The sequence below is a fragment of the Dasypus novemcinctus genome, chromosome 10 (assembly GCF_030445035.2).
Source record: "Dasypus novemcinctus isolate mDasNov1 chromosome 10, mDasNov1.1.hap2, whole genome shotgun sequence".
NCBI classification, from domain to species: domain Eukaryota; kingdom Metazoa; phylum Chordata; class Mammalia; order Cingulata; family Dasypodidae; genus Dasypus; species Dasypus novemcinctus.
Genome location: NC_080682.1, coordinates 5,784,786 through 5,852,383, shown reverse-complemented (window position 1 = coordinate 5,852,383; position 67,598 = coordinate 5,784,786). Strand labels below are relative to the sequence as shown.

The window sequence follows — 67,598 nt, the reverse complement described above, 5'->3', positions numbered from 1 at the left end:
CCCCAGACGGGCCACGTTAAAAGCTGTGCGTGTGTCGTGTGTGTGTCATGCGTGAGCGTGACGCGTGTGTGAGTGGCTGTGCGCGCGTGTGCTCCTGGGGCGGGGCTAGAATAGAACAAGGTTCCACCAACGTGGAGCAGGGGAGCTGCCAGCACAGCTCGCTTCCACCCCTGCCCGCAGGCCCAAGCCCCAGGGCAGGCTCCCGGCCACCTGCCTGCCCCCCCCACCCGGCACCCTGACCCCCACCCTGAGCAGGTTCCACACCTGGGCCCCCGCCCTTCTCGGCAGGTCAGGTAAGGCCGCCCCGCAGGACTAGCTGGAAACGGCCAGCCTCCTGTCCTTCAAGGAGTGGCTCCGGTCCCTTCCTAGCCTTGACCCCTGTCTTGGCCATCAGTGGCACTCGTGCCTGTCACCCCCAGACACAGGGGGGGGCCTGTGTCCCTCCCTCTAGGTCCCCTGAGTTCCGCGTGTGCACGCCTGGGTTTGAAGAGGCTCATCTGGATGGGTGAGACCCTTGCGACCGGCTCGCAAGTGGCCTCAGTGTCAACAGCTGCCTCAGAAAAGCTGAATCCTCAGCCACCCGCCCTCTTGGGGCGCCGAGGCCACCCTCTGTGTCCACCGCAGGGCGGCCCCACAGCTGCCCGGAGCTTCGGGACAGAGGGCGGTTGGCCAGCGAGGTCAGCGTGCGTGAGAGCTCGGGAGCTGCTCTCCCCGCTTGGGCCACTGCCCGCTGGGTGTTCCCTCCCAGCCCTTCCCGAGAAAGCGTGGGGGACTGCGGCGGGATGCAGGGGCCCCACACGCAGGGTAACAGGAGCTGGACGTGGGAGACGGCTTGGGGCTGGGGGAGAGGCCAGCAGGGGAGGTGGGCTGGTGGAGTGTCAGGCCAGACACTGGCGGGTGGTGGTGGGGGGCTCTCAAAGTTCCCCTAAGACCCCGGGAGACCTGGAGACTCAGGAGTCTTGGGGATGTCCTCCAGCCGGTGACAGCCCTGCCCCCGGCACGCGGGTCCCCGGCTCAGAGCCCCCTGCCCCAAAAGTGTCCACCGCACACACCTTCCCCGCCTGCCTTCACCCTGCAGTCCAGGTCCCCTGAGCCCCTCCTGTTCCGGGGGCCCCGTGGAGTTACCTGCTGCTGTGCCGATCCACGGAGGCCCCCCGTGTGGAGACCCCTCCCGCGAGCCACGGGGGCAGCAGGCCAGTGCCAGCACGGCCGGGGCCCTCGGAGAAGGAGCTCGGAGCCGGAGGACGAGCCTCGCCGCCCGCCTGAGGAGAAGGCTCTCCAAGCAGAGCCCACCCCAAGCCCAGTTCCAGGCCCGGCGGGGAGGGGGCGGAGAGGGAGGCAGGAGGAGGGGCTGAGCAGGGATGAGGCTTCGGGAAGGAATGCCCCGCTCAGGAGCCCCCCCGGAGCCCCACTGGGAACTCATCCCTCCGCCTGGTGACGTCACGCTGGCCCGAGCACTGGGGCCCGAGTCCAGCTGTTAAATCGCCCTCACATCCTGCTGTTCTGCGGGGCTGCCTGGGAGGGAGCGCCGGGCTGTCCCTTGCCCTGGGCCTGGGGACTGCCCCCAGTGGGCTTTGGGGGCAGGCAGACCACGGAGGGGCCGGTCCCCCCACTTTTGTTTAAGTTAACTGAGGGGCTGGCCGGCTGGGGGGGAGGAAGGATCTGCAGGGTGGGCTGTAGGCACCCCAGAGAAATGGGCAACTGCCCCCCAGGTGGCACCCTACTTCCCCTTCCCGCCCTGGAACCTGCCGGGGGACCCCTGGGTGGGCTTACGGGGGACCCTTCCGTGGGCTTATGGAACCAGGAGTTCCCCTTTCCCCAGCCCTAATGGCAATCAGATGGCGCAAGTGGAAAATCCCAGCCCTCCGGGGCCGCGCAGCGCTGGGCGGGCTGCGTGCCCTGTGCGTGCACGGGGGGCGGGGGGCGAGGCAGCCAGCCCCGCAGCGCGCCCCGGCAGGGTCCTGGAACACTTACTGTCCTGAGCACCAGCCGAAGCCTGAGCGGGGGGGGAAGGGGGGCCCAGGGAGCCCGGGAGGGGGGAGGCGTGGGGAGCTGCCCAGAGAAGCCCCCTCCCTCCTGGACCACCTTTCTCCCATGCCAGGGGAGCCCAAGGGAATTCTGGTCAGTGCTTTTCCTGCGGGCGCAAACGGTGCCCGGATTGGAGGGTGCCTCGGGGGGCCTCTTGAACAGAGCCCAGAAATGGGGCTTCCCGTGCACCTGCCTGGGAGCTTGGGCAGCTGTCCCCGTCCCTGCTGCAGAGCAGGGCGCCTCCTGGAGCCTTTGGGTGGGGGCGGGGTGCAGGGCTCCTGGATGCCTGGAGGGAGGCGGGGGCGGCCGCAGGGGAGGGGTGTCCTCCTCTCCCCCTCCCTGGGCAGGACAGCTGGGGCCCAGCTGGGCAGCTTGTTTACATCATGTGGAGGCCGAGGGGGAGGCCCGGGAGAGGCCGGGGGTGGGGGGAAGGCCAGGGGAGGCTGAGTCCAGGCGAGTTCTCAGCGTAATTGCACTTGGACACTTAAAAGGAATTGTGTGAAGCGGGCAGCAGCCCCGAAGCCTGCCACCTTATTTGGTCTGGAAACTTGTTTCTTTTCAAAATAAGCGAGTGGTGCTTGTAAATGAGGAAATCGCCGTTTGCCGGAGTTTGCTGAGGAGCCCTCACTGCCCCCCATGCCCCACGCGGGGAGGTGGGCGGGCCGGAGGGCGCCCCCGCCGGCACGCAGGCCGGTCCGAGGGGAAGTCCAGGCTGTTCGGGCCTCGGTGGCCTCACCCATCAGGCGGGGAGAAAATGACTTGGACATGCATGAGGAATGGACCTGGTACTGGGTCAAAAACTCCTTGTGCACCCCAAAAACGCTCAAAGGTGAGAGACTGGCATCATTCATTCAAGCGTTCGTTCACTCACTCCATAGGGCTTAGCACTCAGTCATGGGGAGACTGGACGTGATGGGGACGCGAAGGTCCCTGCCCTTCAGCCCTCTCATCTGTCCTCACCCGCTGACCAGCTGTCACTCTCCCATCGGATGCTCCCCCCATGGAAACAAACTTAATGTTGATTTGTGCTCGTCCCCTGCCTCGGGCCTTACTAACGGACTTTGTGGTCCTACACGCCCCCCAGGACTCCTCTGCTGGGAGACCCTGGGGACAGGAGGCTGGTCCTGGCCAGGAAGGTCTCCCCACCAAGGTTCCTCTGTGCCCATGAGCTGCACCCCTGCTCCCCGGATGATGAGGTGGGCGTGGACCAACCCTCCAACGGCCCCTACAGACAGCAGCGGGGCAGAGAGGTCCGACGTGGGCCTCGCCCACTGCAGATGTTACCAAGCACTTCCTGGGCGCCAGTGTCCTGCTCTGCACCGATGAATGAAACAGACAAGGTCCCTGCCCTCAAGCCGAGAGGCAGGCAGGAATTCAGCACTGAGCCACACACGTGCAAATCTGCACCTGTGCTGAAGGCGCTGCGCAAAGGCAGGTCACACCAGCACGTGTACCAGAGGTCAGGAATGGCTCCCCCAAGGAGGGGACAGTTGAGTTGACAGGCGAAAACGGGGCAGGAGAGAGGCAGGTGATGTGTAAAGGGAAGGAAGGGCATGCCCCAGAGGAAAATGAACAGCCCTAGGAGGGGCTGAGAGAGGCAAAGCGGGGGCAGAAGGGATGAGTGGGGGTAATGTGTCACAAGGCAGCCCCCGGAGGTGCACAAGCCTCCAAGCCCAGGTCCCGGCCCCTCTTGCGCGGTTCTCACCTCGCTGCTGCTGTTTGCCTCCATCTGCCAATGATGATGACAGAAACACCATCAAAAATAACTAGAGCTGCCACCTGCCCTTCCCATGAGGACGGCCAGTACGGACAGGATCATTTCATCCTGGCAGTGTCCCCACATCACAGACTCATTCAGCACCCATTGCCTGAGCACCTGCTGTGCACAGACACTGCTCTAGGCCCTGGAGTTTCATCAGATAAGATCCCTCCTGCAGGATGCCCAGAACCTGGAAATGAGGAAACTGAGTGCCAAGGACTTAGCTGGTGGTGGGGACTCCACAGCTCTCCCTCCCCAGTGTGTAGGCATTGAGATGGGAGGAGAAGAGCCCCGGAGCCCCTCCAGCCCACCATCTGGCTCTGACAAGTGGAGAGAAACTGAGCATTGGTTTCCCCAATTCTATCAAGGAAATGGGGTTGTGGAATTTGGTGATAGCTCTACACCATCCTCACCTCCTACTCCAGCTCTGATAGGCTGGTTCTTCTTCTTTTTTCAAAAGATTTATTAGTTAATTAATTTCTCTCCCCTCCCCCCATTGTCTGCTCTTTTTATCCCTTCTCTGTGCGTTCTTCTGTGTCTGCTTGTCTTCTCTTTTAGGTGGTACAAGGGACAGATCCTGGGACCTTCTGGAGTGGGAGAGAGGTGCTCAATCTCTGGCGCCACCTCAGCTCCCTGGTCTGCTGCGGCTCTTATTGTCTCTCCTCTGTGTCTCTCTTTGTTGTGCTATCTTGCCGTGCCAGCTGTCTGCTCGGGCCAGCACTCCTGCACGGGCCAGCTCGCCGCATGGGCCATCACTCCATGGACCAGCTCTCCACTCTCCACTTGGGCCAGCTTGCTGTGCAGGCCTGTTTGCCTTCTCCAGGAGGCCCCAGGAATCAAACCCTGGACCTCCCATATGATAGATGAGAGCCCAAATGCTTGAGCTGCATCTGCCTCCCTCTTCTTTTTGTTACAACTCTACTGAAATATAACTCCCATACCATACCGTTCACCCATTTGAAGTGTACAATTCACTGGTTTTCCATTTATTTGCAGAGTTGTGTAACTATCACTACAATCTAATTATAGAACATTTTCATCATCCCCCAAAGAAATCCCAAACTCATTAACAGTCACCCCTTCTCCCACCTCTGACATCCGCCTAGCCCCTGGAAACAACTAGTCTCCTTCCTGTATGGATTTGTCTCTTCTGGGTGGTTTTTATCAATGGAATCAGGAAATGTGTGGCCTGTGACTGGCTTCCTTCACTTCGGGTGATGTCTTCAGTGTTCACCCATGTTGTAGCGTGTGTCAGAGCTTCACTTCTTTCTGTGGCCGCAAGGTCCGGGTCCTTCTCTCTTCCATTGGACTCAAATCTTGAAGAGCTAAGAGTCTTCCGGAGACAAGGCAAACCTGCACATGGTCTGGTTCACCTAGGGTTACCCCGAGGTCCTTTGGTTTCAACCCTTGAGATAAAAAGTTCCCTCCTAGGTCTAGCTGGTTTTCCTGATAGCGAAGGGTGAGCCGGGGCGCGGGTGTCGTGGCTGATGGCCCTCCCCTGCCCTGCTCACCATCTCCAGCCAGGTGGGGCCATTCTACGGCGGAAGGTACCTCTTCAGAATCTCACCAAGCCTACGTTCTCTTCTGTCCTGAAGGTGAGCGTCTCTTCATTCATCTGCTCATCCACCCATTTGTTCTTACTGTCATTTGACAGGTGGCTGAGCACGCCCTTGCTGGTGTGTTGGATAAGCCAGATGTGGTTAGAGGCGGGGCCGGCTGAGAAACAGAAAACGAACGAGCAAGAATTACAACCTGGGGTCCCTGGTGCCAGTTTGAGCCTTCTGTGGACCGCAGAAAATTATGTTCTTCAGCCAACCCATTTCTGTGTGTGTGCACCAGTCGTATGTGGGGACTTTTGGTTAGAGTCAGTTAAGGGATGTTTTGACTACATCACTGTTGATTAGATTGCTTCAGGTAAGAGTCTTTGGTTAGACTGTGGGACCCAGGCTGCGTCCTAATCCTCTTCCTGGAGTTCTTTGTAAACAGAGGACTCAAAAGCCTCCCATGTGGAGAAAAAGTCACACAAATGAAGAGAAGGAACCCAGGAGGGAAAAGCCATGGCCAGAGCAGTGCTGGAGGAGAGCGGGGCCAAGTGGCCTTGAGCCCTGCCTGTGCTCGACTGCCCACAGCTGAGCGCAGGAGAAGGCGCGCTGCGGGAGGAGACCCAGTGGCAGACACGGCCACCAAGTCTGGCCACGTGGCAGGAGTCCAGCATCGCTGGCAGCCACCGTCGGGGAGACAACCTCTCTTGATTTGGATGCTTTTAGGGCCCCAGAACTGTAAGCTTTTAACCCAACACGTTCCCATTCTAAAAGCCAACCCATTTCTGATATATTGCTCCCAGCAGCTTTCAGCAAACTAGAACGTCATTGCGTGAGGAAAATGAAGAGGGTGTGGCATAGGAAATTACGTGACTGGAGGGCAAACAGTGGCCCCTAAAGATGTCCCCATCCTAACGCTCTTGTGTGGGACTTAGCAGATGTGAGCCAGTGAAGGCTCTTGAGACGGGGAGGTTAACCTGCCTTGTCGCGTAGAAGTGGGGGATGTGGGGGGTCAGAGGCAGAGAAGGAACGCGAGGACGGAAGCAGGGGTCAGAGGGGAGCAAGGAAGGGACCACGAGCCAAGGGATGCAGGAGGCTTCTAGAAGCCAGAAAAGGTGTGGAAACGGATGGTCCTCCGAGCCTCAGAAGGAATGCCGCCGTGCCAGCGCTTTGATTTAGCCTTCTGACCTCCGGGATGGTGAGCGAGTGAATTTGTGTTCTTTTAAGCTGCTAAATGTGTGGTCGTTTGTTTCAGCAGCAAGTGGGGCTAGAAGCCCTTCCCACAGAGATCTTCCATCGGAGAAGGAGGAGAAGATGCTGCTAGCATGTGGAGGCAGCAAGAAGGGTCCCAGGAGGAAGGTCCCAGGCCGGGAAAAGGGTGGCTGCGGGGTGTGGGTGATGGCCCGGGAAAGCCCTGGTGCACGGCCAAGCCCTCCAGCCCCAGGGCAGCTGTCCCAGGCCGGCGCCTGGCTCCTCTCCAGCCTTCCAGCCGGCGGCTCTCTGCCAGCTTCCAGTTCCCTGCTTCCCTGATGCCCAGATGCCTCTTACTGCTCCTTCTCCCCCTCCCCGTGGTCAGAGCCTCCTGCCCGGATGCCCTGCCGGTGCCCTGGCCTCCCCACCTGCCACTGGACTGCATTCTCCTCGCCGTGCCCCGTGGGGCCCTCTCACCCATCCAACTCCTTAATGTGGGGTACCCCTCCCTACAAGAAAGGCCCCGGGGGCCCCTCCGGCATTGCCCTGCCGCTGCCCTGCCGCCGCAGAGGTCACGGCCGACCTTCATTCCAAGACTGGACCCCTCCACTTGCCTGGCCCCCTGCCCCCTTCTCCTCCCCTCGCCCCCACCTGGTTATCTTGAGGCAGATCCCAGATGCCATGTCATTGATCTGTGAATGATTCAGCAGGGAGCAGAAAAATAAGGAATCTTCAATAAGTGTACAATACTGTTATTATTCCTGAAAATAAGGAATGACACTTCAACACCATCAAGTAGCCAGTCTTCAAACTAATTTAAATGAAGAATGCTTTCTTGTGAGGGTGCTGATAGGTTTACCGAGACATCATGCAGAAAGTACAGAGTAGCCACATGTCCCCTGTGACAGTGTGAGCTCAGGTTTGTGAATCCCCAAAAGAGAAAGATCATGGCTGTAAAATCATTTGTTCCTCTGGGTGCGGTACCCTTTGGTTGTATTGGAGTCCGCTGAGGGGTCCTTGATTGATTCCCTGTAAGATTGCCGTGAGGGCTCCCTTTGATTCGACGGCGTCACTAGGATGTGACTCGGGTTGCGTCCTCACTCCCTTGGTGGGTCTGATATAAAGGGGACCCTCACTCGAGATAGACCCACGGGAAGAGAGAGCTCTGTCGCTTTTGATCCCGGGCCCTGGGGAAGACGAGCCATTGGCCTGCTGGTTTGCTGCTGACCTTGGGAAGAGACTAGAAGAGCTGAGATTGATAGAGAAGGCCTGGAGAGAAGCGAGCCCCGTGCCGGGAGAGAGAGGAAGCCCTGAGAGACTGTGCCAGCTGCTGCTGAGCCTGCGAAGACGCTGGGCCCACAGGGCCCCTAAGTAAGATGGCAGAGCTCGCCCGCCATCTTGCTTAGCACTTCGGTGAGAAATTTCCTCTTGTGGTACCTTGAGTTGACCTTGGGACTATTGTAAGCTTTTACCCCAAATAAATATCCTTTATAAAAGCCAGCACATTTCTGGTACTTTGCATCAGGACCCCTTTGGCAGACGGATACATCCTCCAGTACTATTATTTCCCTATTACTAATATTTTGCTTTCATGGGCTGTCTTTGTCACAATTGATGAACCATTATTGTTATTATATTATTACAATTATATCGTTAACTAGAGTCCATCATTTACATTAGGGTTCACGCTTTGTGTTGTAGAGTTGTGCAGGTTTAAAAAAATTTTTATTTTGATAACTTATATACAACCTAGAATTTCCCATTTTAGCCACTCTCAAGTGCACAGTTCAGTGGTAGTTATGTTCATAATGTCATGCCACCGTCACCACCCCAAATTTGCTTCTTTACAATTCCATTTCTTTGAATCAGGATCCAAACAAGGTCTAGTGGTTGGTGTCGCTCTGCATTCCCGGGCAGCATCTCTCTCCCTCTCTCTCTCTCTGTCAGTCTTAATCTGTCTGAGTTGGGTCAGGAATCAGAGCTGCCACGAGTAGGAGGGAAAAATAAATAATACAGGAATGTGGGCAGAGCTGGAGGAGTAAACGTCTGGAAGGCTGAAGCCAGAGGATCTGAGAAACAAGCGGGTACAGAAGCGGGGGCTGAGGAGCTGCCCCAGCGGCCGCCGCCACCCGAGGCAGGAGCTCTGCAGAGCCGTGTGAGGCTGCCGGGCCGACTGCAAACCCAGGATCACCCAGGGCAGGAGCTTCAGGGAACACAGCTCAGGGCCTTCGAAGGCAGTGGTGGAGGTGCTGCCAGCAGACCCGTTTCAGTCTCCCAGCCGCTGACACAGATACCAGCCTGGTATTCGACAGTTGGCTTCGGCAACGGGAATTTACTGTTTTTGCAATTCCAACCAGATATATAAAACTTCCCTTTCCCCTACCCGTTCCATGGCCAGTGGACTAGGGAAAGCCCGCGAGTGAGGTGCCAGCGAGGCAATGCTTGCTCCTTGGAGACTGTGGCGCTCTGGGGCTGGCTGCCGGCGAGCCCTGGTCCTTGGCTTTTCCATCGTACAGCAGTGCACGTGGCGGCACTTGTCCCTCCTCTTCTGCTCCCCGTGGCGTCTCTGCCTCTGACTTCCACTACTTAAAAGGACTCCACGAATCCCGGTAAAAGCCCAACCCGACTCAGCTGGCCACACCTCAACCGAACGCTCTTCTTCAGGAGATCCCATTTGCAGTGACTGGTGCACACCCAGCCGAGCGCGGGCCCAGACCAAGCGCCTGTCCAAACTGGGGACGCGGTTCAGTCCACCACACACCCCTTAACATTTTGGCCTGCACGCACACCCCTTTAAGGATGCTTAACTTTTTTTAAAAAAAAGATTTATTTTTTATTTATTTATCCCCTCCGCCCTTACCCCTTGCTTGCTGTCTGCTCTCTGTGTCCATTCGCTGTGCGTTCTTCTGTGTCTGCTTGTCTCCCTTTGATGCATCATCTTGCTGCGCCAGCTCTCCATAGGCATGGGCCAGCTTGCCTTCACAAGGAGGCCCTGGGACACGAACCCATATGGTAGATCAAGGAGCCGAATCGATTGAGCCACATCTGCTTCCTGATGCTTAACTTCTGAATGAAGAAAATAGGAATAGCCTCCACCTAATATAACCTAAGTGTCCCTTGTACAACCAAAGACTCACTAATGTTTCCTCTGGGCTTTGGTCATTCCTCTTCTAGTGGAGTCACACTCCCTCCTGAGCAGCCTAGAGCTCAAATACTAGACGAAGGGTTAACCAAGATTAAGCCAATTTATATTTATACAGAATAGGGGAAAAAGAAAATGAATTGGTTAAGAAACACAAATACAGTAATACGAAAACACACATAACTACAAAAGTCCTTGTTTTTGCGATTCCAACTAGGTCAGGGGTTCTTAACCTTTTTTTGTTGCACGGACCCCCTTGCCAGTCAGGTGAAAAACCACGGACCCCTTACTAAGCCCACGCTACACTGTGTATTATTTAATAAATAGATCACACCTGCACCAACACCTCCCCACAAGAGGACTGTTGTTTTGAATTTCAGTTCGAGCTCATGGACCCCTGGTTAAGGGCTCCTGCACCAGGTGTGTAAACCTTCCTTTTCCTCTACCCTGTCCACAGCCCCTTTGCCCATCTCAGCCTGTCCTAGGGCAAACTGTCAGTCCCAAAGTGCCTGTGCCATTTTGGGCCTGCGTGTTTGGGGTTGCAATAGTTTCCCATTGACTGGACCACAGAGTGCGAGAGTGCTAAGGAGGGCCTCGGAGCCTCTCCTGGATTCCAGGCGTATGTGTGTTTCCTGTTGTGTAGGAAGAGCCCAGCCTCCTCTGGGAATCAGGACCAGTCTTCCAGCCAGTGCAACTCCCTTCTTGCCTGTTGGTTGGGTGGCAGCTGGCCCAGCATATATCCTGCATCCCATCGCTCTGAAAGTTTTGTCCCCTGGCCACCAAAGGGCCATTCCTTCACCCTACAATGTCTGCTCCTTAGTAGGAATACAATTGGGAAGGCATTAAGATAGAGAATTCCCTGGGCATGGACCTATTGCTGCACTCCTGTGTGGGAAAGTGAGGTCCTTGGTCAGAGGCAATGTCGTGGGACTACAAAGACGATAAATAAGACGCTGTAGACCTGTGGGTGGTGGTTTTGGCGGAAGCTTCGTGGACAGGGAAGGCAGAAATGTATTCAAAAAAGCGATGATTCCAGGAATTGCAAATTGCTGCCTCTTCTGGACTGGAGGCGGTCCAAAGAACTCAGCCTGCCCCAGGTGCTGGCGGGTCCCCTGGCCGATGGGTGTTGGATGCTGCTGCTGGTGGCAGACAGGGTGGCTGGGGAAGCAGGCTGGCCGACGGCCTCAGGACAGGCCACCTGTTGATCACCGAGGGCCTCTCCTGTGAGGTTGTCCTGTGGTGAGTACTTGGCTGGGCCACCACCCTCCCTCTGCATGCCACGTCTCTGACCAGCTCTTCTTCCAGGTAAAAGGAATGGCCAAGTGCACCAGCTGAAATCCTGCCCCCAGACCCTTGCGGCTCACCCCTTCCGGGGGCTGCGAAACGACCGTGTGCCAGCATGTTGGGCAGAACCACCCTCACACAGGCATGAGGTTTCTCTTCCTCAGTCACCTGGTCCTGAGGAGCTCCCCAGGAGATCACTCGTGTGCTCAGGGGGAGGAGCTCAAGCAACAAAGCAGAGGCCCCGGGAATCGGAGTCATTTGTTTGTGTGGCTGACTTGAGTGCCTGCGGGAGCTGGACAAGCCTGATCTCATGTAGCCTCCTTCCACCTGATAATGGAATGCTATAGGACACTTGCAACTTGATGGCTTGCTGGGTTAGTTAACATCTAGTTCAAGGTGGGCAGCTCAGATTACATGGTAACTTTATGAGCTGTAGTCAAGCATCTCATTTTCATGAGGGTCCAGCAGCCCAGAAGCTGCTTTTCAAAAGAATAGTTATCTTTGGAAGAGGATGTGACTTTGCTCCAAAACCCTAGTGGTCTGGGCTATGAAACACCTACAGGAGCCTTCCTAAAGAGCCCCTGCTTGCCCCAGGTACTTTAAGAACCATTAGATCTGTGGGGTCACATGGTCCAGGAAACAGAGCAGCTGGCACTGCCACCTGGATGTACTGCAGAGTCGTCTCTTGTTCTGGGCTCTGCTCAAACCTGGCAGCCTTACCAGCTACTCAGGAGGTCAGCCGGAAGAGCACACCTCAATGAGGCCTGTGTTGCTTCCAAAATCCCAACAAGCCCTCTAGACTTGGTGCTTCTTTCTTACTAGTAGGAGGTGCTGGGTGTAGCAACTTGTCCTTCACCTTGGGGGGGAATTTCTCAACATACTCCAGACCACTGTACCCCTAGGAATTTCACTGAGATGAGAGAGCCCTGCATTTTGTGGGGCTCATTTCCCACCCTCCTAGCAAGATTTCTAGGGTGTTGACTATGTCTTACTCATCAAGTCCAATTTGCTTCATGTCATCAGTGTGCAGTGGAGCAGCTTGTCATCCCACGGAGTTGTGAGATGATCGAAGTCCCTGAACATTTGATTGTCACAAAGGATTAGAGGGTTATGGGCTGATGGTGAGGTGGTGTCCCAGTTTCCTGGATGCTAACACAGATATCATCTAAGGGGTTGGCTTAAACGATGGGCATTTTCTGGCTTGTGGTTTTGAGGCTAGGAGAAGTCTCAAATCAAGGGGTCAGCACGGTGATGTCTTCTCCAGGACTGGCTGCCATGATCCCTGGAGCACCTTGGTTTTTCCATCCTATGGCGATGTCCTCTCCTTTCTCTTCTGCGGACTTCTGGCTTCTCGCTTCTCCTGTGACTTTCTCCATTTCCAGTTTCCTTTGCGCGTAAGAACATTGACCATGTTGGATGAAGGCCCACCCTCATGTGGCTCGGGCACACCTTACCTAATAACGTCTTCAAAAGTCCTATTTACACCCACACGGGTCCACACCCACACCCAGAGGCTGGCCTGAACATGCGTGATTCAGTACCCAACGGGTGGCGAAGGTAGGGTAGTGAAAGCGTGTTGCTGTTGTTACTAGGGGAAAACAAACTTCTCATGGTTTTTGCTGTTGTTTGCTTGCTTGTTAATAATGGGTATAGAGAAAAAAGAACCTGCCAGATATTGGGAGTGGTGTTGATTTGCTCCAGTAAAGATCCCACACCTAGAAATTGGGGTCACAATTTTAATTAGGTTTACAACATGACATTTGACTTCTATTTTGATGGAGAGAGATGGTTCTGATGGCTTCTACTTGGTGTTTCAACCATAATTTCCCTCCCTCTACCAGTCAGAGAACCAGATGAGGAGTCTTCTGATTGCTGAGAATTTCTCTTCCGTTTGCTTTCCAGAATTAGAGGGACGACTACAGGGTGGGTTCGAGGACCCGCTGAGCCTTTGGTGAGGTGGATCTGAGCCCAGACCCCACCAATTGCTTGACGTCCTTAAGCTCCTCCTGTGCCTGGGAGAACAGGGGAGAAATGTGGGCCTCTCTAAATGAGCTTCAGCTCACACCCAGTGCCCTGTTACCACCCCAATCGGAGTATTTCCATCCATGCTTCCCAGATAAATGGCCGCAGGTCTCCCCGGGGAAGGCAAGGAGGACAACTTGACATATACATTTTGATAGCACAGTAGATCTTCCTCATTCCTCAAGGGGACTCAGCATCCCTTAATTCGTGGGGCTCTGGGGGAGACCTGAGCCCCTGGTCCAGGACTGCAGACCAGCTAGTGCGGGGGTCCCCCCACCCGACCTAGGGTGTCTGTGTGAGGGCGAAGCAGCTGGTGAAAATGGCGATGAAGCAGCTTTCAAACATCTCAAACTTCAGGGCACAGCTTCAGCATCAGTTGCGTTGTTTCAAAAGCAAGTTCCTGTACCCCATTCCAGACTACTGAATCCAAATATCTAGCTGTGGAGCCTGAGAGCCCGTTTTCCAGAGGCACCCCCAACGGGGACGAATGATGCACCCCAGCACTTGAGACCCAGGAGACGCAGTGAAACCAAGAATTGTTGATGTCAACTATGAGGACAGGAAGGAGAAATCGAGGCAAAACAGAGCTGGCACCGATGGCCGTGGGAAGAAGTCGATGCTGTCATGAACAGGGAGAAGCCAGAAACTGGAGGAAGCCAGGCCCCGAAGCCAGAAGCTCATGGAAACCAGAAGGTCAGACCCAAGGACACATGGCCATGGGACAGGAGGCAGAGGGGCAAGCCAAGACTCATGAGCACAGCAGCGAGCCAGCACCACATCGCCACAGATGCCCCGGAGAGAGCAAGGCCTTGGGATGCCCGAGGCCGGACGCATAGCTTCTGGAACCAGTTCTGGCGCCGCTCCAAGAAACCCTGCTCGGCCGCCCCTCCCTGCACAGAGTCCTCTCCAGACCAGGCTCTTGGTAAGAAGCAGGGACGTGTGCCAGAAAAATACCGGGCTGGCAGGTCAGCTGACAGGGGGGTGAGGATGGCCAGCCACCACGCCAGGGAGCCGAGAGAGTCTACAACTGCAGGCAGGAGGATCCCATCCATCAGCCATGTGGGATCTAAGCCCTCCCTCGATTTAGAGGTGGAGTGGACATCGCCATCCCAGGGTCCTCAGGATGGAGGAATGAAATATGGATTAGAGTGGACTTGCTGGTGTTTCTACTGTAGAACTACTGGGGCTAGTAATGGAAGAAATTGTAGCATTGATGTGGAGACAGTGGCCATGGGAGTTGCTGAGGGCAGGAGAGAGAAGAAGAGATGTGATGTGGGGGCATTTTCGGGACTTGGAGTTGTCCTGAATGATACTGCAGGGACAGATGCTTGACATTATATATCCTGCCATAACCCACTGAGTGGACTGGGGGAGAGTGTCAACTTCAATGTAAACTATTATCCATGTGGTGCAGCAGTGCTCCAAGATGTATTCACCAAATGCAATGGATGTGCTGCAGTGATGAAGGAGGTTGTTGACGTGGGAGGAGTGGGGTGGAGAGGGGTGTGGGGTGTGTGGGGACCTCTTATATTTTTTAATGTAACATTTTTTGTTATCTATGTATCTTCCAAAAAATATAATAAAAAGAAATGCTCAAAAAAAAAAATACTGGTCTGGGAATTAGTTTCAAGAACCAGCTCTGCCTCCAACTGGCTGGGAGACCTCAGGGTCTGAGGTAACCTCTCTGGCACCCTCAGATGTCACATATCCATGGGCCCAGCCTAACGTGTTATAGATGCCACGCTAAGAAATCCACAGCATGGGTTTAGAAGAGCAGGTATCCAGGGCTTGTATCTTCTCGAAAACCACAAAAGGCAGGATGACATCGACATATTTAGTTACCGTGAGCCTTTGCAATTTTTTTTAATTGCAAAAGGAATTCATGCTTCTTCTTCTTAATGTTTTAAAACAAAATGAGAAGCATTGCTTGAAGAAGAAAGTTAAGGTCTTGGTAATTCCTCTCTCCACTCCTCCCCCATTCCGTTCCCCATTGTCTTAATTAATTGCCTCTTCAAATCTACTGTTAGATGCCCCAGGTGTATTTTTAATTTCTCCCATGTGACTTTCATTCTCACAAGATCTGCTATTTTTCTGGTATGCCGTCCATTCTTCCTTGCGCTCAACCAGTGTCTTCTTGCTGCCCTTGATCTCTTCAGCCATGTCATTGAATTTAAGGAGATTTGTGTGAATATCTAGGCTTAGTTGTCTCAACTCCTTTATGTCACCTGGAGGCTTGGTGTGTTCCTTAGACTGGGCCACAGCTTCCTGTTTCTTGGGATGGATTGTAACTTTTTGTTGGTATTTCAGCATCTGATTGACTAGATGTGTTTATTCTTGGCCTCTTTTCTATCTTTCGTCTAGGGCTTTCTAACTGATTGGCTTTGGGCTGTAGCCCCTCTTTGACACTTGGTTCAACTTAATTTGGAACTTTACAGTGGCTTGTGTTTAGCCCATCTGAATGTCTGCAGCTCTTTGTCATCTGTTTCTTGTCCTTTCTGCCTTGCCGGTTGGGGAAGAGGAGCTGAGGATGCAGTTGGCACTGGAAGCCGTGGAAGCTGCAGCTGCCTGTGCTGCCCCGGGAACTGAAGAAGCTTCTCCCGCCTTTCTCCCCTGCCAGGGGTAGGGACGGAGCCGCTTTCATGTGCAGGGATCCAGGTCCTGCAGGCCAAGACCATCTGGGGTTGCCCAGGGAAGGTGAGGGCGCGCTGTCCCTCCTCCTGTTCTGTCAGGGGCAGAGGTGTCCTGTACTGTAGCTCATGTGGCCCCAAAGCAGCTGCAGTTGCTCTGAGGGGCTGTCCCTTCGCCTGGTCGGGGGTGGGGATGGAGCCACTGGTGTGCCCGGCAGTCTAGTCCGGGCGGGCCGAAAGTGCCTGCAGTTGCCTGGAGAGGCTGCTGCAGGTTCCCCAGCCTCCTCCCTGCTGGAGGTGGGGCTGGGGCTTAGGCAGGGGCTGCGGTCCAACCTGGGTGGAAAGAAGCTGGCCCCTACCTCCACTGTGGTTTTCTGTCTGCCCCGCTTCCCCTCATGCCAGGGGGTGGGGTTAAAATGGAGGCCACCTGCCTCTTTCCAACTTGGATAGGTTCAAACTTTGGCTGTTCTCAGGACTGGACTTTAACCAGCCAAGTTTACTCATCAGTAGCTGAAATTGGTGTCTGACCATCTCTTCTGCCCCTGTTTGGGGAAATGGAGCTTCCAATTTCAGTGCGGAACAGTGCCTGAGGCGGCTGGCACCACCAGTGGAGGATGGGCACCAGCCTCCGCAGTGTGGAGTGCTCTACTCACGAATCTTCTCTGCAGATGGGCTGTCTCCTGCTTCTGTTCTTCCAAGGATGTTGCAGGATCCTCTTCTGGTCTCCTGGGTCCCCAGACAGGTGCTTCAGATAGCTCTGGGTGATTATGAGCTGCCCTGTAGCACGAGCCGACCCTTGGAGCACCTTACTCTGCCGCCATCTTGCTCCTCCTCAGCCTAGACAAAATGGACCAATTCCCAGAAACACACAAACTACAAAAACAGACTCAAGAAGAAATATAAAATCTGAATAGACCCTCGATGGATATGGAGATTTAATCAGTCATAAAAATCACACCTCCCTCTAAAAAAAAATCCAGAACCAGATGTCTTCACTGGTGGATTCTACCAAACATTTAAAGAACGATTAGCACTAATCCTTTCAAAAATTTGAAGAGGAGGGAACACTTCCAAACTCATTCTATGAAGCCAGCATTAGCCTGCTCCCAAAGCCAGACCAAGACACTACAAGAAAGGAAAACGACAGACCAAGTATCTCTTATGGGTATAAGGGCAAAATCCTAAACAAATCATATTCAGTGGCATGTCAAAGAAACCGCACACCATGATCAAGTGGAATTTATCCCTGGTACATTGGAGTGGTCAACCCAATAATAAAATGGGCAAAGACTGTTTCTCCAGAGAAGATACATGAATGACTAATAAGCACGTGAAGAGATGAGCTATGTCATTAGCCATCAGAGAAGTGCAAATGAGAAACACAGTGATTATCACCTCACACCTACTAGGAAGGCTATATTAATAATTTTAAAAGGGAAAATAACAAGCTGGTGAGGATGTGGAGAAATTGGAACCCTGTATGTAGCTGGTAGGAATGTGAAATAGTGCAGCCACTGTGGAAAATGGTATGGAGTTTCCTTAGAAAGTTAAAATAGAGTTACCATATCACCTAGCACTTGTCCTCCCAGGTACATACCCCAAAGAACTGAGAACAGGCATTCAGACAAAAGCCTGTATGTGAATGCGCATAGCGTTCACGACAGCTAAGGGGTCCCCACCCAGTGTCCATCCCCTGATGGGTGGATAAAAACAGTGTGGCATAGCCAAGCAACGGAATATTGTTCAGCTGTAACAAGAAATGAAATTCTGATACCTGCTATGTAACAGGGGTGAACTTAGAAAAACATTATGGCGAATGAAATAACTAGACACAAATAGACAAATAACATGTTATACGAAACATCTAAAATAGGCTAATTCAGGGGAACAGAAAGCTGATTGATGGATACCAGGAGCTAGTGGAAAGGACGACTGGGGAGTTATTGCTTAATGGGTACAGAGTTCCTGTTTGAAATGGTGAAAAATGTTTGGAAATAAGTAGTGGTGATGGTTGCACAATAGTGTGAATATAATTAATGTTACTGAATCGTATACTCAAAAATGGGTAAAATGGCCATTTTGTGTTCTATGTATGAACTTTCTTAAGTTCTATGAACTTAAGAAAACAATTATAGCGGCACAGAACTGCCTTTCCAGAATAGTCTAAAAGCTTACTTGCTAAACAGTAGCAGGAACATTGTTTTAAAAGCCAAAGCCTTGACAACACTCCCAAGTTCTTTTTTCACTGGAAATGAGAAGCTCCAAAGAGCAAAGCATGACCTCTTTGGGGGCTGGGCCTTTCCAGGGCCCCGTCACCAGATGGTGGAGCCCCTGCAACTAGGGGTGGCAAACAGGGTCGCCGTGTGCTGTTGCTCGTGTGTGCACTGCTCAAGCGAGTGGGGGTCGAGTTCCAGCTCCTGCTGCTCCCTGAGCATGGGGGCTGCCTCCCCTCCCCGCCCCGCTGGGAGCGCATTGCCTGTGCTGGCGGCTGCCCCCCTAGAGGAAGGTGAGACTGGACGCGGCTCCTGGCGGGGAGGCCCCTCCCTGCAACTAGCAGGAACCGTGGGCTGGCTGCGTTCGACTTCTCCTGGGCCTGGATGGCACCCGGCGGCCCCTGGCAGCAATGTGGCGCTCCCTCGCCTCTGCCCGCGCCGAGAAAGAGGCCACAGGGAGCTGGGAGCAGGTGGAGCCTCAGCCAGGCCAGAAGGTGGGATGGAGCGAGGCAGCCGAGCAGAGGGTCACCGGCGCCTCCGAGCTCTGGCCAGTGTGAAGGGGCTCGCGCCAGAGGGACCCCAGAGGGACCCCCAGAGCCACGCATGCGTGGGAGAATCTCTCTACCTTTCCCCTGCCGAGCCTGGGCCTGCCCATTTCCCTGGTTGGTGCAGATCCTTCCCGCCGCTGGGGTTGTGCCCATGCGGCTCACTCCACCTGCGGCTCCTTGGGAAATGCTCTTGCCTCCTTTGGGGCCCGGCTCAAATGCCTCCTCCTCCAGGAAGCCTCCCGCCAAGCCTTGCTCCCCACCCCAAGCTGGGTTTGCGGCTCCTTCCGCAGCGCCTTGCGGGCAGTCACCCAGCGAAGGCTTGTCGAGCCCCTCCTGGGCGCCCCGCCTCTGAGGCGAGCCCCCGGGGGGAGGGCCCGGTCCTGGCCCCCAACCTCAGGGAGGCTGCGGTCCACCTGGGGTGCCGTGCGCCGGCGACTGCTGGCCCCTGACGCGGTTGAACGGTCCCCGAGGCCTGCGACCCCGGAAAGCAGCGATGGCTAGACAACCCCCACCCTTCGTGTTCTGGAAAACAGCTTTCTGCAAAGAACTGCCCTCCCCCTGGGCAGGACTGGCAGGGCCCCTGCTTGCCCAGGACAGGGTGGGACACTGCCCCTCCCCGTGCCCATTCTTTACTTCGTCAACAATCAACCAAGCTGTGCCGGAGCGACGGGCTGGTTAGCCAAGCCTGGCCGAGCTTCTGGCCTCCTCTGGACCCCTGAGCTGCAGCTGCCCGGTGGGGCCAGCACCCGGCGGGCACGGGGTTTGAACAGCCTCAGGGCCGAGCAAGGGGCCCCAGGGCTTGCCACGGGACCAACGTCTCCAGGGCTGCGACCTGGCCCGCTCGGATGGGGAGCGGGAGTTCCCTTGACCTCATTCTCTGGGTGGTCTCAGCGGCCTGGCCGGCTGGGGGGAGTGGTGGGGGGTGGGCTCCCCCTCCCCCTGCCCGGGCCCAGGTGAGGCACAGAGTAGACCTTGACCTGGAGCCGCCGGGCCCTGAGCCCAGCCTGGGCCCCCTTGCGGGCTGAGGCGCCCCAGCCACCCCCCAGCCTCGGGTCCATCCTGTCCCTTAGGCCCCCTCCCACCCAGGACCTGGCCTCTCCGCTGCGTGGGCTCGTCCCGCCTCGCGGCTCTGGGGAGCTGGCCTGGCAGGAAGTCCACGGTGGGGGCGGCTTCCTTCCCTGTTCTGCCGTCCCCCGTCAACCAGACGCACAGCCCCGAAGCCCTGGGGGGCCCTCCCTGCGGACCCCTCTTTTCCTGTCCTGGGCACCCCTCAGATTGCCTGGCCCCTCCTGAGGCTCAGAGCCTGGAAGCCGGGGTGAGTTACAACACTGTGGGGTGCCAACGGCCACACCACAGCCGGGCGTCCCCACCCCCGCCCTGCTGTGGGCATGGGGCGAGAGGGTGGTTTGCACCCCGGAAGCCCCGGCCCCCAGGCCTTTAAAAACCCCAGCCCCACCACGTCGGCCCCTGCCCCTCGCCCTGCGGCCTCCCGCTGCCAGGAGAATGAAACCCTCGGGGGTCTGCAGCTCCCTCCCGCCCCCTCTCCCGAGGCCAGCTCGCAGCACCTGCAGACCTCTGCTAAAATATCACCTCCTCCCAGGGGCCCTCCAAGACCACCGCCTTCAGGCAGCCCCCATGCCTTTTTTTGGGCTGCGCTTTAACCCACACACTGTGAAACCCACCCTCGTAACGTGTCCAGTGCCGCGCCTTTGCGAATGGTGGCAAGGTTGCGTGGCCGTGACCCCCGCCGATGTTAGAACAGATCCATCACCCCGGGAAGAAACCCCGTGGCCTTGACCGTCACCCCTCATCCCCCCTTGGCCCGTCTCTGCGGACTGGCCTCTTCTGGATGTTTGTTTCATCCGGGAAGTGCCGCCACGTGTGTCCTTTTGAGTCTGGCTGCCCTCACGTGGCGTGCCGTTCCGGGGCGCCGGCCTGCGCGTCTGCCCCGCCACCGAGTGGGTGGAGCGCAGCGTGGTCGTCCCTCTGTCCGGTGCCCATTGCTGCCTGACACCAGCCCCAGACCCTGCGCGGCCCGCACCCGAGCTCCGTGTTTTCATTCCTCTGCGCTCTCGCCAGCTCACCCTGGCCTCCTTGGCGGCACCTCAGGCCCCAAGCGGGAAGGCTTGTTCCTTTCGGGCTGTGCTCAGCGAACAGGGTGCACCGCCTGGCATTGCCTCGCTGCAGCAGGTGCCACTGCCCCCGGCGTTTCTCTGGCACGCGGCCGATGCTATCCTCCTGCAGATACCTGGGCCTCTCCCGGCGCACTGGCTCCTGCGCTGGGTGCGAGTCCTGGCTCCTGGGCCGCCTCATCTCCTGGAGGCCCCCGGGGAGGGAGCCCACCTGCCCCCGGCTTGGGGCAGCCCGCCCTGGCTCCCTTCCCCGCTCCGACCCTCCCCCTGCTTCTCGGTCTCCCCCACCTTCTTGTTCTCAGATGCTGACATCAGGGGTCCTAGCCCCAAAAGACACCCCCATTGCACCCCGGCTGGCAGCCAGCGCCCAGGCTGGTCTGGGCTCCCAGCCTCTCTCCAGCCCTCAGCCCTCCCTGCTCTTGTCCTTGACCCTTGCCCCCACGGCCCCTCCCTCGGGGGCCACCGCAGGCAGCCCAGCCCCCAACTTGAAGGATCCCGGTTCCCCCAGATTCTTGTTGCTTGTGTCACATGGAAGGGAGCTCAAAATAGCCTGTGCTGGCCTGGAAAGAATTTTGTTTTCCCAGGGTTGTCCCCGGGGCACGGACGGGAGGGTGGGCCCGCCAGCTCCCCCCACCCCCCAGCCCCTGGCTCGCAGCTCTGGCCCCTGCACGGCCTCAGGGCCCTCCTCGAGACCCGGGCGAGGCTTGGCGCCCGCTGTGTCCCCACCTCACTGCACGACCTCAGCCCAAGCACCCCCGCCTGACCCCGTTCCCTCGAGGCGGCAGGTCACCCCTGCGCGCTCTGCACGGGGCACCCTGGCGCGCGACGAGGGCCTGCCCCCCGCTCGCCGCTGGACGTGTGAACGAACTAGCAAAGCTGTTCATATTATTATTTTATTTTTTTAAAGGAGGCCCCGGGGATTGAACCTGGGCCCTCGCACGGGGGAAGCAGGCGCTCCACCTGCTGAGCTGCATCCGCTCCCCCAGGCTGTGTTAGAAAGACCTAGGCAGGCAGCGCTGGCCGCTCTCGCCGCCAGGGGGGCACCCCACCCTCCCCTGCTCCCGGCCAGGTGCACCCAGCGAGGGGATAAACATGGTCCAGAAGCTTCCAGAACAGGCGCGCGGCTGCGAGGACGTTTGGGCCCCCTGGGAACCTCCTGTGGGGGGAGAAGCCCGGGGCGCCGTTCCTGCCGGTCAGACCAGGCGTGGCAGAACCCCCCCAGTCGGCGGCACCAGCCTGGCGTGGCGTGAGCGGCCTCAGGGCGAGGACTTCTCCATCGGCTGCAGGCCCCTGAGGGTGTCCCTGCGACAGAGCCGCATGGGAAGTGCAGCTGGGCGGGGGGTGCGGGGGGGACGGCGCTGTCCCCATGAATGTCCTGCTTTGTCTTCTTGGCCCGGGGGAGGGCAGGGGACAGAGTTTCCGTGCCAAGGACCCTTTTCTCCTCTGCGGGGCAAACCCCGGCTGATTTGCTCCCTCCTTCCTCCGGGCTGCTCTTACTCGCAGGACGGAGCCGCTGGTTCGTGGCCAGGCTGGGGATCCGAGCCCGGTGCCGGGTGCCTGCCCCAGGGCTGGGGGCTGCTGGCCCTGAGCCCTGACCTCCCCTGGGCCTCAGGCCCACCCCGGGGGCTCTGTTTCAGGGGCTCGGTTTATAACGGGGCAGGGCTGTTCTCAGACGTTTGTGGAACCCCTTCCGGCCCATTCGTGGAAACCCCTCCCAGCCTCGGTTTCCTCCTCTGCTTGTGGATGTGACACTGAATGACCTTACTGGTTTGCGTCTCGTGAGCTGCTTTCGGAGGTGCCCCCACCCGCGTGCCCCCCGCCTCCTGGTCCTCACTCCCCTTGCTCGCTCTCATGACTGCATGTTGCAAGTGGCCTGGGGGCAGCGTCCGGCCAACGGTCAGCAAGGAGCGGAGGCCTCAGTGTCCTAGCCCACGAGGGACCAAATCCAGCCGACGGCCGTGGAGTGAACTGGGCATGGGAGCCCACCCAACCTGTGGGAGGCTCAGAGCCGGGAAACCCAGATAATAAGCCAAAAATTGGGAGATAACGTTGACTTACACCCCTGGGATCTGGGGCTATTTGTTACGCAGTCACAGATAACTAATACACATACATCCATTTTCATGTCTTAGAAGGCTGTAACGAGCACATGAAATTGGGTTTGTGGCACTTATTGCTTGCGATAAACCTCAATAGGGAAAATAAATCCATTTGAAGAGAACTCTAAGTACAGAGTTCAGTCTTCAGACAATGACTGAGACTTGGTCAGTGTTGAGACAATGGATGTGACAGTCATTTTGAAGCCTCAGGAAGGAGTTCAGCATCGGGAATCACCAAGACCACAGCTGGGGTGCAGCAGCCCGCAAGGTGGGGGACGAACTCCGCGCTGGGGAGGGGGCTGCAGGTGAAAAGCCTCTAGGGCGGCGCCCCCCCATTCCCCCGGCCCCCCGGCCCCTCCTCAGCTGAAATGCGCACAGCGTCTCCATCGGGGAGGTGCGACTCTGCAACCTGCTGGCCGCAGCCAGGTGTCCAGGGGGATGGGAGCCTGGGGACCTGGGACCCCCGGTTCTAGGGCCGCTTTAGCCGCCGCCTGGCCAGGGGACTGTGGAAGCATTACCTCCCGTGTGCGAGGAGAGACGGGGGTGGAGGAGGCCCCGGGGGGAGGGTAGGGTCAGGGAGAGGAGATTTACCCCTGCAGAGCCCTCTCCCAGGCCAGGGCACCTGAAGACCCCAGGGCTGGGCAGGCAGGGGGGCCGGCTGCCTCGTCCTCCCTCAGCTGCAGGCCAGCGGAGGCCTTGGCAGAGTCCGGCTCAGCTGGGGCCTCAGTTTCCCCATCCCTAAAGGAGGGCAGAGGTGCCTGCGTGGCCTGGTGGGGTGGGTGGGCGCAGCGGGCCGAGCCCCGTCCTCCCTGTCTCTGGGAGAGGCCGTCGCGGCACCCGGCCTGGGCTCTGTCGGGACTGGTCCAGGAGCTCCTGAGGGCAGGTGGGGTGGGGCCGGGCACCGCTGTGCGCCGAGCGCCCCCCACCCATTCCCACTTGACCGGCATCGTCGCGTCTGAATCCTCTAGCGGCAGTGTGGGGCCGATGTGACTCTCCCCATTTTACAGATAGGGAAACTGAGGTTCAGAGAGGGAAGTGACCTGTCCAAGGTCTCACGCCTGGGTCAGTCTGAGGGCGGGAGCAGCGCGGCTGGGGGGTGCACGGGGCCCGAAGGGCACGCAGAGAGTGCTCGGTATACAGTGATGCTCAGTGAATCCCTGCTACACAGGGCTGGCTGGGTGGCGGTTCCTGGTGGACCTGGCAGAGCGGCAGGAGCTGGGGAAGGGGGCTTGGCGTCGGCATGAGGCGGACGGTGTGCGCTATGGCCGTCACTCCTCACGGCTGTCCTGGGCCTGATTCGATCCATCTCACAAAGAGGGAACTGAGGCACAGAGGGGGTGCAGCTCGCTGAGGTCACGCAGAGGTCAGGCTGGCCCCTCGGGTCTCAGCCCGGTCAGCACTGCGCCCCGGGCTCTGGCCCCTCTCAAGCGTGCCCCGCACGGCTGCTGGGAGGACTGGGCTACCCAGAGGGCCCTGCCAGCGCCTTTTCTTCCCGAGGGCACCGTGGGTACTTGACTGACCCACTGACCGACTGCCTGAAAGTGGAGGGTGGACTGTGGGAAAATAGCTTGAATTTGAACGTGGGAACCTGGCTTGAGGTCGAAATGTTTCCACAATGCAGATAACAAGTGTGGGCTTAGGAACACCGGCCCTGACTAGACGGAATGCTGTCTGGTCAGCATGAAAATTGTTTGCATGTGGAGGCATTTGAACTCTGTGTGGCCTGCTCCCTAGCAGTGCAGGGGCTGCAGCTTGAACAACAAGCAGCCTTGAAAGTACACATAGGTAAGCACTGCTTTGTAATTTCTAATAAACACGATGTGGAAATTAGGGTCGAGGCTCTCAGTTCCAAAAGCTGTTAAGCCTCCGGGTCCCATCTTTATTTTCTCTCTTGTTGTCTTTCTGTCCTTTTACTTCTTCAGTTCTGCATCGCCTTCCCTTTGTGCACACCTAGTGCTGAGCTGGTCTCAGTAGTGGACTCAGTCCAGTGCCATCTGCCTGACGCAGGGACAGTCTGGCCCTGCCAAGCACTGGGACCCTGCACTGGAAGCTCAGGGCCATCTTCCCAGCCCTCACGGGGCCCGCTTTTATTGCTCTGCCTCCCCCCCCCCTTTTGTTTTTAAAGATTTTTTATTTATTTCTCCCTCCCCTTTGTCTGCTCTCTGTGTCCATTCGCTGTGTGTTCTTCTGTGTCTGCTTGTATTCTTGTCAGTGGCACTGGGAACCTGTGTCTTTTTGTTGCGTCATCTTGCTGCATCAGCTCTCCGTGTGTGTGGCGCCACTCCTGGGCAGGCTACACTTTTTTTTGTGCGGGGTGGCTCTCCTTGAGGGGTGCATGCCTTTCGCGGGGGGCTCCCTTACGCGGGGGACACCACTGTGTGGCACGGCACTCCTTGCGTGCATCAGCACTGCACGTGGGCCAGCTCATCACCCAGGTCAGGAGGCCCTGGGTTTGAACCTTGGACCTCCCATGTGGTAGGCAGATGCTCTATCCATTGGGCCAAATCTGCTTCCCTCTGCCTCCCCTTTTGCTAACCCTACCTACATCCAAACCATGAAGTGGGTGTAACCGTGCAGGGGCAGCCCCCTTCCCCGCCAGCCTCTGTGAGTTTATATCCAAACATCAAGGGGCTCTTGAACTGCAATGAAGATAAGTCCTTGGGATGTCACTTTGCAGAGAACTGCAGACATCTAAATTATTTTATGCAAAATGAAAATATCTTATTTTTCCAGATTTTATTATTTTTTTACACTTTTTAAAGTTAATAGATCACAAAGAACATTACATTAAAAAACATAAGAGGTTCCCATATAACCCACTCCCCACCCACCACCCCCATCATTTTTGTAAACTGTATTTTTTTGAAGATATATACATCTAAAAAAAATTACATGAAAAAACATGAAGAGGTTCCCATACACCCCCTACCTCCCCACCCCATTCCTCCCACACCAACAACCTCCCCCATCATTGTGGCACACTCATCGCGCTTGGCAAACACATTTTGGAGCACTGCTGCACCACATAGATAATAGTTTGGCGTGTAGTTCATACTCTTCCCCAGTACATGCAGTGGGTTATGGCAGGATATATAAAGTCCAACATCTGACCCTGCAATACCATTTAAGACAACTCAAAGTCCCCAAAATGCCCCCACATCACATCTCTTCTTCCCTCTCTCTGCCCTCAGCAGCTACTTTGGCCACTTTCTTCACCTCAATGCTACAGTTTTTTCTATTACAAGTCACAGTAGTTTTATAGTAGAATATCAGTAAGTCCACTCTAATCCACATTTTATTCCTCCATTCTGTGGACCCTGGGATGGTGATGTCCACTCCACCTCTAGATCAAGAGGGGGCTTAGATTTCACATGGATGAGGGATGCAATTCTTCTGCTTGCAGTTGTAGGTACTCTTGATTCCCTGGTGTGGTGGTTGACCATCTTCACCTCCCTGTTAGCTGACCTGGGTAAGTCCAATGAACCAGAGAGTAGGAGTTGCAACTCTGGTGAGGCTCAGGGCCCAGCTGGCACATGGGCAGTCCAGAGATTCAAGTCCCCTGAGTATACACCATCCCTAGTGCCAACCACAATTTCAGTAAAAGTGACAGAGGAGGCATGTGTAGAAAGGTCACACCTGAGTCCAGCTCCATCACACTCAGGAGCACAAATTCCAAAGTAGGGCCCTCTGACATAGCAGAGAACTCCAAATCCATCTGTCATGACCATATACCCTGTGGGTCTCTGTAGCCTTCAGGAGAACCAGTACCTAAGGTTGTATCTACTTTGACTTTTTCTGGGGTCCTGCTGAGGCGTGCATAAGCATGCACCTCCTGACTCTTTTTTGAAGACTCAGCCATATAAACTCATTTGTCTTTGCCATTTCCCCCTTTTATTCAAAGTCAAAAAGCAGTTTTTAACACATGATCCTACATGCAGACTGCGATATTCTGCTGGTCTGAGTTGACCCTTTTATTCAAGGTCTCTTTCTAGTTGCATCATCAGCTAGTGTTTGGTAATAATCCCTTGGCATCAGGGAGGCTCATCCCTGGGAGTCATGTCCCACACTGGGGGGAAGGTAATGCATGTACATGCTGAGTTTGACTTAGAGAGTGGCCACATTTGAGCAACATGGAGGCTCTCAGGAGGTAACTCTTAGGCACCCTGCAGCTCTAGGCCTAGTGCATATTTCAGGCACACAGGCTCATAAACATAGTCATCAGTATCAAGGACTCATTATTGGACCATCCTTCCTTGTTGGTCTTTGCCGTTGCACCTGGGGGATTATTGCTGTTCCATTGTGGAATGTGACAGAGCTCCCCTGGGTAGGAACTCCGCACCCCATCAGCTGATGTTTGTAACTGTAACTACTATTAAAATACCCAACATATATCAGAACATTTTTATGTCCCCTAAATACATGCCCTGGAGAATTCCCTTTCCCCCATGTGCCTCCCATCAATAACACCCCACACCAGTGGTCCTCCCCAGCCAGAGTGAACTTCTCTGTGGTCCAAAACTTCTTCAACAATGAAGCCTAATATATTGCCAAATTCAATTAATAGGAAATTGAAATATAGTGATGGGTTTAAAGTTTAGAAATAGAATACATACTAATGTAGAAATTCTAAGATAAAGTAAAAATAAATTGGTGTATTAATGAAAATGGAAAATATTATAATACTTTGTTTTTAACGTTTTGCCTTTCATCACTGTAATAGGTGTTGCCCTATATGAACAGTGGCAAGGCACTTCCTTTCATTTCTTCCTCGATGTCTACATCCATTCTTTTCAAAAAAATTTTTTTTCTAATTTTTAATTTTGTCTTAAAAAAAGTTTTAGATCACAGTAATTCACATACACAATATAGGAGACTCCCCTATATCCAACATCAAACCCTTTCCCCTTCCCCAGCAATGATCTTTTTATATGTTCATGTTACATTTGCAGCAGATGATTTTACAGATTTTGAAACATAGCTATCAAACTTGGTTCCATTTTGGTTTACCGTATGATTTATATTTTAGACTGTACAAATTTCTAAACTTTTAGTTTCCTTATCTTTTACATTATGGTTTACAATTTAGCTTATAGACTTGTATACATTTTTGGTGTACGTTAACATGTCCTATATTCATCATTGCATGATCTTGTGGAGCACTTCCACTGCCCCCTAGTTGCCCTGCTTCTATCTATTCTATACCTTTCTCCCCCTCCTCTCAGGGCCCACAGTGACAATCAATCTTTGCTACTTGAGGGACAAGATTTATGGATACTTGCAATAATGGTGAGGGCTTGACATACCAGACTGCCCTAACAGATTGGGAGCCCCTGATTCTCTCGAGAGACACAATTCCCTCTATTTGAGAACATCAGGTCTCCCCTGGATGTGGGTACACCTTCACACTCATTGTATGGTCTCCACCCAATGATACAACATGCCCTGACAAAATGAGCTCTCACACACTCCCTAGAAGCCTGCCCCTGTACCAGATGTCCCCCCTTAAGCACCTTAAACATGTAACACTTCCTTATTACATTTTAAAAAGAGTTTTCTCAACCTTATCGTTTCAACAACATACCTGACAGTCTCCCATATTCAACTGTTCCCCCCAGCCCTCCCCCCAATTCCTTGGGCCATCTGACCCATCCTCCCAACCCTAGCTCCCCTCAAGCCCGCAAAGCCCCACCCAAATGTATCCCTATGCCCCCATCTTATCCCTTCCCTGTACAAATACTTACCTCTAGCTTGTCATAGACTTCACCCACGGAGGGGTCAGCTCACAATTTTTCCAGATTTTAAAATGCATGCTCCTTGTGAAAAATAAAAACAAAAATCTAACAACATGGAAATGTTTAGAGTAGCTGTGAACATACCCTGGATTTCCCTCTGTCCTCCTGGATAACCATACTCTTGCCCGTAGAACGTTTCTTGACTGTATTAGTCAGCAAAAGGGGTGCTGATGCAAAGTACCGGGAATATGCTGGCTTTTATTTTAAAGATTTATTTTATTTTATCCCCCATACCCCCAGATGGTTGTCTCATCTGTTTGCTAATGGTTTGCTTGCCTTCTCCTGGAGGCACCGGGAACTGAACCAGGAACCACCCCCCCACATGAGAGGTGAGTGCCCAACATCCTGAGCCGCATTTGCTCCCTGTGGGCTGCGGCATCCGCTGGCTTGTGGCATCTGCTCGTTTAGGCATCTGCTCGTTGTGGAGGGTGTAGTGTCTGCGCCTCTTCTTTAGGAGGCATCAGGACCCAAACTCATAGGTGGATGCCCAACTGGTTGAGCCACATCCAATTCCATGTTGGCTTTTATAAAGGGAATATATTTGGGGCAAAAGCTTACAGTAAAAAGGCCCTAAAGAGTCCAACTCAAGGTACCATAAGAGGGACTTTCTCACCCATGTCAGTGGCTACATGTTGAAGGAAGATGGCAGGTGATCTCTGCAAGGGCTCAGCCTTCCTCTCTCTCAGCTACTGGCTGGCATAGAGCTTGTTTCTTTCTGGGTGCAGCTGCAAACTATCAGGTGAATGGCTCATCTCTTTTCCTGGGCCACCGGATCAAAGTTCTCTCCTCTGTCTGTGTCTGTGGAGCCCTCTTTCTCTTCCTGTGTATCTTCTGTGTCTTCTTGAGTGAGTGCCTATTTATATCAGCCCACCAAGTGGTGGGGATGTAACCGAGTTAAACGCTACTGACTGGTCAAATCAAAGTCCTAATCTTAACATAATTTAATCAAAGACATCTCAGCTGAATGGAATACAATAAAAGGGTATCACGCCCAGAGGAACAGACCAGTTTACAAACATAGTCCTTATCTTTTTTGGGGTTCATAAATAATCTCAAACTGCCACAATGACCTTTTGAATGTTTGCTGACTCCTGGGCTCAATTCTATTGTTTTGTTTCTTTTTTAAAGATTTATTTATTTATTTAATCTCCCCCCTCCCCCCCGTTGTCTGTTCTCTGTGTCTATTTTGCTGCATCTTGTTTCTTTGTCCGCTTCTGTTGTCCTCAGCAGCACGGGAAGTGTGGGTGGCGCCATTCCTGGGCAGACTGCACTCTCTTTCGCGCTGGGCGGCTCTCCTAACGGGCGCACTCCTTGCGCGTGGGGCTCCCCTACACGGGGGACACCCCTGCGTGACAGGGCACTCCTTGCGCGCATCAGCACTGCGCATGGGCCAGCTCCACACGGGTCAAGGAGGCCCAGGGTTTGAACCGCGGACCTCCCATGTGGTAGACAGACACCCTAACCACTGGGCCAAGTCCACCGCCCTCTATTGTTTTAATTTGCATTTCTTCCCTTTCAAAGAAGGTGGGGTCTTTTCCAAGCTTTGGCCATTGATACTTCTTTTGTGAATTTCTGGCTCACGTCCCTTGCGTCCCTTGTTTCTTTCCTACCTACAGAGACATTAGCCTTTTTTCCTGTTGGTTTTCAAGGGCTCTTGGCTGCCGTGACATCACTCCCAGACATCAAGCTCTTGATTTCATGATGAAAGGGATTTTACCGTTGTAATTAAAGTTCCTAACCCGCTGATTTTAAGAGAGAGATCATCTTGGATTACTGGAGAGGGCCCAGTATAATCACATGAGCCTGTAAACGCAGAGAGATGCCGCAGAAGGGGGGTCAGAGAGGCCAAGCAGAAGGTTTCAGAGTGCCCTTGCCGGATTTCAAGGTGCAGGGGAAAAAAACAAACAAAAGCCAAACAAAACAAACAAACAAGGTGCAGGGGGCCATGCCAAGCTGAGAACCACCCCAGCTCACATCCACCCAGAAGGGCTCGACCTGCCAGCAACCTGGGTTCTGGAAGTGGATTCTCCCAGAGCCTCCAGCTACAGAGGCCGGTGGGCGCCTGCGGAGAGCCCTGGCCGAGCTGGCCGGACTTCTGATCTCTAGGGCTGAGATGAAAAATGGGAGCGCAGTAAGTTGGTGGAGGTCACTTGTTTCTGCGGTTTTACAGAACGGACTCAAGCTCTTTACTGATTGATGCTGAAAGTCATTCCTACGTGTTGTGAAACGTTTTTCCATGCGTCGCTTGATTTTTTAAAACTTTGCCATCGATTATATTTCATCTGCTTGAACTTCATCACCAGAGGGTGAACTCAAATTCCACTTGGGGAGGTGGCCCTTTGCTGCCACCCCCATACACTGAATCGTCCAGTCCAGGGGTTCTCAAACTCGAGCGTGCGTCACACCCTGGCTCCTTAACGCACTGGCTGCCGGCCCCACACTCACCAGAGGGGCTGCTGCAGCAGTTCTGGGGGGCTCAAGAACGTGCCCTGCTCACAGGTTCCCAGACGGCGCAAACACTGCAGGTGGGAGAGCGCGTCCTTCCAAAACAGGTCCCAGCGCTACCCCGGGTGCCGCCTGCAAGCCCCGGGGCAGCCCCTCCCGGGCAAGCCCCGCCTCCACGTCGCGAGGCCTCCGTTCCCATTGGCTCGGAGCGAAGGGGCATCCCCGACGTCACAAAGCGGCCGCACCTCCTCCCCGAACTCGAGGGGCGGGGACGCAGGCCGCGCCTGCGCAGTGGAGTTCGGCGCTGCTGAGGGCGTGTGGTCGGCGACCCCATGGCGGAGCCGGGGAGCGAGTCGGATCCCCTTCTGGGCCGGGCCCGTGGCGGGAGCGGCCGCGACTGCGTGGGGCCTCCCGCTTGCCACGGCGTGCGGGTCGGCGGAGGTGAGCGGCCGGTCCCGGGCGCGGGAGGGGCTCCGCTGGCCCCCGGCCCGTGTCGCAGCGGGGCACGCCCCACCCGGAACCGGCTCCGACCCGGGCCCGAGCGGGGTCCGGGGACCCAGAGGCGGGGGGAGGGGCCGCGCCGTGCGGCCCCACGCGGGCCTGGGGCCGAGGTGGGGGCCTCGGGGTCCGGCGCCGCCGTCCTCCCTGCCCCTGCCCGCCCCTCGGGGCCCAGCCCCCTGCTGTGTGCCGCCGGCCACGTGTCCTCGGATGGTTCTTAGTGACCCCCTGGGGAGGCAGCACTGCCATTGACCCCACTGCCTAGGAGTGAATGAGAGGAGCAGAAGGGACCCCTCCCCAAGGTCACCCAGCCTGGAGGTGGCAGAGGCGGGATTCGAACCCCTCTGAGAGTTGCTGAGCGCTTCCTTCTCATTCCTTGGCGCGCTGGGAGTTGGGATTCAGTCTTCCAGACTGCCTATCCCAGCCCCTCCCTGCCTTTCCTGTTTACCCTCGGGACTGCGGGAGGGTGGAGTCCATTCAGCCAGTGCCTCACTCTGCTGTACAGATGAGGAAATCGAGGCCCGGACTTGCCCATGGCCAGGCTCCATGCTCCCCCTGCGCCACCAGAGTGCTGCCCGAGGCACTCAAAGGACCACTTCCTGAGACATTGGGTTTCTAAGGGAGAATGTTTATGGTGGGGCAAGGAGAGCCCATGCCCGTGGGCCTAAACTCTGCCTGAAGTCGAAGGAGTTGAGGGTTTTTCTGGGTTCCGTCACGAGGCGGTGGGTTGTTAGCATTATGTAGCAAGGACGGCCACCAGGCTGAAAGAAGGGGAGCGGAGCTAAACCGTACAATAACGGCATTGACTTTGTGGTCAGGTAACCCTTGGCCCACTTGCCTTCCGGGTCCTGACTCATCCTCCTTCAGGAAGGGACTGGGGGAACAGGAGGCCCCCCACCCCCAGCTGGAGGCATGTGGCCACCCCTGGAATAATGGGGGGCTGAGAACACTAGAGCTGCCATCCCCAGGAAAGGTCTGGCCACTTCCTGGGCCCAGGCAGGCTCCTTGTGGGCATCTTGTCCTCTCTGAGTCTCTAGAAGGGGGGGGGGTGTAGTGTCTGGCCCTTGGGGGTACCCGGGGCTTCACGGGCTGCCCAGGGAAGGCCCTAGTGGGGGCCTGGGGCACCAGGGGGCCCGGCTGCTTTGGCGCTGAGGGCCGTCCTGGGGCAGCACGCTGGGGATTACAGGTCCCCACCCTGCAGAGGGGGCGGTCGCCCGGGCAGTCGAGTGGGGGCAGCTGGGGCCGGCAGGAGGGGCTCTCAGTCCTGGTGCCCTGGCCCCTGGGCGGGGCGCCTGCCATGTGGGCGGGATCCTGTGTGCTCTGGGCTCCTGGGCGCAGGCTGCCTGGCATGGCCCGGTCCCCACTGGTCTCCATGTGGTGCCTGTGCTGGCCTGTGAGATGGTGCCCTGCCGGTGGGGCATGTGTCCCCCAAGGCTCCCGGCCCCCAGGGGTGGGAGCTGGCTGTTGCTGGGAACCCTGGGCCACTATGCTAATGATGCAGCCACACCTGGCGGGGGCTGGGTCAGTGCACCAGGACGGTTGGTTGTTTTCTCTTCTTTGTCTTGGATCAGAAAATCGTCCTTTCCCAGTTACGGGAAAAAAACGATAGGAAGAGGCTTGCTAGGCTCCTGAGGGGACTTCTGGACTAGTGCACCGGTAGCGTTTCCGGAGGACTTCCTGTACAGAGCGCACCCTGTGGTAGCCCGTTCCACCTGTGCGCCAGTTGAGGAAGCAGGCACAGGTGTAGGGGCTGCCCGGGGGCCCCCGTGCGCTCTGCAGGTTGGATCCCGGAACACAAGGGGGCAGGAGTTCCCGCCTGGGTGCTGGGGAGCGGAGGGCCCCGGCAGGGAGGCTGTCGGGGGCTGGTGGGAGGTCGAGCAGCGGGCCCCTGGGTCGCTCCCCTCCATGCTCCGCAGTCGAGGGTCTACCGGATGTCCCTCTTCAGTGTGTCTTGTAGAGACCCCAGCCCTGGAGGGGGGCAGACAGGTGGTGGCCCCCCACGCCGTGTGAGGTGCTCAGGGCAGCCTGAGCCCAGAAGAGGGGGCGCTGCCTGAGTGACGGTGTCCTGGGAGCCGGTGTCCTTGACTGGGAAAGCCCTCAGCAGGGGCGAGGGCTGGGGGGCTGCTGGGGGTGGGGGCGGAGCAGCAGGGGAGGAGGGCGGCTGGGCGGAGGGGTCTGGGGACCAGGGGAGGACTCTCTCCTAGAGCAGTGGCCTGGCTGGGCCTGGTCATGGGGGCTGATGACAATTTCTCTGGATCTCTCGGGGTGCTCGGGGTCAGCTTCATGTGAGGCCGTGTGGAGAAACTGAGGCCCTGGGAGAGGAAGGTGGTGATTCTGGGGGCCCAGTGAGCCTTGGCAGAACCAGTCCCTGGGCCCCACTGCCTCCACCCCAGGCCCAGACCCGGGCCAAGGATGGGGGTACCTGCTGGCGGGGCAGGCGGGCACTGCGTCGGAAGCCGCGCGCCAAGCACGTTTCTTCGGTGCCAGTTTGTGTCTGTTCCGGCAGCTGTCAGCCCCTCGGGACTGGAGTAAAAGTAGGGTCTCGGGTGGAAGCTGCGTCTCCGGGACTGCCCGCGCACACCCTTGTCCTTGGGTCTCTCCCCGTCCTCTGCTGGCGCGCGGCTCCTGCTGCTTTTCTCCTCATGGAGCAGCAGCTCCCATGCAGCCCGCAGACCCCGTGCCTGCCTGCCTCACGGATGGGCCAGCCCGAGCCCTTGGCGGCCAGCTGTGCCAGCTGGGGCACCCGGGTGGGGCAAGGGTCTCGAGCAGGCTTGGGCTCTGCGAGGTGGCTCTGTGCCAGCTGACTTTCCCTGATGGCCCCGTGTGGTTGGGAGCCCAGGCCGCACCCCAGAGGCCCCACGTTGTGCTGCCACCGCAACCCCGAGTCGTTCGCCTTGCGGGCTGGAGGCGCCCTGGGCGGAGGAGAGCATGCTCGTCAGGTCGTGCGGTCCCCTCACCTCTGACCCAATGGGTGACTTGGGCAGTCTCCTGGGTCCCTGGGCCCTGATGGCACAGGCCCTGGTGGGCTGGCATGTCCTCCTTAGCTCCCGGGGCCTCATGGCCGAGGAGGAGGAGCCTCCTGGTTATGGATTCGTTTCACGCAGCGGCTTGAAGTGTGGGTTTGTCCGACGGAGGGCGGGCAGGCAGGCTTACCCGTCTGCAGGTGAGGACCCTTGGGTGCAGGGAGGCCGGGTGGGGTAACAGCACGCCGTGTCCTGTATGCCAGCCTGACCCAGGGCTGCATGTGCTCTGTCCCAGGGGAGGAGCCGGTGGGGGGCTGAGCACGCACGTGCCTGTGGAACCCCGGGCGCCTGGCTGCAGGCCCCGGGCAGGAGGCTGCTGCTCCCGTGGCTCCCTCCTCAGTGCCCGCTCAGGGCCGGGCTGCTTCCTGGGAGCCTGGGGCCGTGGGCGGGCCGGCTCCCTGTCTAGTTCACCTAGCCCAGGGCTGCTTTGAGGGTTTGTCCAGGTGGGTGCCTACCTGTGGGCGTGCACAGGCAATGCTGTAAGGGGAAGGGCTCTTCTTACAAACAGCCTGGAAAGCAACCACAGCCAGGCTCTGCCTGCAGCACGCGGCGGTGAGTGCACGTGACTCTGCCTGGTGACCTGAGCTGCCCTCCCTGCCCACAGGTGCTGAGGCCACAGAGGACCTCTGCCTCAACCAGGCCGTGGTCTTCATCGAAGACGCGATCCAGGTGGGCCGCGCTGCCCCTGGGCAGGGCCTGGGCTGGGCTCCGGGCTCTCGGGGACTGGGCGGTGGTGGCCCATGGCCCCTTCTCACCTCGCCCTTCTGGACTGTGGGACCAAGATAACGGGGGCAGGGCCTCTGGGTGCAAGGGTCAGTGCCCGGCTGGGGGCAGTGCCCACCTGGGGGACGAGGCTGGGGCAGCGCCCACATGGAGGAGGAGGCTGGGGGCAGTGCCCACCTGGGGGATGAGGCTGGGGGGAGGCAGCCTGCAGTTGACACGGTTGAATGGGGGGGTCTGTTGGTCTTGGACAGAGAAGAGTGTGCCTCGCAGGCAGCCAAGGGCACGGCTGAGCCAGTGGCGCGGGCGCCGGCTGCCCTGGGTGAGGAGGTGCCGGGCCTGCTGGGCAGGGTGGGGGCGCCTGCCCACGTGCCGGCTTCGAGGGTCCGCGTGGGCCTCAGCCCGCCCAGCTTGGGCCGTGGTGGTGAGAAGGGCGCCTGCACGTGTGGGTGCGCGTGTGTGGGGTGCTTGGAGGAGGCTCCCCGCGCACGCGCCCTGGGTGACCTTCTCTTCCAGTACCGCTCCATTTACCACCGCATGGACGCCCGCTCGATGTGGTTTTACCGATGGTACTACTCGAAAACATACCAACGGTGAGGGCGCTCCCGTGGGCTCGCGCGGGTGCCTGGGCCCTTCGGCGTGGGTGGCGGGCGCCGGGGCCCCCTGCCAGCCTCTCCTCGGCCTGCAGGCAGGGGCGCTGTGGGGAGGGCTCCACTCCTCGGCGGCAGGCCCCGCTTCGGCCAGACAAGTGGCGGCAAGGCCTCCTGCGCCCGCCAGCCGGGGCCCACCGGCCTCTGCGCCCCGGTGCGTCTGCCTGCGCCTCTCCCGCATGCTTTGCTTTCTGGGGGGCCAGGTTCTTCTAACCGGTTTTTGTCCCTTCCCCAGGATCTTGGGCTTTGCTATCTTCCTGATCCTGTGTCTGGCTTTCATTGAGACGCCGTCCTCGTTCACCAGCACCTCGGACGTCCGCTACCGCGCCAAGCCCTGGGAGCCGCCCTGCGGCCTGACCGAGAGCGTCGAGCTGCTCTGCCTGCTGGTCTTCGTGGCCGACGTCTCCGTGAAGGTGCGGCCTCGGCCTGGCCTCCGCGGTGGCACCCACTGCCCGGCCTTCCCCGCCCTCGGCTGCCTCCTGGCTGCTTGTCTTCCGTCTTTTAAACGTCCCTGGAGCTAGCTGACTTTTTTCTTGCTCTCACTCCTTGACCTCCTGAGCAGAGGGCAGGGTTTTGGGGATAATTCTGGGCCTCGAAGCAGAGGCGCCGTCCACTCCTCTCCCTCTCTAGGATGTAAACGGGGTCTGGGCTGTGCCATCCAAGTGGGCAGCCTTGCAGGGCCCTGGGAGCAGTGGAGGGTCTGGCAGTGCACTAGATGGGCGAGGTGGTCTCAGCTGATCCTCCAGGCCCGAGAGAGAGAGAGACGCCAGGAGCAGGGAGGCGGGCAGTGGGCAGAAAGCATGTCCGGCCCTGACGCCTCCGGTGACCAGAGTCCTAGAAGCTGGGGCCTCTGCCTTGCTCATTTAAGTGTCTGAGGGGAGGCAGGTGGCGGAGCCTTAGCCACGTCCCAGCGCGGCTCAGGGGCCGGCCCTGGCTGAGGGCCGCACGTTGGATTATTAGTGTCAAGCATCTGATTCCAGCGCCGCTGTCCCCAGGCCCCCTCAGGCACGCTGGGCACACGGCCCGATCCGTGCTGGCCGCACACTTCCTAAAGGGCCGGCGCAGGCCCGCGTGCTGCCGGGGAAGCGAGGCTGGCTGAGAGGGCGCCAGCCGGCGTGCACGTGCGGAGGAGGGCCGCGGGAGCTCCCTGTTCCTCCTCCTCCGGCCTGGAGTGTGGGTAGGAAACCTGGGGTTCCTCGGGAGCTCTCGGGGTGTTTGGAGTGGTTGATCCTTGTGGAAGGTCCCAAGGGACGAGACTTCCACCTGAAGGTGGCTCGGAGGCTACAGTGGCGGGAACGGCAGCTGGGTGAGGGGAAAGCCCACGAAGCCTCCCCTCCCAAACCCCAAGCGGCCACTGAGCGCCAGCCCTTGGCACCAGCCTGTCTTCTCCAGAATGCAGGGTGGGCAGAGACCCCTTTATTGCTGAGGAAACTGAGGCAGAGGAGCCGTGCTGAGCCTGAGGTCCCATGGCGGTGCCAGGAGCGTGGGCAGCTCGGCTTCCTGCTCTCCCTCAGCATCCCGGGGCGCAGCCCTCCCCGCCCTCGGCCCCCTGATCCTCGCCGTGAGACCAGGCGCCCTGCGCGCGGCTGTGGGGTCGGGTCCCTGGCTGCCGGCCGACCCCTCCCTCTGCTCTCTCGCCAGGGCTACCTGGTTGGCTGGTCGCAGTTCCGCAAGAGCCCCTGGCTGCAGGCCTACGTCACGGTGCTGGTGGTGTCCCTGGTGGACTGGGCCGTGTCCCTGAGTCTCAGGTGCTCTGAGGTGGGTGACGAGGCGGTTCCCGATAGAGCGGGGGCTCTGCGGGGCGGGGGGGGCCACCACCCAGGAGAGTGGTGGCGGCGGCTGCGCTTGTCTCCGTCTGCCCGGCGCTGCAGCTGCGCAGGGCCCGGGAGCCTCTTTCCCACCTTGCGGGTGAGAGACCGCGACCGAGGGAGGCTCCTCTGGGCGTCCCGTTGGGGGCGGAGGCTGGAGCCAATTCAGGAGGCGCCGTCCTTGCGCACCTGTGGCAGGGCCTCCCAGGGCGCCCCACGTCCCATTGAGCATGCTCAGAGCGCAAGTCCTCAAGGCAGCCCGCGCGGCCCAGCCGCCCCAGGCCTGGCCCCAGGTGCCTGGCAGCGCCTTGCCTCCATTCCGCAGGACCCGCTGGGCAAGGCTGGCAGCGTTAGCATTTGGTCCGGGAAACCGCAACCTGCGATGTGCTTTGGTATAGCGAGTTAGGTGTGGGCGATCAACTAAGCAGGGATTGAGTAACTGAAAAGTGAAAGGGGGCCCCGGAGAGACCCACAGATAACCGCGGGAGGCAGGCCCGGGCCTCGGCGGGGGGCCAGGACGCGGGAGCTCAGCTGGGGCCATGGAGCCGAGGCCCTGCGCCCCGACTCCGAGATGCTCCCGAGGCGCTCGTGCTGCTGAAGGAAGGCGGCGTCGAAGCAGGTGCCGCGGCTGGGAGAGCAGGCGTGGGAACCCGGCCTCTGCAGCCCCCAGCCCCCGCCCTCGTCTCTGCTTTCACCAGAGGACTGTCCACTCACGCCTTCCCGCCCTCTCCCTGCCTTGGGAACCCTGATTTCCCCGGGGCCGATCGCCTGTTCCAACTGTTGGCGTCCACCCGAGAATCAGTCTTTCCCGGTCCAGACGGGATAGCCCCGTGTCGCCATCCCGTGCCATTTCCCAGGACTTCCCTGCCATGCCTGTGCGGTGCCCTCTGCCTGGAGCCCCCAGCCCCCTTGGCACCAGCCTCCCACCAGGCCTGGAAGTGCCTCCGCCAGTTGGCCACGTGGCAGTCAGAGTCATCGGGTGCCTTTGGGGTGGAGGCGAGGCCCGGCGGTGGCCAGCTGACCTCACGCTCCACCCCCAGCCACCCCCCGGTGCATGGCTGCTGGGTCTGATGGGCCACCTGGCAGCCCGGTGGTCCCTCGAGGGCCACAATCACGCTCAGTCCTGCCAGACGCCGCTTCTCAAAACTGTTGTCTGCGGAAGAGGCTGCGGCCTTCCCGTCAAGCCTTGGGGCCGGAGCCGAGACGCTCGTTTTGGGGCCGTCGAGCCCCCGGGCCTGCCTCTTGGCCTCGGGAAGCCGCGGGTGGGGCCCTGAAGTGGCCGCGGCCCCGGGGCGCTGGTGGCTTGGCCCGTTGGGGTGGGCAGGCGCGTGCCGCCCCGGGGCTGGCTGTGGCCAGGCCGGGGCAGAGGGGCCTCAGCCCCTGCCTAGTGGCCTGCGGGGGACCGGGGCGTCCCCAGAGCTCGGTGGGCGGCTGTCAGGTGTCGCCTGCACCTCTTGCAGACCGTGCGCGTCCGCCGTCTCCTGCGGCCCTTCTTCCTGCTGCAGAACTCCTCCATGATGAAGAAGACCTTGAAGTGTGTCCGCTGGACGCTGCCGGAGATGGCCAGGTGGGCCCTCGGCACCCAGCCCGCGGGGCGCGCCGGCATCGGCGTCCTGCCTGGTTGGGGCGGAGCCCTGGGGCTCCCCCTCGCGGCAGCCGCGGAACCCGCCTGCGTCCCGCCTGGGCGCCCGCCAGGCCCCGCTGCTCTGCCCTGCGGAGGAAACGCCCGCACCCCTCCCTCCACCTCCAGCCCCCCCCCCCCCCCCGCCCTTGGCCCTCACCTCCCGGCCCCGCCCCTTCGAGCCCCGGGGCCGGGGGGGCTCAGGGACATGATCCTGGGGGTCCAGTTTTGTTCATGCCGAAGAGGGGCTGGGCCCTGTCCTCAGGGACCCCATGGGGCTGAGCGGTGGGAAGGGGACGAGGCGCAGCCGCTGGAGCTGCTGGGGGCCCGGTGACCCCTCGCAGAGGTGGGTGCCACGTTGGGGCCGCGCTGACCGCCGCCCCGCCCCCCGCAGCGTGGTGCTCCTGCTGTCGCTGCACCTGTGTCTCTTCACCATGTTCGGGATGCTGCTCTTCACCGGCGAGAAGGTGAGGGCCCGGCGGGCGCGGGGGCCTCGGGGCGCGGGCCGCCACCCTCTCCCCTTCCAGGGTCTCCTCCCTCCTCGCGCCTCGCAGCTCAGGCTGCGCAGCCGACCTGCCGAGGCCTCCAAGCTGGGGGTGGGGGCGCAGGCCCTGCCCGTCGACGGCCCGGGAACCCCGAGTGGCCCCGAGAGTCGGCTCCGCGGGCTTTGCTCCCTGCTCCCCAGTGGGGACCTTGGCTGAGGAAGGCGGGCATTGTGACTTGCGCAGGCGGAGGCTGCTGGTGGGGGGCTGCGGGTGTGGCTCTGCTGGAGTCGGGGAGGGCGGTTTGGAGAGGCCGGGCGGTCCTGCCCTTCGTCCTCGGGCCTTCTCGCGCCCCTTGCCGGACCCAGGGGAGAGGGCTCAGGAGGCTGGCTGCGCCGTGGGGAGCCCTGCGCGGCCTTCCCTGACCCACGCTGGCGGAGCCTGCGGTGCCTGCTGTTGTTTGACAGCCTTCTCCATCAGCGCCCCCGGGGCGGGCCTGGTCCTCGCCGCCTGGTCTGGTTCGCTTTGAAGCGCCAACTTGGACTTCCTTCTGAGGCCCTCGTTGGCTTTTCCAGGTCACAGGCCCCCGGGCGGCTCGGGGCCGTTATCACCTGCTGCCCCCGGGGCTGGTGAGAGGCCAGGTTCCCTGACCCCCCAGCGGGGACCCTCTGCTCCCCCTGCAGAGCTGCCGCCTGCTCTCCAGGCTGGTGCCCACTTGTCCAGGGGTCTTAGTGTGAGGGTCGCATCTCGGGGCTGTCGAAGGACTCGATCTGCAGAGGAGGAGCACAGAGGGGCCAGAGGCACCCGGAGTGTCACCTGGGGGTGGCCGATGGCTTTACTTTTTCTTCTTTGAACGTGACGGTCCTGTTTGGTTTGTGGGGAAGCCCAGGAGGCCTGAGCTCAGCCCTCTGACGCCCACCCTGGAAGTGCCTTCCAGGCCTCAGCTGAGGCCCCCGTGGGGCTGCCTCGTCCCAGGAGTGGCCTGCCCTGTCGTGGCTCTGTCTCAGTGGTGCCTGTGGCCTCCCCAGTGGTTGGCACCGTCTGCTACACCGACCAGCTGCCTCAGCGTCCCGTGGTTGGCAGGCCCGTGGCACTCCCGTCCTAGCAGCGAGGACGCCGAGGCCTGGGCCACGGGACGTGCCCATGGCAGGTGTGGCAGCCCAGGCAGGACAGGAAGCGTGGGCGCAGCAGGCCTGCGTGGTGCAGGGTTGGCTCTCGGCCGGCGTCTGGGAACGGGGTGTGTGAGATGACCCCTGAGTGACAAGGTCGTGTGCTGCGCCCAAGAGCCCGACTTGGCTCTGCCGCCTAGGTGCCTGTGCAGGACGGTTTTGGGGAATGCCTCCTTTTGCCCTGGGCCTGGAGTGCGGCCCGTCGAGGCAAAATGCTGCCGCACACCCACTCTGTGACCCTCCGGGAAGGGAGACGATGGTGGAGGCCTGTGTGGATTCCTCGGGCCACGCCTGTTCCCCTTGCCAGCGAAGCACCAAATGCCTGGTGGTCCTGGGACCCCCGCTGCTGACCGAAGCGCAGGCCGGGCAGCTGCGTTTCAGAAGGGGCTCTTCTGGGGGGCTCGGGCCCCAGGTCGAGCTGACTCCCCAGCTCCAGCCCCTGCCCCCACCGTGGCTGCCCCCAGCCCCGACGGTCCCGGCACGGTGGGTGGGCTCTCGGTCGCAGGCTGTGGTGTTCCCGGCGAGCCTGTCGGTGGCTTGGCCCGGGGTGCTGGGCAGGCGCTGCGAGCTGGCGTCTGGGTGGGTGTGCGCGCCCCCGCGGTCTGAGGCCCACCTCCGGCTCTCTCTGGCTGTGAACTCGGGGGCCTGACGGGAGCTGTGGGGGGTGTGGGTTGGGGCTGCCAGGCCCGGGGAGGGTGGTCCCTGCCGTGGATCTGGGGCCTGGAGCAGCTCAGCCTCTCGGCTGAGGCCTGAGCAGCTCCGAGCTGCCCCCTGCTCTTGGCAGGACGGGACTGACAAGGAGAGGCTGATCTACTTCCGCAACCTGCCCGAGGCGCTGTCGTCGCTGCTGGTGCTGCTGACCACCGCCAACAACCCCGATGGTGCGCGAGCTGCGCAGCGGGGCGGGGGAGGGCGGCCGTGGGCCCTGGGTGAGAGCGGAGCCATGGGGGTGTGCGGCTCTCAGGCGGCTGGAGATTCCTGGGGTGTCAGCTAGCCTGCAGCCGCTGTCCCCCTGGGCTCGACTGCTCTGACCACCGTGAGGGTGCTTCCATCTGACTGCTCAGCCAACAGAGACCTTCCAGGGAGAAAGCCTGGGGGCTCACCCCGCCCAGGCCAGCATCTCCTCTCGGTGTCCCCAGGGAGCTCCTGTCCAGGGAGGGGCTCGGAGGCCGATGCCAGCTGAGCCGACAGGCTGAGCTTCCTGGATGGCTAGCCAGGGGCGTGTGCGGCGGGGTGCAAATACCCGTGGGCCTTCCGGGGCTCCCGCTCGGAGCCCTCCTTCCCGTTGAGCGAGGGGCGCCGGTTTGCGGGAATTGGAGCTGGTGCTGAGCTTTTCAGTTCCGGCCGCTTCTCTCCGTCAGTGATGATCCCTGCGTATTCCAAGCACCGGGCCTACTCCATCTTCTTCATCGTCTTCACCGTGATGGGTGAGTCCCCGCGGGGCTGGGGCCACGGCAGCCCTCGGCTGAGGAGCTGCTTTTGCGATGGGGTCCTCAGACTTGGGGCAGGTCCCCCCAACCCCATCCTTCCCCTGTGCGTACCCCGTCTGTCATCCCAGTCGCTGTGTCCTTCCCCTGCCCCTACCTGGTGGTTTGCATTGTTATGACCCCTGACTCTGTCCATCTTTAGTGCCCCTCGACTGGATGTGGTGCAGCGCCCCGTGTGATGGGCGGGGCGCGGGCCTGGCGGGTCCCCTCCGACCCTGGGGTTGTCTTTGGTGCCCTCTGGGCTGCCAGGCTGACCCTCATGCCCGGGCACTGCCCCCAGCTCCCGGTCCCCACCCAGAAGGTGTGAGCCGCTGCTGCCCCCCTCAGAGCCTGCCATCCTCCGGCCAGGGCAGTGGGGTCCCGCTGACTGGCTTTTTCCTGTTGAAGGAAGCTTGTTTTTGATGAACCTGCTGACAGCCATCATCTACAACCAGTTCCGGGGCTATCTGATGGTGAGCCGGCCGCCGCCCCCCTGCACAGGGAGGCCCCCGGGGCCGTGCCGGGGGTGAGCGCGCTGCCCCGCCGGGGGTCCTCGGCCTCGCCTCTTCCCCGCCCGCCCCCGTGCCCCTCGGCCTGGCTCCGGCCCAGGGTTAGTGGATGCGCGGCCCGGGCGGGGCCTGAACGGCTCTGCTCTTTGTCCTTGCAGAAATCTCTCCAGACCTCGCTCTTCCGGAGGCGGCTGGGCATCCGGGCGGCCTTCGAGGTGCTCGCCACCCGGGCGGCGGAGGGAGAAGGCTGCCCGCACCCGTGAGTGCCACGGCTCCCCGGGCCCTCCTGGGGTGCTTGCAGGGAGGGGGCCTCCTCCGCGCCTGTCCTGTGCCGCACTCCCTGCCGGCTGGCACTGGGCTGGGAAGGTCCCATCTGGAATTCGGAAAGCCGTCACACCCGCTGCCTGGGGTGTACGTCGTTCGTGTGCCCGTGCTTGCTCGCTTGTCCTTTGCGCCGGGGCCACCTTGCCCAGGTCTCTGGTAGTCTAGTCCTTCCTGTGCTCAGCAGCCTGATTTTGAGACGTGTTACCAAGAGCACATGTCCTGGTGAGAGGCTCGGGGCACAGAGGCGGGAGTCTCTGGCAAATGCCTCTCTTCAGTTTGTCCCTAAGGACAGCAGAGCCTGTCTTGGGGTTTGAGTGAGATGGTGCGTGGGACGCCCTAAGGTGCTGGCCCGGGTGGGCACGCCTTGGCAGAGCTGCTTGTTGTCCGGTGTCATCCCCCGGGTTTGCAGTCACCTTCGTGCAGAGCTCAGGCTGGCAGCCAGGCCCCGGGGACCCGGCCAGGGCACCCGCGAGGGGTTGGCCCTGGCTCTGCTCACCGGCGCATGGTTTGTCCTCCTGCAGAGTTGGGGTGAAGCCCGAGATCTTCCTGAAGGTGCTTCAGGAAATCCAGATGGCTCCCTACCTCAAAGAAGCCATGATGAAGGTGTGTCCCCTGCCCCGCCCCCCGTACCCATCCCAGGCTGTGCCCCTGGGCCCCTCCTGGAGGTCACGTCACTCAGCTCCTTTGCAGGAGGGGTCGGGCCGGCCTCGGCTGGCTGGGGCGGGCGTGGGCAGCTGCTCTCCACTCGGGCCTCAGTGTCCCTGGAGCGTCAGCCGGAGGTGGTGCCGGCTCACGGGGGCTCCCGTCCTTTGCAGAAGGTGCACACCTATGGGGGCAGCCTGCTCTCAGCCGACGAGTTCCAGAAGGTCTTCAACGAACTCGACAAGAAGGTGGTCAAGGAGGTAACAGGCCGGCATGGGTGCGCAGGCTAGCCGTGTTTGCTGACGTCGCTCTCCACTGCCTCCCATCATCCGGGGTACCTGGTTGATGGCCAGTGCCAGGAGCCCCTCCCTGGGGACTCCTGCTCCATGGGTCATCTGCGGTGACAGACCTGTTTGGCTCTTGGAAACCAGGGAGATTTTACTGACTCGGCTCGGTCCAGCCTTCTGAGGAATCTCCATCCTCTAGGCAAACTCGTGTCTTTTCCAGGTCTGCTCTTCTGTGGGTGATGCCTGATGCTCGTTCTGTCCAAGGCCCTTGTCCTTTGTCTTGGGCATCGACAAGCTTTGGTGGTCAGGTCGGGCTTTGCTTTGAGGGTCTCGGCTGCCTGTCCTTCACGTAGCAGGGGCTGGGGTGGCAGGGGGTTCGTGTCTGCAGCTGTTTGAGAGGCTGCTCCAGTCGCTCAGCCTCGAGGTGCCTGCGCCCCAGGCCCTGGCATGGGGTGGGGACAGACAGGTGGAGCTGGGCATTTCCTGCCAGTAGGGCCCCTGGGCTCAGCTCTTGGCCTGCAGGCCCCTGCAGCCACAGGCCTGTTAATCCTTGAAAAAACGGTTTTAAAAAAACACTTCCTAGTCTTTTCCTTTTGGCGTTGGTCCTGGGTGTGCGCTGCGCCAGAGCAGTCAGGCCTCCGTGTGGGTCAAGGCCGAGTGGTACGCTGTGCGGGTCGGCTTGGAGCACGCTGGGGGTCCTCTTGGAGGGGAGTGCAGGTTTTGTGGGGACCGCGTGTAGTCCAGTAGAGAACGTTGGGGCCCTGTTCTGCTCGATGACCCGTCCCAGGGCAGGCGGTGTCCTCGGTGGCGCTCGCGGCTCGGTGCCCTGCTCAGCCCTCTCCCAGGAGCAGCGGGCCCGGCGGGAGGAGCTGGCTGTCTCAAGGGTCCTCGTTTCCTGCGGTTTTCCTCGTGGCCTCCGCTGGGCCCTCTGGGCCTCTCCCTGCGCTTGGCCTTCTGGCCTGCAGGACGTGGCTGAGTCCTGGTGGTCCGGAGCCCGCGCCCCCACCCTCTCCCAGCACAAGGGTTTGGCGATCGGGACGAGGGGCCTCTGCCTCCAGCGCCACAGATGGGTGAATAGCGCGTGAGCCCTGACCTGCCTGGTGCAGCAGGCGTGCGGCCGCGGGGCGGGCACTACTGCTCGGGGAGCGCTCTGGCCCGTGGCTGCTTCCCTGGCCCCCCGTGCCGTTCCTGGTCGCCGCCCCTCCCGCAGCAGTGGGACTGTCTTCCCCTGGCGCTCCAGACCTGGGGTCTGCGATGGAGCCCGGACTTCACGGCTTCGCAGGCTCCGACACCCTTGCCCCGATGTCACCACCCTCCAGGGCGCTTCCCCCAAACTGCTGACTGCAGAGGCGGGGAGGGGACGTTTCATTTGTGAAATAAGAACGTGATCAGAATCCTTCATGTTCGGGGCGTGCCCCGGCCGTGGCTTTGGCAGCAAGGTGCTGTCGGGGCAGGGGATGTCAGGCGAGCTCGGCTCCTCCAGAATCGTCTTTCAGGACAGGTGGTGCCTCCACCAGCCCGGCTGTGCGCAGGGTGCCACAAAGGAGGAGCCCCCCCCCCAGTGACTGGAGGGTATTTTATCTGGCAGTGAGGAGTTTTTTGGGTGTTAAAGACCTAGTAGGCATTCCTTATAGGCAATAAGCAAAAGTAGAAAAAATCCAGTGTCATTTTCTGACCTGAAAGTGAGCGCCCATCATTCAATAGCTTTGGTGATTTAAGTCGGTGGTATGTGAACACGTTCTTACAACAACGTGAGCAGCGCAGGGTGCTGAAATCGCTCTCGTCCAGCGTATGGTTTGGGCCCAGTCAGGCGACAGTGCACACTGTGGTTAAACGGGACGCTTAGCCTAAGGAGGTGCCACCTCCGGTGGAGGAGTGAGTGTGTGCCCGAGAGCCGAGGGAGGGCCGAAGGACAGACTTGGGGGTCCCCCTCACCGAGGCTGGGGCGCAGACCCCTTTGGAAAAGCCTTGGTTCAGCCCAGAGGGGAGCAGACCTCTGGAGTGCAGGTGTGGGGAGAACTGGGCGTCACTGCGGGCCAGAGGCCGTGGGAAGGTGGGGGAAGAGCGTCAGGCCAGGCTGGCTCAGGGCGCGCGGTGGGGCGGAGCTGACCTGCGGGGTCGCAGGAAACCTTGCGAGGACCCCGCCCTCCGGCAGCGTGGCGCCCGCTGGACGGCGCAAGCGGGACGCTGCCTTCTGGCCCGGCCGCCCTGCCCCGTGTGCCGGCGTGCCCCGTGCACGTCTTTCCCCGTGCGGTTAGGCCCGTGTGCGCGTGGTCGCGGTGATCGTGCTGACTGGCCTGGCCCCGCGGCAGCGTCTTCGAGAGCTTGCTGGGAGGGCGCGGGCGCTCTGAGTCTGCTGTCGGAGCAGCAGCCACGTGGGGTGTCCAGCACGTGGAATGTGGGTGTGACCGAGGCGCCCGGTTGGTGATTTTGCGGAACGTACATGTGAGCGGCCATGCGCTGCCCGCGGCCACTGCCGAGCACTGGGCAGCCGTGGGCCCGCTCCCGCCTGCCCTGCCGCGCTGTAGCCTGGCCTTGGCCGCAGCGGTTTCTGGTCGTTCACCCTGGTCCGCTGCGGTCTCTGCTGCCGTGGGCTCTCCCCTGTCTTGGGGTGCGAGTCCTGGGAGCGAGTGCCTCGTCGCCCTCCCTCGCTTTCCAACGCCTCTTGGCAGCGTGCTTGGTCCTGAGCTAAGTGTTCCGGGGTGTCAGCACCCAGCTAGCCCTTTAGCTCACAGAGCACCTTTCACGGCGGGGCTAATCCCGCGTACCTTTCAAACGAGTGAGGCCCTAGCTGGCTCTGCCCACGGTCTCTGTGACCCTTTGAGATCTTGCCCTTTCAGCGCCACGACGACCCCTGCGACGGGCCTAACCGGGATGATCTCCTTAGCTTGGGGAGATGAGAGCGGGTGACAAGGGAGGCAAAAGCCGAGTCCCAGAACAGGGCACGGCACCGGGGCCCCACGGCTGCCCCTGAGCGCGTTTCGCTTCCAGCACCCGCCGCGGCCCGAGTACCGGTCTCCGTTCCTGCAGAGCGCCCAGTTCTTCTTCGGCCACCACTACTTCGACTACCTGGGGAACCTCATCGCCCTCGGAAACCTCGTGTCCATCTGCGTGAGCAGGCCTGGCCCGCCCGGGGGGTGGTGCCCTCTCCTGCCGCACCCCTGCACAGCGTGGCGGGTGGTGCCGGCTGCTGAGTTCCCCTGCTCTGGCTCTCCAGGTGTTCCTGGTGCTGGACGCTGACATGATGCCCGATGACCGTGACGACTTCATCCTGGGGGTGAGCCCGCGGGGTGGCCAGGGGTCATCAGCCCCGCCGGGGTGAGAGGCGGGGGCCAGGCCGGTGCAGGACCTTCCTGCCGTCGGGCCGCATGGCCTTGGAGGGCGCGGGAGAGGCGGGCAGGTGGGGGGCGTTTTGGGTGGGCACGGGGTGGCCAGGGAGGCTGCTGCAGGCCGGGGAGCAGTGTGCAGGGGTGCGGGTGAGGAGGCGGCGTGGCCGGCAGGGCCGGGTCTGACCGGGCACCGTGTCAGGACGCTCACTTGAGTGGAGTGCGTTCCAGGTGATGTTAAGTTAACGAAGGCCGTTTAATCTTCTCTAGTTAGGTGAGAGAAAGTTGAATTATCAAATTAAAAATGAGGGATCATTTAATGCTCTCAAACATCAGCTTTATTAGATCATCAAACTGTAAAGATGGCTTTCGTGCTCTGATGCGTGAAGGTCTTATGCTGTACGTTTAAGGAGAGCTACACGGGGTGTTCCCAGAAATCTGTTGTACTTTTTCCTCGCTGAGTGGAGAGGTTCAGGCTGCTCTTTTTGAGTAGCTTGTTGTAAGGGTGGCCGTTTCCTTATTCCCAAATGAAACATCAAATTAGATCCAGTTGCGCTGCCCTTTTTGGTTTTAACTGGAGTGCTTGACGTGCTGGCGCTGGCGTGGCTGGTGTAGGAGTCTGGCCGGGTGAAGCCTCTGGGTGGGTTTTCGGAATCCCACCCTTGGCCCTGTAACTGCTCGTCCTGCACACGGCAGCGTGCGCTTCTCCTGCTCTTACCGTGTGAACGAAAGAGCGCTGGCCCAGCAACGAGGAATCCCGGCAGGATGGCTGGTGGAAACACTCGCGGGGTGGTCTGTGGTGGGGGTCTGTGTGCCCAGGGGGCCGCAGGCTCCTGGCACTTGTTCTTAACTGGCTTCCAAAGGCCTTGACCCATAGACTGGCCTAGATACTGAGACCCCAACCCACGGCCCTGGGGTCAGGAGGGGTGCCGTGTCGGTGCTGCAGCGGGGGCTGGCGTGGGCCGGGGTGCGGTGTTGGCGCTGCAGTGGGGGCTGGCGTGAGCTGGGGTGCCACGTCGGCCTGCAGCAGGGGCTGGCGTGGGCCGGGGTGCCGTGTCGGCGCTGCAGCGGGGGCTGGCGCGGGCCGGGGCGCGGCGTCGGCGCTGCAGCGGGGGCTGGCTCGGGCCAGGGTGCCGCGTCGGCGCTGCAGCGGGAGCTGGCGTGGGCCTGGGTGCGGCGTCGGCGCTGCGGTGGGGGCTGGCGCGGGCCGGCGTGCTGCGTCGGCGCTGCGGCGGGGGCTGGCGTGGGCCCGGGTGCAGCGTCGGCGCTGCGGCGGGGGCTGGCGCAGGCCGGGGTGCCGCGTCGGCGCTGCGGCGGGGGCTGGCGTGGGCTCGGGGTGCGTGTCGGCGCTGCGGCGGGGGCTGGCGTGGGCCGGGGTGCTGTGTCGACGCTGCAGCAGGGCACGGGCAGCACCTGGGCTCACGCGGCGTCTGGTCCCCGCAGATCCTCAACTGCGTCTTCATCTTGTACTACTTGCTGGAGATCCCGCTGAAGGTCTTCGCCCTGGGCCTGCGAGGCTACCTGTCCTACCCCAGCAACCTCTTTGATGGCTTCCTCACCTTGGTGCTGCTGGTTAGCCGGGCCCGGGGCTGGGTGGGCCTCCCGTGGGCCGCTGAGCCTGGCGTCCACCCGTCCAGCCCGGGCTCCCGGGGCAGGGGCGGTGGGAACCGGAGCACCCGCCTCGAGCGAGGGGGCTGGTTTCCCCGCCAGCTGCTCGGCTGGGGCTGGCGGGCCGAGGGCGCTGCAGAGGCTGGGTAAGGGCCGGGGGGCTGGGGCCCCGGGACATGCCGGGGCATGCTGTCTGCCCCTCCGCTGAGGGGCCCGGGGGAGTCTTCACAGCCCTGATCCCAAGTAGCTTCTCGCCTTGGACTGCTCAGAGCCAGTGGGCCCCTCGCGATGTGGGCGAGGATGGCTCTAGAGGGCCTCTGAGTCTGTCCTTGTCCCGCCCTTCATGTGTGTGGGACCCCCAGCCTCACGAACCCGGGTGTCTCGGCTGAAGAAGGTCCCGACGTTTGGAACCAGCCCTGGGGACAGGCCTGAGCTCCGGTTTCTCCCTGGGAGCCCCTGGGGAGAAGGTGCCGGCTCAAGCTTTGTAGTGGGTTCAAAAGTGGCCTGTAGCGTTGCCGTGCGCTGCAGCGCCGCGTCTTCTCTTCCGTGTTAAAGGTTTTGGAGATCTCGACGCTGGCTGTGTACCGCTTCCCGCACCCGGGCTGGTAGGTGACCGAGGAGGACACCCAGGGGGGCTGCCGCAGACAGTGCCCCAGCAGCACCCCCGCGGGGAGGGGGCTCCAGGGGTGCCGGGGGTCCCCGGGCCACTTGCTCAGGCCTCTTGGCTTCTAGGGCCGAGAGTGTGATGGTTAAACAGACCCTAACTGCGGAGGCCCCTGCTGAGCGGAGAGCGGGCAGTGTGGGCGCCGACCCCTCCTCGCTCGGGGCGCGCTTCCTGAACATTCTTGCTTTGGAACGAGAGCTCCTGGGAGGCTGTGTGGGGAAGCAGTTGTTGTGCCCCCAGGGAGCTCCCGGCCCCTCTCCCCCCAGCCCGTCATTTGAAACGTGGCCCAGGCATCCTCAGGGCCTGCCCCCGGCCGGGTCTGGGGGGCTGGTTGTCCCAGGAGTTGGGCTGGCCCTCCCCCTCCGCGCGAGTCTGGTCTGGGTGCAGCCTTCGGCCCGGGGCCGCCGGGGTCGGCTCAGCCAGCGCTGCCACCCTGTTCTGGTCCCGCAGGACCCCAGGCGGGGAACCGGGGGCAGCGGGGCGGGGCTGGCCTTGTGCGGGGACCTCTGTCAGGGTGGGAGGAGGACGCTGCAGAGCTGCGGAGGCTGCTGTGCCCTGGTGGTGCCACCAGGCCTGGGGTGCCTGGCCCTGTCACGCAGCCACACACGTGGGCCCGGCCTGCCCTCTGCCGGCACCACTCTGCCGCTTCCGTGCTGGGTAGCTCGAGGGAGCTGGGGATGGCTCGAGGGCGGTGTAGGAGAAAAGGCGCTGCTTAGGGCCACCCGCCCCTCCGGGGACAGTGGGTAGGACGGGCAGGGCTGGGCCGCGGGGGCCAGGCGGCGCAGGGCCTTCCCCTGCAGGGCTGATGTCCTGTGTGAGCTGCCACTGCTCTTGCCCTGGAGGCAGCCCCTGGGGAGCTGGGGTGGGGGGCGGGGTTGAGGGTGGGTTTAAGTGAAGTAGAAACGAGATTACGGGGTGCCACAGGGTCAAGGGTCAGTTCGGGAGCGGCCGGGGGCTGGGTCAGGGACAGGTCAGGCCTGGGTTTGGCTGTGACCTGCCGGTGAGTGCTCAGGCGAGCCCCCTCCTGGACCCCAGGCTCCTCGTCGGGTGGGAGCTAGGGGTGCTGTGAGCGGTCAGGGCCTGCCCTCGTGCCGGGTCGGAGCTTTCTGGGTGGTGCTGGCCGTGGGTGGAGCCCCCGGCACCCCGGTGCCCTCCCGGCCTCTGTCCCCCGCAGCTTCCCGGCCGCGGCCTGCACCTCTGCTGACCGTGCCCGCGTCTCTGCAGGAAGCCGGAGATGCACGGCTTGCTGTCCCTGTGGGACATGGCGCGGCTGGTGAACATGCTCATCGTGTTCCGCTTCCTGCGCATCATCCTCAACATGAAGGTGGGCGCGAGGCGGCGGGCCCCTGCCCCCCGGGCTCTCCCCGGCTCCCCCCAGGCGCCCCCTGGGCTCCCCGGGCTCCCCCGGGCGTGGAGCTGGGGCGGCCGCAGGCGGGGCCGAAGCGCGACCCAGGGGCTCCTGGCCCCTCTCCCCCCGCGCCCTCGGGGACGCCCTGGGGATGGGGTACCCTGGGAAATGGGGGGTGTGGGGTGGACGTGCAGGGGGTGCGTGCAGGCTTGGCTGGCGGGCAGGGCGGTGCGCCCGGGACCGAGGCTGGGCTTCCCGTCCTCAGCTGATGGCGCTGGTGACGAGGACGCTGCTGGACCTGTTCCGGAACATGCAGGCCTTCGCCGGCATCCTGGTGGTGAGCACGTGCAGGGCGCCCCTAGCTGCGTGCCTGTTGGGTACTTTTTCTTCAGTGTGTTTTCTAATAAAACGTGATTCTTAAAGTAACTGCAGCGACTGCTGCTGTGAGGGGGGCAGCCAGCATGTCCGTCCACGAGATGAGTAGCGAGGGCTGGACTCGCCTGTTCGTTGGCTTCAGTCCCAGTACCGGATTTTTAGTTTCAAGGTCCAGTCTTCCCGGGGTGCTGAAACGGGTCACCTGGTTTTCCTTTCACTTTGGTAACTCTGTGGGTGGTCGTCACCCCTTGCCAGGGTGCCCTGGTGGGGGTGGACAGCCCAGCTCTCTCTGGAACATTATCTTTTTGTCAAATCAGTTTTTTGGAAACGTGTTCTTAGACCTTACAAGCCATCCCACGTGTGTGGTCATGGCGTCTGGGGTAATCACAGTTGTGCGTTCCTCCCTCAATAGGAGAGCCGCGCAATAGGAGAGCCTCTGCAGCGGGGGCAGGGCCCGGAGCCACGGAGGCGCCTGGCCCCAGCCTGGGGGGGCCAACAGGCGCAGAGCGTTCTAGAAAGAGGCCCTGGCTTGGGCAGCCCCAGGGTTGCAGGCGCAGGAAGTGCAGGGCGGTTGTGTGCCCCGGTGGGTGCCGTCCGGCGCAGAGGAGGGGCCTCGACGCCGCCTGGCGCCTGAGCCCGCGCCGCCCCCACCCAGAGCGCGCTCGGGCCTCCCGGTCCTTCACCTGCTCTGCGCACAGCCGCTGAGAACGGGGGGAGGCCTGTCAGAGGCCCTCCCCCACGCCCCCAGAGCCCCCAGGCCAAGGAGCAGTGTCCCTCCGCTCCCAGGTGGCCCTTCCCAGCTGGGCTTCTGGCCATGCTGGACTCTGCCAGGCGGGCTGAGCTCAGCCAGGGGAGGGGTGGGCGCAGCGGTGGGGCAGGAGAAAGCCCTGGGCTCACGCCCAGGTGACTGCCCTGCTCCGGGGAGGGTCCTGCTTTTGTCCCACTGCTGGGGGAGGGGAGGAAGGAAGGCACCTGCGGGGGTCGCCCCCTAAGGCACAGTGGAGGGAACCGAGGCCAGGAAGGAGCTCAGGGCTGCGGGCCACGTCTCAGGCTGGAGCTGCCCCTCAGTGCCCTGCAGGTGCCGAGGGGCCTGGCGCCCACCCGCCCCTCCCTGCATTTCCCTGCCCTGGGCCTGACCGATGCGGTTCTCTTGAGTTTCAGGAGCGCCACGGGGAGTAGACCCGAGCCTCCCAGCGCTCCCAGTCGCGGCCTTGGCCTGGGCAGGGCGCAGGGCTACGGAGACCCTTGCTCGCTGGGTGTGCCTCTGGGGCTCGCAGAGGTGCCTGCTGCCTTGGTGCCCCGGCCGCCCTCTGGCGGCAGCGTGCGCCCTCGCCCCTGCCCCTGCCCCTGCGGAGCCTTCCCTGCTCGTGGCCTCTGCGGGTGCCCCGGCCTGGCCTCTGCGGGTGCCCCCGCCTGGCCTCTGCGGGTGCCCCCGCCTGGCCTCTGGGTCCCTTTCCTCTGGCTCAGGGAGCCCAGGAATGGTGGGTCCTTGGGATCTTTGTCGTGAGGGTGGAGGCCACCAGCCTGTCTGCTCAGCCAGGGTCTCTGGGCTCATCTTTGGGGCTCCCCCTCCCCAGGCCCCTCTCCAGGCCCCCCAGGTCCCCTCCCACCCCCACCGGGCTCCTCCCTCCTGGCCCACGTCCTGCTGTTCCGCGCCGCTGGGGCAGGTTGGCGGCCAGGCCAAGCGCGTGGGCACGCAGGTCTGGGGAGCGTCGGGAAAACAAAGCTTGTCAGACCTGCTCAGTCCTGGGGAGTCCGGGACTGTGAGGAGGGCCGGGGGGCTGTCTAGGGGCAGCCGTGGCCGAGCCCACCCCAGAGGCCCGTCCCCGGGGAGGGGCGGGGACCCTCACGGCTGTGCTGACCCGGCTGTGCCGGCCCCAGGTGGTGTACTACATCTTCGCCATCGTTGGCATTAACCTGTTCCAAGGTGTCGTCGTGCCTCCGGCTGGGAACAGCAGGTGAGGCCCAGGGCTGCGCCTCTGTGAGGGTGGAGGGCGAGGCCCGCGGGGCTGTGGTGCCGCCCCCTCCCCTCCCCTCCTCTCCCCCCTCTCTTCCCTGCCCCCACCCTTCCCTTCCCCGCCCTCCCCTCCCCTCCCCTCCTTTCCTGTACCCCCTCCCATCCCCTCCTTTCCTGTACCCCCTCCTCTCCCCTTTGTGCCTTTCCATGCTTGTACTGATAATGTTCCCCAAGACCGGCTTGGACCCGCACCCCCCCCCCCCGCCTGCTCTCTGGAGCTTTGGGCCCAGCCCAGCATGCTGGTGGGGAGTGGGGGGGCAGGGGGTGGTGTCGAGCCGCAGAGACCAGCCACCTCCAAGGCAGCTCTCTGCTGGACATCTTCCTCTCCCACCCGCCACTGCCTACGTGGGTCCCTCGCCCTCTCGCGCTGCCTGTGGGGGCTGTCCCATGCTCTGTGCCGGAGACGGAGGCAGAACCAGGGCCAGGGGGTGGCTCGCCCGGCCCAGTGACCCGGCTCCCATGTCCTCCCAGCCTGGCCTCTGGCAACGGCTCGGCACCCTGTGGGTCCTTTGAGCAGCTGGAGTACTGGCCCAACAACTTCGACGACTTTGCCGTGAGTGGGTTCCCTAGCCTTTCCCCTCCCCTCCCCTCCCCTCCCCTCTCTCTCCTCCCCTCCCCTCCCCTCCCCTCCTCCCCCCGCTCCCCTCCTGTTCCTCTGCTTGTCCCGCAGGCTGCCCTGATCACCCTCTGGAATGTGATGGTGGTGAACAACTGGCAGGTGTTCCTGGAAGCCTTCCGGCGCTTCGCAGGCCCGTGAGTCTCCTCCCGTGGCCGTGCTGGGTGCCCCCTGCCCGAGTGTGGCTCTGCCGAGCACGCCGCCCGCAGCCGGGCCGGCCCGAGCGCGGCATCCTCCCTCCTGGCACCCCGCCCTGCCCGCTTCTGGAGCTGCCTCCGGCTGCCAGGGCCCTCCTCGGTGCTGGCTCGGGACACCTGGCACGCGGCAGGCTAGGCAGGGGCTTCCGGGCGGTTCCATGGCAGCCAGGGCTCCTTGGGTGGGAGCCGTGGGGCGGGGGTGTGAGCGAGACGGTCGAGCCGGAGGCGGCGGCGCTCAGCCCGCGGAACCCTGGCCCGTCCCGCGCCGCCCTGCTGCTGCCCGCCGCGGGCTCGCCTGTGAGATGGGAGTCGTCACGGTTACGCGGTGGCGTCGCCGGGGAGCTCCCGCTGTGCGCGAGCAGCCGCCATCTGCTGCCCGAGCGGACGCCCGCTCAGGGTGGGCCTCGTCCCGCAGGTGGTCCAAGCTCTACTTTGTCCTGTGGTGGCTGGTGTCCTCGGTCATCTGGTTCAACCTGTTCCTGGCCCTGATTCTGGAGGTACGGGAGAGCCCTGCCCGCGGCCGTGCCCACCGCTAGTTTGTAACTGGCCAGCATACGAGAGGCCGCGGGGCCTGAGCCTCACGTCCAGCCGTGCTGCCCGGCTGGCGCTCCTGGCCCTGCGGGTGCACGGACCTCGGCCCAGGCTGCAGCGGCCGTCGTGGGCATCTCGCTCTGGCGGGAGCCGGCGGCCTGGTCCCCGCGGTGGGAGGAGGGTCTTGGCTCCCCGCAAAGAGCTGGGGCTGATGCCAGGGGGGCCGGCCCGGCAGGAACCACCCTCACTGGTCCCTTCCCTCCCCACGCGCTTGCCAGAACTTCATCCACAAGTGGGACCGTCGCAACCTGCCCCAGAGCCACCCCGGGACCCTGGAGACCCACTATCAGATGACCGTGGAGCTCATGTTCAGGTGCGGGGCTGGGAGGGGCCGCCCTGTGCGTGGGGGGCGGAGCCGAGCGACGGGGGTGGAGGAGCCAGGGGGGGAACTGAGTGCCTGTGACGACGGTGACACTGCTCAGCCCTCCACGGTGACACTGCGCAGCCCTCGTCGCCCAGCCCCCACCCGCGCCCCTGAGCAGGCCGGGGAGGCGCGGAGTTGGGGAGTGTTGGGCTGTAGTTTGCCAGCAGCGAGCTGCAGCAGGGGCTGCCGAGGGCAGCTCTTAAAACCTGGGGTTGACAGGAGCGGGTGGCGCTCGGTGGTTGAGCACCTGCTTCCCATGTACCAGCCCCGGGTTCAATCCCCAGTACCTCCTAAAAAAAATAAAACCCTGGGCTGAACGTACTTCAGGAAACATTCTCCAGACTCCATGGCCCGTTGGGGTGCAGGCCCGGGTTCAACCAGGAGGAGGCCCCGCCCCTCTCCTTTCTGGGTGCCCTTGGGATGCCCCTCTGCCAGTTCAGGAAGGTTCTTGGTCCCCTGGACGCCTGCTGTGGGTGGGACGTTCCTTCCTCGAGGGTCTGCAGGCAGGTGCAGCCGTCCCCCTGCGGCCTCAGCCCCTCTTCCCCAGCCGGGTGGGCAGAAGGGTTTTCCCGGCTGTCGGGGACCCTGCGTTTACCTTTGTGGTGGCCACATCGACCTGAGGCCGGCCAAGTGCTCCCGGCACGCCCCGCCCCGCACATCCTCTGCCGTTGCGTGCGCAGCGCCGGGCGGCTGTTCTGCGCAGCTTTGCTCACTGCCCTGGAAGGTGCCCCGCCTTCGTGCTGAGCCTGCTGCTCCGATCTTCCTCCCGGACCCCGCAGGGATGTCCTCGAGGAGCCAGAGGAGGAGGAGCTGATGAAGAAGCTGCGCCATCACCCGCACCTGCGGCTGTGCAGGTGACACCGAGCTGTGCCCTCCTGGCTGGGTGGCAGGAAGAGACGCCAGCCTCGGGAAAGAGGCTGCTCGTGGGAAGAGGCAGAGGGGCTGCAGCCGAGAAGGAAGAGACCTTTCCCAGGGACAGACCACTCCGCCCTCCCGGAGGCTGGGCCCCGACCCTCTGCTGCCGGACGGAGCCTCCACCCCCAGCTTCTCTGCAGAAGCTCCAGGATGGCCTTGGGTGCGCGGGGCAGCGCCCACGCTGTGCCTCTCGTCCTGGCACGAGCCACCTCCGTTACACTTTTGTTGTCTGAAGTCAGGGAAGAGGGTGACTCCAGAGGAGCCTCAGGCAGCCTGAACAGCAGGACGCGGTGGCCTTGCCCTCGTGCCCTGCGAGTCCCACTGGTGCCTTCGCTGCTGGCAGCCTTCAGGGACCAGGCCCAGCCGGGGCCTCCCGGGCCCACTGGCAGATTCCAGGGCAGCGCGCACGGACTTCCGGCAGCTTTCCATCTTGGCTATGTTGTGTTGTTTCGTGACCTGTGTGTGTCTGAGTGTGTTTCTTCTTGAGTGAGAATGCCGTTCCTTTTCACCAGTGAGTCTTGCAGAGCAAGGCGGCGTTGCCATTCCCACAAGCCTCATGCCCTCCCCCGGAGCAGGCTTGCTGGTACGGTGGTCAGGGTTGTGCGCTGCACAAGGGCCCTGGGCTGTGTCCCCAGGGCAGGGGTGCCCTTTTAAGTGGGCACCGTGGAAGCCAGCGGTGGCCCTGCTCTGGGGGTCCTCAGGGCACGTGGCAGAGGGGCTGGGGCGGGAGGAGAGTGCGCAGCGGGGCGCACAGGCTGCCTTGCCACTCGACCTGCCCTCGCTCCGGGCCGGCGTTTGGCGTTTGGCTTTCCCGCGGCCGCCCCAGCGAGGGCTGAGCAGGAGGGCTCTGGCGTCCCTGGGGAAGCTTATGCTGCCTCGGGCGAGAAGGGCCACGAGGACGCAGATGGCGGCTCCGCCAGCAGGTGACCTCCCGGGCGCCTGGCTCCCCGGCAGCGGCATTTGAAGGTGGTGGAAGTGCAGGCTGTGGCTCAAGGCCATGTGGCCCCAGCGCTTGGCAATTCTTGGGTCCAGGTCAGGGTTTTCTCTCCCCCGTGCTGGATTGCGAACGCGGGGTGTTTGCCCGGCACCCCCGGCCTGGGGGTCTTTGGGGTTGTGGTGACCCTGCTAGGTGTGCCCCCTTCTGGAAGGCTTTTCTTTTTCCTCGTGGGTAGTGGGCTAGAAGCCTGCGCCGTTCCCCTGGCTGGTGCTTCTCCCTGGGCCTCGGGCCGAGCGCGAGCCCCCCTGCCGCTGTCTCGGCCTTGGCCGTGGCCGCCCCGTGTAAGGTTTCAGCGCCATCTAGCGCTGCATCGGGTTCAGTGACCCTCAGTGCGAGCCCGACCCTGCGACGTCGTCCAGACGTCTTGTGGCTTCCCCTCGCCAGCCGAGGCTGCTTCCTCTTCCTTGGCCTCTCCCACAGGGCCCAGGACAGAGGCTGGAGCCCCCGCCCGGCCGTCTGCACTGCAGCAGCGGTCGCCTGCAGCGGGGGGCTCTGGTTTCCCTGTGCGTGGGGGACACCGCCGCTCGCTGTCTCGCCTCTCCCTGGGCCCATGTTTCATGCTGTTGTGCAGAGAGGTACCCTCTGGTTTCACTATCCTCTGGCGGATTGTTCTAGAATACTGTCGGAACCTGTGGTGGCTTCTGGGGGACAGATCTGCCCTCGGGAGGGTCCAGCCAGGGGCTCAGATGCCACCGCCACACTGGAGAAAAGCCATTTGAGACAGGTCGTGTGCTGGTGCCTCGCCAATAAACTCTCGGAGCTGGGAGGCTCTCTGTGGTTTCTGGGCTGCCAGGACCCTGGCGGCCCCCCGGCCGTGGGGGGACAGGAGGTGGGCGTGGGGTGAGGGGCTCCACCCTCCTGAGCCCCGGAGTCCCTGGCGCGGTGGCAGGGTGCTGGGAACAGGGGCCTGGAGGCGGTGTCGTGTGCCACCAGCAGTGGGAGGGTGCGGGGGTGGGCGCAGCCCCAGGACCCCGTGCAGGCTGGAGGAGGGGCCCTGTTGGCGCAGCTGAAGAAGCCCGGGGCGCTGGGGCTGCAGCCCGCGGCACCTGTGGGAACCTGGGGCTCAGGGGCGCCCGTGCCGGAGAGGGCAGGTTTCGGGCCCGTGGAGGGGTGGGGGTGGGCTGCGCTCCTGCAGGGTCCTCTCGGCAGTGAGGGACCTTCACGTGGTCCTTTCCTGCTGGAGGCCTTGGGACCCTGCCCAGGGGAAGGGGGGCAAGTGCCGGGGTTTGCCTGTGACCAGGCCGAGAGGGAAAGGGGCAGAGAAGGGCGGTGCAGCTGGGGGTGGCCCGGGGCAGAGCAGCCGGGCAGGCCCGTGAGGATGCTGCCTGGAGCTGCTGGAGGCGCGGGGCAGGCGGCGGCCCCCGGCCGAGAGGGAGGGCGGGAAGACCGGCCCGCTGTGCCTGTGCGAGCTCATGAGATCCGAGGAGGGAGTCGGGGGTCTGGGGCTGGCCCCCTTTGCCTGTGCTGCTGGGGCAGCCCTGTCCCGGGCTTCCTTCCACCGACCATTACACGCATCGCGTGCCAGCGGGGCTCCGGGATTGGGGAGCTCATGAGCCGGAGGGGACCTGACCACAACACTTAGAAGCTGTCAGGGTGGTTGGTGGGAGGGTGGAGTGGGGGTCCCCGTCTAAAAGGGGGTGTGGGGGAGTGGGGGCAGGTTGAGGAGCTTCATCTAAGTAGGGGTGCAGGGGCTCATGAGAAGGTGCCATTTGCCCACAGGCCCCGGGAGGTGAGGCGAGGGGTGGGTGCCCTGGGGGGCCGAGGGCAGCAGGGCGAAGGCCTGGGACTGCAGAGGCCGGCATGGCGGGAGGGTGGAGAGCGGAGGCCCAGACCGTGTAGAGGCAGAGGAAAGGGGCGAGGGGCACAACGGGAGGGGGCTGCAAGGGGCGCGGCGCATCCCAGGGGACAGGTGCGGGTGGCCAGCGGCACGGCAAGGGTTTCAGCTGCAGCAACTGGAGGGACAGTGGCAAGGCGGGCGGGGAGCGGCGCAGGTCATGCTCATCTCATGTTCAGGTGGCCTTAGTTTTGAAACTGTTGCCAACTTAGAGAAAAGTTGCAGGTGTGGTGAAAACACCTGTTTCCTGGGTCCCTTGAGAGGTGGGCCTTAGAGAGGCTTCCAGCTGCAAGGCCCCTGACCCGCCGTCGCGGGGCGAGTTAGCGCCTTGCTGCCGCCATCCGTCCCCAGGCCCGTGGTTCCCCGCCTTACGGCGCGCGCCCGAGTCCCGCGTCACGCCTTTAGCTGTGGCTCTCGTCTCCCAGACGGAGGGCCTCCCACGATTCTAAAGAAATTATACAAGCAAGTTAGGAACGGCAGAATGTGTGCTTTCCTGGAGCTCCTGGTTGGCTCCGTCAGACCTAGCAAAGAAGTGAACAATCACTAAACAGCGTTAGAAGAAATGGGACTCAGTGATGACGTGGAAAAGCCACAATTACTAAAAACGGCAAGAACACTGCAGAACGTCTGGCTATGAGGCTGAAGTCAAGTGATTTTCTAAACACTAGCGACTAACTCTCATGAGTAATATTTTAAAGGATGCCATTTAAATAACAGTAAAAATCCTGAAGGTCCCTAAAAATGAGTTTAACAAAAGGAGTTCTGACCTATCCACAGAAAAGGACAAAACCTCACTAAAACCCGCTCTTGTGGGGGCATATTAATTTCCTGTTGCCGTGGCGCCAGGGACCACAGGCCCGTGGCTTGAAGCAGTGCGCGTGGAAATCCAGGCCCACTGTGGGTGGGCTCTGCCAGGCCCCCGGGGGCTCCGGGAAGCCTCCTCCAAGGTCTCTAGTGGAGCTGGCCGAGCCGGTTCCTCGCGCTGGGAGGACTGAGGGTTTTCCTGGCTGCCACGCTCCTTGCCCGTGGCCCCTCCATCCACAAGAGCAGCGGCGGCAGGGGGCCTCCCTTGTCCAGAGTCCCCTCCGACTTGGAATACCTCAGGAAGGACCCCGAGAGGAGGGCAGGCCCCCGAGAGTCTCCATCTGTCAGGACTCACACGGGGAGGGGGCTGTCCTGGACAAGGGACCCTGGGGGGTCAACTCAATCCCACCTGCCACGGAGAGCTCGGCTCCCTTCCGGGGTGGAAAGAGGCGAGAGTCTGAAAGTGCCAGTATCCCCGCAATTAACCCATAGCCTCGTGGTCACCCAAGCCTCAGGCCTGTCCTTGCTCGTGAGGCGCGGGCAGCTGCTGGACGCGAAGGCCAGTCTCAGACGCACGGCTGGGGGCGTGCCTGCCGCTCGCCTGGCAGCTACGAAGCGCACGCAGCCAAGGTGGTTGGTGTTCGTGTAGGAACAAATTCACCAAGGGCATGGTGAGCCCAGAAAAGCCCCCGACGCGGGTAGGTCTGAGGGGTGGGAAGGGCTGGGCTGGCCAGTGGCCGGTGCTGGCAGTCCCTGTCCATAGGGAAAAAGAATGGGATTTGATCCTTCTCTCTCCCCAAACACAAAAGGACCTTCTGCTGGACTGAAAATTTAAATGTAGAAGGCAAAACCTTAAAGCATGTAGGAGACATGTTTGATTCAATGCATTAAAAGCATTACTAGATGCTGTGAAAGTAAGCAGGCAAGCCACAAGTTGGGAGGTTATTTGCAATGGATGTAACTGATCAAGGACTTCAATCTAGAACATAAATTAAGAAAAAGACACATTGGTGGAAAGCACAGGCTTGAACTGGCTTTTCATGGCAAAGCACATCAGGTCCCATGCTTCTAGGAAGAGGTGCTCCATCTCATTAGCAATCAGGGAAACGCCACGAGCGCGTCGCCGCGCGTTTCTCCTAGATTGTTGAAATTGAAGTCTGATCGTATCAACTGTTGGGGACTTCGGTATATTCTCTGAGGACGTTTAAATTGATACAAACTCCTTGGAAAGCCGTTTGGCATGATTTATTAACATTGCACTTGACACCTCGTTACCAGTCCTCCTGCCAGGCACACGCTCAGGCCGCCACGCAGGGGCCCAGGAGTCGCCTGGCTGGGTGTGTGTAGACACAGCGCCAGTGCTGGCAAAACCCGGGTGCTGCGTCTGAGCACGTGGGCACCGAGGTTGGTTTCCACAGTGGGATGTCCTAGAGCAGGAACACAGGTGAGCTACAGCTCCTGACGGCTGCGCGAAGGCATCTCAGAAACGTCTCACCAAGACTCCCGTGGCACGTTAAGTTCAAAACGCGGCAGTCTCACCAAGCAGTGCAGGGGGGCGAGCCCAGGCGACGGGCTCCTCGGCGCTGAGAAGCCAGCGTCTTGGTCCCGGGGCTGCCATCACTGAGCACCACAAGCTTTGGGGCTTAGAATCACCAGAACGTGTCTTCCCTCAGTCCCGGCGGTCACATCTCAGAAGCCACGCTCCCTCGTACAGGGAGGGGCTCCTTCTCCTCTCCATCTCCCAGTGCTGCAGGGCTTGAGGCCACATTGCTGCAATCTCTGCCTCTGTCGCCATGTGGCCATCTTATGTGCCACGTGGCTGCCTTACCATACGGCCTTGTCACGTGGCCTTCTAACTCATCATGTGGCCTTACTATGTGGCCTCCTTACCACGTGGCCTTCCTGCCCACCATGTGGCCTTCTGTCACGTGGCCTTCTTACTCATCACGTGGCCTTCTCACTCAGGCCTCTGTGTCCACTTCTTTTCTCATAAGGCCCTGCCCTGATCCACTTCGGCCTCATCTTCACTAATGGCACCTACAAAGACCCTGTTTCCCAAAGGGGTCACACTAACAGGACGGGGGGCTAGGGCCTGAACGTAGCTTTTGGGGGCACACAGACGCAAGGAAGTGGAACCCAGCACCTGGGGTGCGGCCCCTTGGGGAAGGAGCCTGGTGTGGGCAGGTAGGGAGGCTGCCCGCACTAAACGCGATGACGTGCCCGTAGGCTGCGTGTGTTCTTTGGCCCGGGCCCCGAGTTAAGGCGCGCTCGAGGGAGAGGATGAGAGGGGAGGCTGAAGACGGGGTGGGGGGCAGATTTCTGTTGGGGAAGTGGCTGAGTGGGGTCCGAGAGTGTTGCCGCTTTCTGACGAGGGAGGCTGCCGTGTGGGCGGGTACGGAGGGGCTAGGGGAGGGTGGCCAGGGTGCTAACCCTTCTCGGAGGGTGGCTGGAGCCTCAGCTTTGAGGGAGGAGGACCTGGTGCAGGGCAGTGGGTGACTGCAGAGGGCATAGTGACAGGACTGGGGAGCCACCAGGAGAGCTGGTTGGTGGCAGCCGGGGGTGGCGCCACCCCGGGCCGGCGTCCTCGGTGTGGAAGGCAGCGGCCATCGAGGCCCTGTCCTGGGCACCTCCGGTGCCACCCCCGGCCCGGGTGCTGGCCGGGCTCCAGGCCCCGTGCCCCTCCGTTGCTGAGCCGCCCCTGCGTGGAGCCCCGGGAAGCGGGGAGGCCTTTCATGCGGTCGCTGCGCAGCAGGGGGAACTCCCCTTCCCCCCCACCCCGGAAGGCCGGCTTCGGTTCCCGCCGCGGAGGTAATTGGCGGTTCTAATGAAGGGGTTAGAACAATCCCTCGCGCTGTGCCTCGGCGAGGGCCGGCCGCGTCCTCACATCAAAGTGGCCAGTGGCCTCCCGCGCGCGGCCCCCCCGGCCTCCGATCCGGTGTCGCGGCCCGGGCTGGCCTTCTGCGCTGTAACCCGATCGCGGCCGCGGGGCGGTGGGCCCTCACCTGCGGGCCGCCGGCTGCGCGGGGCCACCCTGTGGTTGCTAATCCTCGCCGGGCCTGGCCCCGGCAGCACCTGCCACCGGCGGGGTGCCCGCCCTCCTGCACCCCCTCCTGCCCGAGCCCTCCTGCCCCCCTCCTGCCCCCTGCCTTCCTGCCCCCCCCACCCTCCTGCCCGAGCCCTCCTGCCCCCCAAGCCCTCCTGCCCCCCTGCCCTCCTGCCCCCCTGCCCTCTGCCCCCTGCCCTCCTGCACTCTGCCTTCCTTCCCCCGAGCCCTCCTGTCCCCCTGAGCCCTCCTGCCCCCTGAGCCCTCCTGCCCCCCAAGCCCTCATGTCCCCTGCCCTCCTGCCCCCCCGAGCCCTCCTGACCCCTGCCCATCTGCCCCCACCCTCTTGCCCCCCCCAGCCCTCCTGCCCCCCAAGCCCTCATGTCCCCCGCCCTCCTGCCCTCTGCCCTCCTGACCCCCGCCCATCTGCCCCCGCCCTCTTGTCCCCCCGAGCCCTCCTGTCCCCCTGAGCCCTCTGCCCCCCTCCCCCTTGCCCCCCCATCCCTCCTGGCCCCCACCGTCCTCCCCCCGCTGGGCAGGCTGTTTCCTCTAACAGGGTCATTCTTTTAAGTTGTGTCGTGGTAACATATGTATAACACACCATTTGCCAGTGTAGCCAGCTGCATGTGTACAACTCCGTGGCATTAGCCACATGCACGATGCTGTGTGATTGTCACCACCATCCTGTACTGAGACCTTTCCCAGCCCCCAGAGGGCCACTTGGCTCCTGTCAGCAGAGACTGGCCGGCTCGGGACCCTGTGCTCTGTTCTGCCCCCCTCCCTCTCCTGGTTCCTTTCAGCAAATATTAGCGCACACCACGGCCGCCGGGGGGATTTAAACAGGAAACCCTTGTCCCACGGGGTCGGGGCAGCAATGACAGAAAAGCATGCTTTCTGGGTCGTCAGAATGACCCAAACTGCCCCCCTTGGCAGAGGAATGGGAGAAAGGTGCTGGGTTCTCAGCGCTGCAGCCCCCTGCCCTGCCCCCCAGCCCGGCAAGGCCCAGATGGAGTCACCTTGGCCCAGGGGCTCATGTGCAAGCCACACACCTGGACATGGACGGCCTGTGCTGACCCAAACAGCGAGAGTGGGGCCCTGCCCTCGTCTTGGGAGATCATTCATTCCTCTCTGGAGCGGATGTGCAGCAAGCAGAGCCACTTGCCCGTCTTCATGGCCATCTCCTGCCAGGAAGAGCGTCCTACTCCTGGCACGGTAGCCCCGGCTCTGCTGACATTTACTGGGGCTCCCAGATACTGGTCCTGGAGCACACACTCTTACATGGATGTAAAGGGGTGAGAGAGGAGAGCAGGCTGGACCAGGTGGAGGGAGAGGCCTCCGGGGACCCATTGCTTGCTCTGGGCTGTCTTTGAGCTTCCCAGCAGCCTCGGGGAAAAGGGCTGCTGAAGGTTTCTGCTGGAGGAGCCCACGGCCTTGGCCACGGCTTCCTAGTGGAGACACACTTGGGCCCAGCCTAAGCCTGAGCTCCTAGCCCCGGGTCAGGAAACAGATCCTCAGGGGTGAGTGGGGCCTGCAGCCTCCGCAGCCTTGGCCGTTGTCATCTGCGAATTTCAAAGACTCATCGAGGGGACCCCGCGGGGTGAAGGATGCCAAGTACCTCGTCTGCAAAGCGGAGGGCATACACAGGCTGTCAGCCCCAGGGCATTGTTCTAGTTTGCTGAAGGCGGCTGGAAGCAGCGTGCCAGAGATGGGTTGGCTTTTGTAATAAGGCTTACAGCTCCGAGGCCGTGAAATCGTCCAATCCGAGGCGTCCTCGGAAGCTGTCTCCCCGAAGGCTGGCTGCTGGGGACACAGGGCTCCTGCCACGTGGCAGAGCTCACGGGGGCGTCTGCTGCTTCTCCAGCCCCGTGGCTCTGGCTCCTGGCCACTCCCTCCGTGGCGTCCCCTCTCCAGGTTCCTCTCTGAGCTCTGGGTTCCTGGCTTCCGTCCCTGCCTCTGCTGTCGCTCCTCCATAGGTAAAGGACTCCAGCGTGAGGACCACGACCCACGCCGGGTCACGCCTCCCTGAAGCCGTGCAGCCAAAGGCCCCCAACTGAATCCAGCCCAATCAAAGGGTCCCACGGCCACAGATTAGCTCCAAAAACATCATCTTTCCTGGGAGGCACAGAGAGTTCCAAACTGTCCCAGGGCCTCCCACGAGAAAGAATCCCAGCGCTAATCAGGAAGAACGCCTCCCAGTCAAGGGCGTCTGTGCCACGAGCTTTCGGGGCACTGGATGAGCTGGCACTTTGTCTTGCTTAATCCTCAAAGATGGCATAAAGGCTATGAGCACTACCCCTATGCCTGGAGGGGAAACCGAGGTTCAGAAAGGTGGGGCAACCTGCTCAAGACCACACAGTAGGGAAACGGACTTGGCCCAGTGGTTAGGGCGTCCGTCTACCACATGGGAGGTCCGCGGTTCAAACCCCGGGCCTCCTTGACCCGTGTGGAGTTGGCCCACGCGCAGTGCTGATGTGCGCAAGGAGTGCCCTGCCACGCAGGGGTGTCCCCCACGTAGGGGAGCCCCATGCGCAAGGAGTGCACCCCGTAAGGAGAGCCGCCCAGCATGAAAGAAAGTGCAGCCTGCCCAGGAATGGCGCCGCCCACACCTCCCGTGCCGCTGACGACAACAGAAGTGGACAGAGAAACAGGACGCAGCAAATAGACACAAAGAACAGACAACTGGGGGAGGAGGGGAATTAAATAAATATATCAAATCTTTAAAAAAAAAAAAAAAGACCATACAGTAAATGCCGGAGTGGAGACTCGAGCCAGGCGACTGGCCCCGAGCACTGCCCTTGACCTCACCCTCGACACAGCAGGGTGGGCTCTGCCCACTGGGTCTACAGGTCCCACGCCCCTGCCAGGTGTCCTGGCAGGTGGAGCTGCCCTACAGCCTGGCTTCCCCGACACACACCCTCCTCGCCCTGGTCTCGGGCATGCACGTGTGGCTGCCACTGGTCAGGAAGGGTGTCCCAGCCCGGAGCCATCTGTCCAAGCCCCCGCGGCTGCCCTTAGCGCCGGGCTGTGGGCAGGCAGCGACAGCTGGGGCTCTGTGTGGCCGCTCCCCAGAGGCAGGGGCAGCCAGCCTGAAGGGGCCCGTGGTGGGCTCTGGGGCTAATGTCTGTCCCCTCCTCACCTAGCCATCAGGGGCCCTTTGCCGGGACTGACCAACCCGCTGGGCAGCCACCCAGGATCTGCCCCGTCCCCTGCTCCCGGCTCGGCCTGTCCCGGGAAGCTCCTGCTTTCCCGGCGCCTGCCCCTCCGGTCTCCCCGAGTTCCTGGGCCTGTCCCTGTGGCGAGACCCACGTTGCAGGACAGGGCAGAAGTGGGCTCCTTCTCCTTCCTCCCAGCCCTGGGGGTGCTGGGTGGGGCAGCGGCCCCTGCTGATGCTGTAATGTTCAGCATCTCGTGTATTCTCGGCAGCCCTGCGAGGTGGGCCTGGAGCCCGCCTTCTGGCAGTTGGAGAAAAGAGAAGGAAAGGAGCCACGGAGGCTGGGAGTGACAAGGCAGGGGCCGGGGCCAGCCGCCCCACATGGGAGGCTCTGGGGCGAGGGAGACACTTCCCTGCAGGTTAAATCCGGTTTTCCTTCTGAGTTTCATCCTTAAAGACCGGAGGTTCCTTTCGGAGGCAAATCTGGCCCCAAGTCCCTCCAGAGTCTGTGCTAAAAATGTGAAATATGATTTGACATCATATGTTTGACATCATCTGCATAAAGGGAAGCGGGAGCTCTGAGGAAGTTCTAGAAGGTTCTAGTGAGTTTGATGAGAAGGGACCCACCCGAGGCCTGGGCCTTTGAAGTTTGGCAGCAGAGCTTTCAGGTCAAAGGTGAGAGGTGGGGATGGGGTACGGGTGTAGGGAGCCCCCACTTCGCACCCTGCCCCGTGTCCCAGGCCGCCAGACACACTGTCCCCCTTGGGGACGCTGCAGCGCTCGGAGCGTCGTGAGAAGGGCCAGGTTTGGGATGACGCAGCTGCCTGGAGGAGACACCCAGGACGGTGAGGCAGGGGTGCTGGGAGCACAGGGTGCTGGGAGGGCAGGGGTGCTGGGAGCACAGGGTGCTGGGAGGGCAGGGGTGCTGGGAGCTCAGGTTCCGGGAGGGCAAGGGTGCTGGGAGCACAGGGTGCTGGGAGGGCAGGGGTGCTGGGAGCTCAGGTACTGGGAACTCAGGGATGCTGGGAGCTTGGGTGCTGGGAGGGCAGGGTGCTGGGGGCTCAGGGGTGCTGGGAGGGCAGGGGTGCTGGGAGTTCAAGGGTGCTAGGAGCTCAGGTACTGGGAACTCAGGGACGCTGGGAGCTTGGGTGTTGGGAGCTCAGGGATGCGGGAGCTTGGGTGCTGGGAGGGCAGGGTGCTGGGAGCTTGGGTGCTAGAGAACAGGGGTGCTGTGAGTACAGGGGTGCTAGGAGCTCGGGTGCTGGGAGCTCAGGGATGCTGGGAGGGCAAGGGTGCTGGGTGCTCAGGGATGCTAGGAGCTCAGGTGCTGGGAGCTCAGAGGTGCTGGGAGCTTGGGTGCTGGGAGCTTGGGATGCTGGGCGTGGGGGTGCTGGGGGCCCCGGGTGCTGGGAGTGCAGGGTTCTGGGAGGGTGGGGTGCTGAGCTGGGGGTGCAGGGTGCTGGGGGCTCAGGGTGCTGGGAGCGTGGGGTGCTGGGCTGGGGCTGCCCTGACCCCCCAGGCGGGTGGCAGCCATGGTGGCCCCGGTGTCTGCGGCGTGCCGAGGCGCGGCAGTGGGTCTTCTCTTCCTGTCTTGGCCCCTGTCAGTGTCCAGGGGCCGCCGTGCCCGAGGACCGTAAACTGGGGCCCTAAGGGAAGCGGGTGGGCATGGCGCCCTCACCTGACACCTGCAGACGTCCGGTGGGCTGCACCAGGCCCGCCCGCCTGC

General features: G+C 61.4%; 2 protein-coding genes across 3 annotated transcripts in view; one reads left to right on the top strand and one right to left on the bottom strand.

Annotated features, from left to right (window-relative positions):
• The window catches only part of MRGPRF (MAS related GPR family member F), a 7,857-nt gene extending 6,419 nt beyond the window's left edge, over positions 1-1,438 (bottom strand). The window contains exon 1 of the mRNA XM_004481669.4: positions 1,126-1,438. Within this exon, the coding sequence (XP_004481726.2) occupies positions 1,126-1,423 (298 nt within the window). The 5' untranslated portion in view covers positions 1,424-1,438. The remainder of the gene's footprint in view (positions 1-1,125) is intronic.
• Positions 1,439-31,109: 29,671 nt separating this feature from the next.
• On the top strand, positions 31,110-57,806 carry TPCN2 (two pore segment channel 2). 2 transcript variants are annotated; one of them, XM_058305016.1, is made up of 25 exons: positions 31,110-31,264; positions 34,949-35,013; positions 35,581-35,657; positions 35,950-36,127; positions 37,356-37,472; positions 38,983-39,089; positions 39,538-39,610; positions 41,579-41,675; positions 42,156-42,221; positions 42,669-42,733; positions 42,928-43,028; positions 43,615-43,696; positions 43,909-43,995; positions 47,014-47,133; positions 47,240-47,299; positions 48,792-48,920; positions 49,512-49,561; positions 50,845-50,944; positions 51,234-51,305; positions 53,225-53,301; positions 53,832-53,913; positions 54,031-54,113; positions 54,589-54,670; positions 54,983-55,077; positions 55,908-57,806. In XM_058305016.1, exons 1-25 carry the CDS (start codon positions 31,156-31,158, stop codon positions 55,984-55,986), a joined length of 2,253 nt encoding a protein of 750 aa, XP_058160999.1. In that variant the 5' UTR covers positions 31,110-31,155; the 3' UTR covers positions 55,987-57,806. The 2 variants fall into 2 exon arrangements, with proteins under 2 accessions (XP_058160999.1, XP_058160998.1); XM_058305015.2 differs by lacking the exons at positions 31,110-31,264; positions 34,949-35,013 and having other exon boundaries at positions 35,127-35,657.
• Positions 57,807-67,598: the final 9,792 nt, after the last annotated feature.

Bases quoted from the DNA above. Each gene is read 5' to 3' on its own strand.
- TPCN2 (XM_058305015.2), top strand. From the start codon at position 35,215: ATGGAGGAGGAGGCTGGGGGCAGTGCCCACCTGGGGGATGAGGCTGGG. The intron at 53,914-54,030 runs GTGAGTGGGTTC...CTTGTCCCGCAG, and splicing joins ACAACTTCGACGACTTTGCC to GCTGCCCTGATCACCCTCTG. The intron at 55,078-55,907 runs GTGCGGGGCTGG...CGGACCCCGCAG, and splicing joins ACCGTGGAGCTCATGTTCAG to GGATGTCCTCGAGGAGCCAG.